Source organism: Sipha flava, unplaced genomic scaffold (genome assembly GCF_003268045.1).
Source record: "Sipha flava isolate LNK unplaced genomic scaffold, YSA_version1 50_pilon_pilon, whole genome shotgun sequence".
In the NCBI taxonomy this organism is placed as follows: domain Eukaryota; kingdom Metazoa; phylum Arthropoda; class Insecta; order Hemiptera; family Aphididae; genus Sipha; species Sipha flava.
In genome coordinates, this window is record NW_020273428.1 from 1,139,629 (window position 1) to 1,211,717 (window position 72,089).

Consider the following 72,089-nt stretch of genomic DNA (forward strand, 5'->3'; position numbering starts at 1 on the left):
GTATTGTTTTATTATTTTATTATTATTGTACTATAATTGTGTTATTATTGTATATTAATGTTCAGCAATGAACTATATTATTTTAAATTATTGTAATTGAATCGTTTGATCCGCTGGAATAAATAAATAAATATATTTAATATGCCTTTATCTGCTTTTAAAAAACATATTTTTTATTAGCTTCAATATGAATATAATGCGAGTAAAATTTAAAATTTAAATTACATAACCCATCAAAATTGTATCATATAAACAAATAACTGTATTATATTTATATTTCATTATGTCCTAATATCTCTTATGCAACATTTTAGACATGTAATATTTATTAAAAATACTGTATACTCAGATAACTTTGGGCCTCTACACAATTTTTTTCAGTGAGGATCAGGTATCATTTTGATTTAAAAAAAAAAATAAATAAAAAAAATGTCTATTATCAGTTTTCATTTTTTAGTTCTATAAATTAAAATCGTATCCTTAAATGTGATAATGGCTATAATGTAAAATTAGAAATATGTTTATTGGTTTAAAAGTTAATATATTTTTTAAATGATTTATTTAATTACCATTATTATATTTTAAAACAATATAGTATTATTGTTTACAGCTAGAATATATTTATAAGAAATCAACTATTAAAATATACATAAAAACCCACATAAAAATATGTACAGTTACCAACATATATAAAAAACAATCACGCTTTTAAATTAATTTTTTGTTTTGTTTTTAAAAAACTCGTAACTGCACATGCATAATATAGTAATACATTAAATTATAACCTATTCTATATAAAATCAAAACCTGCATAATTTATATGTTGCACATCTATATTATCTCATTAAATTCGTGGCAAGTAATGTTTCTTCGAAGTATACTCTTATAATATTATATTGATTTATGTTTAAAATGAAACGACTTGCGATCGACTATTAAAAAATTAGTCGTACTCCATGTGTGTTACATTTCATAATATCGTGTATTATATTATTAACATAGAACAACTAATCAAAATTAAAACCGAACCGGACGATTTCTACACCCGTATCATGTAATGTAAACGAAAACACAACTTAAGATATTAAATACGTTACAGATATCGACCTTCCAATATCCATAATTAAATATTCAAAATGTATAATTTCTGTGTCACTGCATCAGCATTCAGCAGTTCAGCAGTGACCGACGGGAATAACCGCCATAATATTATATAATGAAATTGCTTTGTAGGGCAACTTTCCGCGTGTTTATAATATATACTCGTATGCATGTACATATGTATAATATTACACGTATTTATATGATAATATTATAAACTCGCGGAGTATTTATCAAAGACGAGTACTTTTTATGAAAAATAAAACTATTAAGTACGAACTTGAATCATATTTCATTAACTGTTCTCAAATTCCGCAGCAACAAATTTTCACGTACGTTTGGTAACGACTTTTTTTTTTTTTTTTCGGCAAATTAATTTTTTTTGAGTAAGATTAACCTAATCTCTGCTTGTTACATAATTATTATTACTGTCGTTGCTCGAAAGAGCACGCTTTTCGGAAAATAAGTTACAAAGAACAGCACGAATCAGTACAATCACAATCAAAAAAATGATACAAAATAAAGACACTTCAATAATAAGTATGTCCTTTAAAATGTTCTCTATTTTATTACTGATAATTAAGGCTCAGAATTTAATCTTCTAGATAAAATAACTGTAAATTATAATTAATAAAAATATAATTTAACGTAATCATTAATATTGATAGTTAATTATTAAATAAAAATCAAGTAAAAATATAAAATCTGAAAATAAAATTTCAAATTAGAATTTTAAATTCAAAATCTTTTGAAATTCTGTAAAATATCCTAAAAGAAAGCTTCGCAAAATAATACAATGTGCATTGAAATCCTAGTTCTACTAATAATTCAAAATATTTTCTTTCCTAAATTATTTACAACATTTTATTTCACTTTTTATGCTATTCATTTTACTATAAATTATAATGAAGTGTCGATCATCAATTTAGATCTGGATTATTAATACATTATTTGTTTTACGATTTAAATATTATTACCAAATACAATGGTGCGGTGGTTGCAGTTGGAACTATCAATAAATGTGTTAGAATTTAAAAGTAGAACAATATTTTACTATATAATATAGTGATTTTTTTTTAACGAATATTGATTTAAAATTTAAAATTTAATAATATCTGTTTTTAAACGATAGTATTACAGTTAGAAAAATAAAAGTATACTATTTTCGTTCATGCCAATTATTATATAATGTTTCCATTATCATAGGAAGTTTTTTGGAAATGTCTACTTTTGAAAATATCTCATAACTTAAGAGATATTGTTACTATTTGAACATTATTCGTAATTTTGGCATTATTTTCGTCGCATGCTCTTATCGTTAGAACGCAAGTAGATTTAATTTTACAATATTATACTTTCGAACCGTGTAGGTAGTACAATGCACGGACTTCCCTCGATATCGTTAATTTTTTACTCGAGCGGTATAATTATATTACAAGTACGTTCTAACTTATCTAACTCTTTTTACGATTTCCTTGATGTTATTTAGAAAGGTAATTACAACGCATCACGTAGAAATTACGTATAATATAAAATACCATAAATTAAAATGAAACTATAAATTTGTATTTTTTTATCAAAAGATATTTACAATCTGTTAATTCAAATATTTAGTAAATTGGTTATAGGTATATACCTAACCTAACAGCATATGGTTAGTTAGTGGAGGAAATTATTTATTAACAATACCGCAAATTTTTTTTTTATTATTTTAGCTTTTACATACCAATCAAATCACTAGAGCACTTTTTTTTAAATAACGATAATTATTTCCGGGGTGAGATAAGGAGGGCAGATAGCGGATGAGAGAATTCAAGTGGTTTATTCATTTAGCCTGAAAACGATTATAATGTGTTTTTCTCAGTTCTTTAATGGAGGGTATTTTATGGTCTTTGTAAAAAAATTTAAACAACACTATATGCTATTTATTTTTAATGTAATTAAACAATTTATATCGATAAAAAAAAAACGATTATGAATTAACAATTAAATTAAATTCACGAAGAGAAAAGTATTTAAATTAAAGAGTGAGTTCACCATTCATACTGTAATTTATTAACTATTATATTAAAACTACTATAGAATTCAATATTAATTTATTCAAGAATTATAATAATACATCAATATGTGTACCGCAGTGGCCTTCCTTAGTGGTGAAGGATATTGCCGACTACCTAAAGCCGGATATAAGGAAAGAGAGTTATGTTGGAAATCAAGTCTACTATAATATAACACGTGATAAAATTCAAAAGACAGTGGACTGTATTGTAAAGAAAGATAATAATATTAAAAGTACTAAGAAAATACCTTATTGACTAATACATAAGACAGGACAGGGGGGTGCTCAAATTTCTACAGTATAGCATGCAGTAACAAGTGATAAAGGTCAACAATGAAATGTATACATTAGGTACATATAAATATATATAAACAAAAAAATATTACCAGATTGGTCGAGAACTCAATGAAGGTCCGGCCAAAAGTGAACGGAACAAATGGATCGAGGATCAGCAAAGGCCCGATGAAAGACGACGGCAGCAGATGATCGGCGGTGACGTACCCGCGACGTGACCGGAAAATATTGGCGACGGCGATGGCGCACACACGATGAATTATTCGCACAACAACGGAGCCGTGATGTCGGTGGCGGCCGCGGAGCACATGACGATGGCACACACAAAAAACGGCGAACAGAAAAAAGGAACGACCGGCAATAACCTTTTTCTTTAATTAATTATTTGGACGGCATAACGATTCGAAAAAAAAACGGAATAACGACCGCGTTATCATATCGGAGTACTGCGACGCTGCACTGCGATAACGTTTACGCGTAATGCTGGAACCACGGTACATACATCTTATATCTTAAACCGTGGCTGAAAAGTACGCTCGGCCGACCAGAGGAACAAATAACGTATAGCGTAAGTTCAATTATTCTTACACCGTCTTCGCCGTCGGCGCTGACTATACTGAATCCAACAATATGAATTCAGTAAAATTGAAAATAATTAATAAAAAAAAAAAAAAAATTTATATAATTATACATTTGAGTAGTTTACGCACCTCGCAAATAAGTTTATAATTTATTTTTGCTGCAGGCTTTTGAAAAATATGTATAATAATGCAGATTATATTATTTAACTTATTATACATATATTACTTACTCGATAAGGGTTTTACATTTCAATAGTTTAACTGTATCAATCACGCTACTCGCGATAAAGAGTTATTATTATATCTTTTTAACATGTTTAAGTATGCATTTTTAAGTATTATTAACTAACATCGAGTGTTGATTTTTAATTTCAATTACTTGTGTGTCTGTATTTAACTATAATTAAACATCAAGTAATTTTTTAACGTTCTATGTACTATAGTGCGTACGATTTCTTTTCGTGTAAATGTGGCATGACCAAACCCACATGATATGATGTACTATATTATATAGAACCTAAGAGTAAAAATATGTAATTTTCAAACTGAGTATATTATTTGTCAAGGCGCTGCGTGTGCAATGGAAATAGGGACCGTTAAGTAAACGTTTAATGTGCGCACGATAATGATGTAGAAACCGGTATGAATTTGAGAACTTCCAGGACGGCTTTGGGGGCTGAGAACTAAAGAAATTACTCTTCTAGTCATTCGGCCCGTTTTAAAATATAGACAATAATCCTAGGGACACGAAAGTACGAATAATACGTCAACGCAAAATTAAAATAACCTACAAAAACAAGTGGAAAAAAACGTCAATGAATAATTAGGATCGAAACGGTCAACTTTTATACTTTTAATCTGCAATCCATTGCACAACATTCGGATCTTCTACAAAAATCAATGTTATTGCAGTAAACGCGTCTATCGTAAAGTTCATAACGCAATGAAATCGTGATGGTTTCGAAAATGTTAATAAACAAAACAATCTTTGTCCAATCAAACGGTCTTTGATGTTCGAAGGTTACGTTTTTAAATAATTGACATTTCCGCAGACGTTGCCGGACTGCGATCGAATCCGGGACGGCTGCTCCTGCGATCCAATCTAAAACGGGACATCCTGCGACAACAATAGAACGCGGGGTGCGGATCCGTCGCGGAAATCGATCGTCTCCTCCCCTTGCGTGAGTCTCGGACCGGACGGAGGTAATAAACTCGCACAAAAGAACCAACATTGACGTGTCGTTCCGACGACGGACGGAGGAATCGGGTTCTTCGATCGTCGGCGGGGTGATGCGCGCAGCGGATGTTCGTTAATTTCGACGCGCTAATTCGCAACGACAATTGCTCCATATTCGCCGGGCGACGGCAGTGCGAAGACGGACGCACGTCGATGCGGTGCGATTTCCCCAAAACGTCCACACGTCGTCCAGCGCCCATGAAAGAGACGGCTGCGAACGCGAACGGCTGCGGCAAACGAAAGTGGCCGGCGGCCGGTCCTTTGCTGCTGCTGCTGCTCCAGTGCGGTCACGCAGCCACGGCTGTCTCCGCGGTGGCCGCCACGTCCGGGCCACCGATGGCCGCGCCGCGGCCGCCGCCTCGTACCACGTCGTCGTCGATGGCCGCTGCGGTGCCGTGGCACGTCAACAGGACAGCCGAGCACGTGGATGTGTGCGTTTTAAACGCCTGCGAGGCGTACGTGAGGATGCGCGACGACCTAGCGAACGCGGTGCGGCCGATCAACGAGAAGTTACACGGGGGTGGTGCAGAGGGCGGTGGCGTGGCCGAAGACCGCGGCTCCGTGCTCGAGGCCAGGCTGCAGCGTTTGGACAGGCGGCTCCGGTCCGTCGAACAGCCCGGCGAGTATCGATTCCTATTGCCGCGCTCGATGTCGCTGCAGCGATATCGAATCGAGGGATTGTACATTACTCAAAGAGTCCGTAAAACCCTTTCCCATAGGCGAAACGATCGGTTCGTCGTTTTTCCCTAGTAGTAATTGACAACTGACACTGTTCGCCGTACAAGTCGATCGTCGATAAACTGCTGACAAACATTACCATACACCTATCGATGTACCCGTCGATCTTCGGCTTGTCAGCAAATCGACAAACCGATCGTTTCGTGTATGGGTGTGGGGGAGGACTTAAAAAAACATCCTCGTCGTGAATGCAGATATCTAATATCGCGTACACCGCACACCGCTAAAGTGATATTGATTTAAAGCGAGTTAATTTATCGTTACTACGATGAAAAATTAAACGTTCGTGTGCATGGATGAGCAACTGGTAGCTTGTGTACCATTACAATATGGCCCGCTTCACTTCTCTTAAACTTTATTATCTGATCAAATTTCGAGAAAACCTTTATCCGTCCGTCTTCATTTAGTACAATATAAGTACATCGTTTATATTAATATTCTCATCTGCTATCGAACTAATATTTTATATTTTGATTGATAAATATTTAAATATGATTAATATTAATTAATAGTTGATATTTAAATATGATTAATATTGATTTTGTTGTATCAGTTCGTTGAACACATTTCGTAGCTCGATCATAGATCCAGTTTCACATTCCGGCCCGCATTATTTCAATTTTCTGAAAACTAGCTTTCTTGTAACATAAAGTTGACAGTAGTCATTCTGTATTGAATTAAGCGATAAGTCGGGATCAAAATATACCTGTATTTCTATTCAACCGTAACTAATAGTGCTTAATGAAAACAGAACCTATTCATATTTTTTTAGTAAAATAAAATAAATTATTGTTCGATCATTTACCGCCACAATTAGTCTCATTTATAATTATTGTGCGTAGGAATATTATCACAAATTATTTTCCCATTGGAGGTAATTAAATAAGTATCGTTTTATATCGCATTAAAATTAAAACTAATCACATAATTACATTTTATTTTACTGTAGTGCTCTGTAATTGAAATTCGTTTTTTCCTTATTGTTCGAAAAATTGCACAGATAGTAATTGTTATATTTTCTTAATAAAAAAAATAAAAATTTTGTTTTTTATTTAATAAGTTATATAATCTAATTTATGAATTAATACTAACTAATCTTTCTTTTTGTTATCTGTTACTTACTAGAGTTTTATTATGACTAAATAAACTAAAGAAAAATTACAAAAGTTGCTTTGAGAAATGTTACTTTACCAGTGTGCAGTTATAATACTTTATAACATGACTAAACATAAATTAAATTATTTCGGTCTATTTTGTTTTACTAATAAGCGTACGCGCGATGAATCTCGATCGTTACTAAAATCTTTTATGATAAATTAATATACCGTAAGAACGAAATGAATTTAAAAAGAAAAAAAATCTATTCGTGTAGATTATAACTTATTAGCACATAAATTACTGTCTCGACCGCTCGAGTAGAGTTCATAACAAGTTTATTGTATAGCATTCAATTGTATTCGAGTTGTATTATAACAATAATATAATAGATATATTGTAATTTATCAATATAAAATAATTATTTTGTTAGAGGTTTAACAGAATTTTCAAACGTGCATTGTATAACCATACACTAAAATTACGTAATGTGCGATCAATTCACCAGTAACTCTTGAAATTTTAAAAATCTTAAAAACCTATATAAATATGGTATTTCACATCGTGGTACATGATTGGATATTATTTAAATTCACTCACTTTAAAGTAGATTTAAAAATGAAAAAAAACTTTATAAAATAATAAGTTGTTCAAAATTATTTTACTTCAATGTCTTTTATCTTTTCTGGAGAAACTTGATTAAATTTAAAATCAACCGCTAGATATTTTTATCGCCGAGCACACTGTAATATTTACTTACAATTATATGTATATATATATATACAACATAATTTTCTGAATTTTACATATTTTTATATGTTAGAGCTTTGACGGTAAACTGTAGTTTAATTTACTTGCAAAAACAATTTAACAATGCAAACAAAACGTGAATTAACTAGATATGGTAATTTTATTAATGTTATCGGAAAAAGCAATCTAAAAATAAATTAGGTTTTGTCGTGACTCGTGTTTTTCCTTGACTATATTTTACCATGCTAAACGTGTTCAACGAACTATTAAATTAATTCAATAGTTCAAAACGTTTATTGTTTTCAAATCCCGTTATTTCACACTTATGATGTCATAGTCAAATTACGCTTGTCCTACAATACTTGATCTTTAACCAAACATTAGGGTTCTTATGAAGTTTCGAAGAAGTTATTAATAATTATGTTACTTTAAAAATGTGTATTAATTCTAATATTATTTTCATTAAATTAACAACATATGCTATTGTATGATTTAAACGTTTAGTTAGCAAGACTGAGCAAGTTGATGTTTTTTTTTTCAACTCAATGAAGTTAATATCCATTAATAAGAAAAAGTTAAAAATTAAAAGTTACTTTCAATTTGGTTAACTTAGTTAAATATTAAAGACCATTTTGTTATGAGTTTTTTTTTTTTTTTTACAAAGAAATACTTCAATTTTCAAACTACATTCTACGTTTAACTTTTGGACCTCACTATGCATTTTGTCAGTTATCGATTCTCGCGAACCGATCAGTAATTCAACCGCAAACCCGTAAATAAAATATGGTTAAATGGAAAACGCAATATCGCGACCAAATTAGACAGACTTCCCGCAACCGCTATTAATATTTACACATTATCCTTATATAATCGATCACCCTTTGCGAAAAGGCGGTCATCGTTTTGAAAAAAACAAATTTAAATAAATCAATATACCGATTAATCGGTTTTTTTGTTTATTCATTTTAAATAAAATTATTTTAGTTAAATTAAAAATTTAATTTGTTTAACCGTATGATAACTAATTAATCATATTGGATACAAAAAATTTAATTTAATTTAAATAAAATCTTAGTGAAATTAATTAAAATCTAAAACTAATAAGTTAAATTACAACAAAATTAACGTTTTAACTGTTGAATTATAATTTTTAACTTGTTAACGCCTTGTCGGTTATAGTATGCATAATATTATTGTGTTGAATGGTTAATTGGTCAAACGCAGTATCGTGTCTGCAGATATTGGTATAATATTACTATAATCCGGTGATATTTAAATAAATAATTGAATATCTACACCGTTTCAGTGTGGACAATCGTGTCGAACGGTGACCGGTGGAAACGGTGCAACCACGGACCGTGCAAGTGCAGAACTGAAACGCATTCGGTGAGCTGCTGGAGAAAGGACTTTGAAGAAATCCCACCGGGCCAAATTCTGCCGCACGACGTCAACGAAATGTAAATATTACAGGAATGCCGTTCAAAACTTGTATATTATAATTTTTTTGCCGCAGTTGTATCGTAACGGACCGAATGCGTGAGTAAAGATCTATAACAACCTTACCCCGGCGTGCACGTGCGAGAGAGAGAGAGATGACCGCGATCATATTATTATTATTGTTATTATTTTATTATTACTATTGAATCAAATTGAAAAATCTTTTTGAAACTTGTATAATCCACGCACTTTTTCCTTCACGAAAGAACGTTTAAAAACACATTAAACCATTTAACGAGGCCATACTATAATTCGATGACTCGTCAGGATAAAAAAAATTATTAGGTACCGAAAAATAAAATGATTATATACCAGACTGTGTTATTGTAAGACTGAATATCAATGTCAACATGGTGATAAAATTGAACGAATTTTTCTTCGAAACTACTCTATACATTCGGGTACACCACGCGCGTAATACACATACAAAGCAATTTCCTATTGTTAAAATCATCTTGTGAAATAGCGAGTCCGAGTCTGAAATGTGTACGCAACGCGTGATCTGAAAAATATGTATCAGACCAAACACTTCACACACACGCACACACATGCGCGTGTCTCGCGATGTTTAAAAAATAAACGAACGATTGAGAAATGTTTAATTCAGATTAGAAGTTGTTTCTATTGACCTCTTTATATTATTTTTATCATAATATTGTGTTATTCATTAATTCGGCTCACGTGTAACGAACCAATAATCAAAGCAATATTATAAATGTTAAATTGATTCAATTACTTTGGAATACGTAATAATTCGTACACCACATATACAATCTATACTTATTTATGCCCAAATCTGAGATTTTCGATTTTTCATTAATATTCACAATTATAATAATAATAATCAACTGGTGGTATGACTCGATTTTTTTTCTATTGCTGTTCATTATTAAACGGAGATTATTACAATTTCGATTCAGTTTAATTGCATTTTTATGAAATTTCCCAAATAAATGACAACGTTAACTGACGTTTCGCTCCGACGTTATACGTTTATAATGTGTTGTACGGTTATAATTTTACAGCGATCTCAGCACCAACCGCATTAAGTCTCTGCACAAAGATGTGTTTAAAGACTTGACCAACCTAACGGAACTGTAAGTGTGTAATCATTGTCGTATGTGGCGCCCGAATGATATGCTAAACAATTTGCACTTGTGTACATTTCAGGGACCTGACGGACAACGATATTGATTACGTACCCACTGCCATCTTCAATACGCTGAAAAGTCTTACAAAACTGTAACAATTATATTTCACCATTAAACGTCTTAAGTGGACGTCACACACGCATTCATTGTTTCCGTGTTACAAACGTGCAACATAACGAATTTGCATTCGGTAAAACCAGTGTTGTGTTGTTAGCTTTAACAAATTAGAAATTTATTAAATTGTAACATTATACATAATTATAATTCACTTAAAAATACAAATCAACCATCGTAAAAAAACCTAATACATCAGGCAAATAATGTTTTTCCTTTTGAGTTTGATAACAGTTCAGTTCACTTTAACATTAAAGGTAACGACACAAAATTGGTTCAATTGAACGTAAATTTGCTATGTTCTACGTTCGTAGGACGAAGACAATACGTGCAGGTGTGACGCTTTCATAGTGTAACGTGACTTAAGCAAAATATACCGTTTTTATTTGAAATTTTCAGGAGGTTTCACAGAAATCATCTGATTGATATGCCGTTGCTGTTCAAAAGAAACTTGAAACTACAGATATTGTAAGTTTGTTGACGTAGTTCTCGGACGGCGCACGTATATCTAATAATATAATATTGTAACATCAAAGAGCTGCTGGGTAATGCATACGAATTGTGTGGTTTTTTTTCTTACTTTTAATTGTTTATAGGTTTTTTGCCTTAAAACAACAATTATATTTCGAAGTTATGTATTTAGACGTTATATAATATTATTCTAAGGCGATTGATCTAAATACTGTTAGATAATATTATAAAATTATAATAAGCGTGCACCTGTTTGCTAGAAGATATATTAAACTAACGATTGGCCATAATAAATAATTGAACAAGAAAAAATATTCGAAAACACAGCAATAGTCAACACATTACAATATTGTATTTGTTGCATTCTAGAACTTTGGAATCACATGTTTTTGTTTTAAATGTCACATGTTTCGTCAGGTACAGCACGTTTTAAACATCACGTATGCACATGTAGCCTCCGAAATTAGATTAATCTGTAACGCGAAGAGAGACGTTATTAACTGAAATCATATTTTTTGACAGTATGATGGGTGTGGGTGTATCGTTATATTTATGTCTGTACGTATTTATAAATTTTACCTTATCAATTCCTGATAGAACATATTTGTTGAAACACGATATCAATTAAAAAACTTGAAACTTTCTACATATCACTCGATCCGCAATATAAATTATTATGTTTCCTATGACTCGGTTTCACATTAACCACATTTATTTACGTATAATTATTAATATTATTGTTAATGCAACTGAACACCTCAGACAGTAGCGCTCTGCATGGTCCGGTCTAGTACGGTCCTAACATACAAAAACTATTGAATCGTTGGTTTGGTTCGGTTCAATCATTTTTAGGAGTAGTTCGATCCATTCCTTAGATCAAATGCACTATTTTCAATCTAGCCCGGTCTCAGTCCGGTCCCAATAACCGTACTTCTTTTATTTTTATTTTTATTTTTTATATTTGAAATGAAAAGATAATCTATACACATAATTTGTACAATAAGTCATTGTGATAACAATATATTTAATGTGAACATAACAAAAGTCACTTGATAGGGAAAGTCACCCACTGGTAATACCCCATGTAAAATTGTATAGATTAATTGCTTATCTAGTTGTATTATAAGGTGATTGTATAATTTTATTATTTTGTCAGAGTAATAAGTATTGATTCCAATTTCTTTTCGGTCTAATCATAGTATTTAAAATTTAAATACAGATATTGTTATGTAAACAAATAAAATGAAAAAAACCTACAACTTTAGGTATAAATTTGTTTATAAAGTCGAATAGTTCAGTCCAGTTTAATACTAAAAGCATCATATGGTACGGTCCATAAACGATCCAAAATGTTTTAAGAACGTACCGACAGTTCGGTCCAATTTCGGTCTTTGATTAACGTTTAAGTGTGGTCCGGTCCGACTTTAATCCCATGGTAAGATTTGTAGTCCGGTTTGGTCCTTAAAATAACGGACCATGCAGAACACTACCAGATAGTGATTTTAACACCACAGATTAAACATATATTACGCAACGATGATGATTCATACTATAAATAATCATTATCGATTTTTAATTTTATAATATTATAATTGTTTAAACGATATGATAGTAGGCGGTTTAACTTTCCACGAGGATTAGAATAATAATAATAAGATAATGGTGTAAGTATTATACGCATAGTAGAAATAATGTTCAACGATAGAGAAATATCTACGAACTAGTGGCGAGAAAAAAAAAATTGATGACGAAAAAGTGAATGAACGAGTAATAATGGAGAAAGGTCGATTAAAAGTTTTTAAACCAGTTTTATGTCTATCGTTATTATCGTTATATAATTTTTTTTTTTTTTTTTTTCATAAACCGTTCCATTTGCAATAAGACATAGATTATTTTTATATCATATTCAAAACCGTGTACCCAGGTTGGCTATGTTGAGGGTGTCAAACTGTTGATACGGTTGTTGAACTGCGATAAAAATGACGACGATATATTAATACGAATTTTCATCAAACGGCAAACATTTAAAATGTAAATAACTTTTTATTTGAGCGTGTGAGATGATATAATATTATTGACATGTCGAATCAATAGCCACTTGTTATTGAATCGACTAGCTGTTTGCGTGTTAATAACCGAACAATATGTACTTACCTGTTCAACAGAAATATTTCACTGCATAAGATTATTTGTACCTAGCTTATACATCTATAGTAGAGCGTTTTAAATGTATATGATTTTGAATAATGAAAGAAATAATTTAAGTGGCATAAATTCCTTAAAACATATTTGTTGCCGTTGCACTCGATATGCAACAATTAAAAACTGCTAATATCTATTGCAAAGTTTTAATAATGTTTAAACATATTTTTGTTCGTATTCAATTTCAATTAATTAATAATTCTTATTTAACATTACGTTTGATAAATATCCGTATACTTCAATACTAAAAAACGCATTTTTTTTTATATAGTTACTGGTACTTTTAAGACCATCTCACACCCACTTCTCCATCCTTCCCTATTCGTTGTTTTTTCTTTCCAATTCATGTTTCTACCTAGCGATTGCACATCCTTTTTAACTAAGTCTTCTCATCTTGTTTTGGATCTTTCAAGCGGTCTTTTTCCACGCAGGTTTTGTTCCATCACTACTTTTATTAAATAATTTTGACTACTTCAGACATGGTCTGCTCATTGGGGTCTACCATTTTTTATTACATCTGTTATGATTGTACTTTGGAATAACTATTCGATTTATTATTTTCGTCTGATTTTATCAGTGGCCAATGTTTTTGTTTCATTCAAAATTACCGGATACATCAGTGTAATATAAAAATGTTTTTTTTTTTTAGATCCTTAGATAATTCTCGGGAGTTTAATTTCTTTGTTAACCCACAGTAGTACTTATAATTTGTTTATATTTCACTGGATATTTAATTTGTTACTTTCTATTAACAAACATACGAGTACCAGCTATATGCTATATGCTATAACTATAAGCTTGTATATGCTACTTTTCCTTTGTTATTTTGTGATACTTTTCTTATAGGGTTTTCTCGAATTTAAGAAATAAGTTTTTTAATTTCTCTTAAAAAACGCATACCTTACATGCCTATAAATATATTTAAATGTAAATAACTTCTAAGCATGCCCAACTTGAAGACCGTAAGGTCTATTAGCTATGTTATGATTACAGCTATTTTTAAGTATATAGATATGCAGAACTCCGTTTTTGTTATTCTATATGAGTAAGAAAATGTACCTAATTAAAATTTATTTATTTTTTTTTGTATAATCGACTAATTTGCTGTAAGATGCAATCATCTATTATCGATTCTATAAAATACACAAAATATTTTTGAATTAATTTTACTGCTACGAAACTTGTTGTATCTTATACGTTTCATCAACACACGCTCAATAATAAATGTAAATTATACGGAAAATTTGTACGATTCGCGAACGCGTTTTAGCGAAACGAAGACTTGTCGTTTCGAACGGTCCCATTTCCGTTTCACGTCGACCGTTCGATACGGTGCTTGTTAATAGTATGTCATGCCCATGTGCTCGAATACGGTTCTAGGGACATGTCGATGAACCACCTGAAACAACTGCCGGAAAAACTGTTTGAGTTCACCAGGAACCTGGTGCTTTTGCATTTGTACGACAATCAGATAGAAATGCTGCCGAGATCGATTTTCCAAAATCTCGGACGGCTGGAAGACCTCGACTTGTCGGCGAACGCGCTGTCGGAGCTGTCATCCGACGCGTTCCGCGGCGTCGTGTCATTGAAGAGGCTGAAGCTACAAGAAAACCAACTGCAACAGCTCCCTTTGGGCATGTATGACGCGAGTTTTTGGTCTCGCGAACGAATGTAATGTGAACGGAACATGCTGAGTAGTAATAACTGTTTTAATCGCAGGGGTCTTCGATGACGTGCAGTACCTGGAAGTGTTGTCGTTAAGGAACAATCGGATATCTTTCATCCGTCCGGGGCTGTTCAACAACATGCGACGGCTGGTGTACTTGGATCTGACCGAAAACTGGATAGCTATGGTGAGGGGGAAAATGATTTACCTACCTTTGGCGGAAATCCGTCGAAGAAGTTGGGGAGGGGGACTACGATTTTTTTTTAGCGATATGCATAGAACTCCACATTTCGTATACTTTCGCAATAGTTTTTAGGGTAACTTGGTAGGATTTTGAAGGAGCTAAGCCCCCTACTTATTTCCACCAATGTTCAAATAATTATGCAAGTGACCTTTGCACGCATCTCTGTGTTATAACATTTGTGTTGTGTGTTTTTTCAGCTGAACGGCAACGAGTTCACGGACCTGGTAGCACTGAACGAGCTTCATCTCGGTCAGAATTACTTGGACTTCATACCGCAACGAACGTTCAAGAACCTGGTGTCACTCGAGAAACTTTATCTTTTCTCCAACAACATCCAGCAATTGGACGTGGACAGCTTTAGTGGTCTGAAAAACCTTTCGTCTCTATTCCTCAACAACAACGTATTGAAGATAATCGATGACAAACTATTTGAACCGTTGAGAAATCTCAAAAAACTGTAAGTTTGGCGATTCTATACACTCGAGAATAAATCGTTCTAAGCTTTGTTATAACGATAAAAATTTTTCTTTGGGAACATTTGAAACATGTTGGACATCTGTTGGGAGAAATATGTTGTTCTCAACACATGATACAAAGAATATGTTATGATCAGTTGAAATAAATTAATATAAAAAAATAATTCAAATTTTATTAATTTAAAATGAAATTGTTTATACATTACAACTTAATAAATTATTACTTGATTAATGATTGATGGCTTTAATGAAATGCAACACAATTTCTTCGATATTACTTTATTAATTAATTATTACCTAATGTTTTTTAGTATTCGACTTTTTCGATGTTTTTATTTTCACCAATACTATGGTATTATGAATATGATTTAAAACATCGATCTACATCAATTAATTTGTAGTTTAGGGTTAGTTTCTAAAACAATAAACCGTCATCTATAATTAATAAAAATAGAAGAAAAAATAACAAAAACATTAATTAAATCAATAATCTATACACTTGATATAACTTTAGTTATATCTAGCTATTGACAGACATTTTAATGTATCATTATTAATGACCTTACTATGAACACAAATAAATTGTGCACAATTGTGCAACACATTTAGTATTATCCGAATAATCGACAATGAGTCAATCAAGTTTGTTCCTACTTATATTTTAATAATTGCGATTACTTTCCCTGGTCAAAACAACGTGAACAATGTAATATCGTAGTTTAATGTTTTTTTTTTATAAATCACTAAACGTCTTATCGAGCCACTGTTTATTTTATTGTATAATTATATTATCATCACTCGAACGTTCGATTACAATAACTTTTAGCGTTTACTCATTTGCGTAAAAACTTTAAAACTTTTAAAGAATATTCATAAACGTTATTTTTCTTACGTCGGTTGCACACATTAACCTAGTAGTAATAATCTAAACGTTAAATAAACACACTATTACAAAACCGTTCGATTACTCATGATTCGGTCGTATAGTGTTATAAATGCTTTTTCAATCACAATTATTATTTTTATGTTTTGCAATCATAAAAAGTGATCACATGTCCTTGGAATGCTATGATATTATAGTTTACAAAAGACGTAGAATATAGCTTTTGAACGGTATTCTAGTTATAATTATAATCTAGTTCTATTTATAATCTCATCATGATTTCGTAAAGTCCAATTATTGTTTGGGCCAATAGCGTATTCAGTTCATGTATAAGTGCCAACTATAATTATATTAAAATAACTTTGAAAATATTGCGTGTAATTACAGAAAATGTTAAATCATATTCAATATTAGTTGCTAAAATTCCATTTTTTTTGTTTTTTGTTATTATTTAATAGGGATTTAAATTGTATGCCTATTAAAATCTTATTATGGTAAGAATATTTTTTGATTTATCGATCTATCTATTTCTCAAGTTATATTTCATTTGAACCGATTAAAAATTCTGAAAATAAACATAGTTTTAATTTATTTTACAGGCACATCGACAGCAACAAGTTCCAATTTTTACCGACCGATTGTTTCGATCACTTACCCAATTTGGTGTCACTGAAACTTTCCAAGAATCCGTGGCATTGTGATTGCACCATATTGTACTTGGCAAGGTAATTATGCATATTTTCAAAAATCGGACTATATTACACGTTCTATTTTATTACTTATCGCACTACATTATGGGTTAATAAACATCTTAGTCGCCTTATAGGTGTACAGTGCGCAGTCGATACAGTTTATTCAAAAACATGATGTTGGTTAATTTTACGTCCATTTACTTTTATGTCACTCGAAAAGGTATTCGTAATTTGATTTATGTCTTTTGAATAAATTACTTCTTTCAACCGAACGAATATTTCATTCGCAACAAAGTAAACAACATAAACTGAATTAAAATATACTCGTATTCGTAATGGTTTTCTTTTTCTTCACTCACAACGTGACTGGATTATTCAAAAATCAAATTCTCTTTGAACTTATAACTCTTTTACGTTATTACTTATTATCGACATATTGAACTAAAACGGTATTCGTTAATTGATCCCGTCATTGCACTTAAGGAAATCATAGGTAATGCGTTTAAAGTGCGATTACTTGTTCACATGAACATTACTGTTCGCGATAAAAAAACAAATAAATAAATACCTCACCTTACGCTATTACATTAACCGCCTATTTTAAAAATAAATATTATACAAGCGCATGATTTTATCGGTACGCGAATAGATTTATTGTCATACGGTGATTTACAAAATCGCAACACTGATGTTATGATTTGCGTGAAACCAAAAGTCCGACGCACGTGCGTTCTTCGTGCGATATAATACCATAGTTAATGCATCGCGAAAGAATGTTTTCATTTCAGCTTACAGCAGTCCCGTTACAATAGTCCACGACCCTGTACGCGCGTTTACCGCATGGAACGAACCACACAATACCACGTCGTTCTTCGGTTAGGTCGTTTAAATAATATTTTCGTTTTCCTCATACCACGTTGTTTGTACGTAGGTGGCTGCGGGCAAACCGGCAGAAAGTATGGGACTCAAACCCGACGTGTCGGGGCCCAAGGGATTTGGGTGGCAGACCGGTGGAGGACATGACGTTCGAAGACTTGTGCGACGGCCAATGGGCGAGCATGGTGAAGCTGACACCTCGCGTGCCCATCCGATGACGGAACACAACAACAATATTATCGTCGTCGCGGCGTAGGAAACCGATTGTTATAATGGTTTCTTTATTATCCGCCACGCTCAATTGTGTTATAAATATTATATTTCTGTTCGCGCAATTGATAATACGTATAGGCGCATGCACTTTACGCGCGCGCGTATTGTTTCTTTTTTTTTTTTAATTGATCAGTTTAATTGCTAGCAGATAAGAAGGCGGTTATCTGAGGCCGCCGTTATACAGTAATTTTAACATATTTTATTAGTATTATTATTATTACTTTTTTTTTTTTTTGTTACTTCAACGCGCCACTCGAGCCAGTAACAACACTGCCGCGGCGTACTGGTGTGTATTCGCGGGCCCGTTTGTGTACGTGCGTATACGGCACCAGCGTGTAGTCGTCGTTGTACAGATAAGAACGGTAAACAATTTTTTGATCTTCGTTAAACATTTTTCGTTTTCCATACTGCAGTCAGCAATACGCGTTCTTTACGATCGGTTCGAATCGCACAACTATGGTCCGCGACACTTGTTCGCGTTTTTTACTCTTCTGCGCTGTCCTGATCGTTTTCCCCAGCGGTAATTACGATCAAATTATATAATATTCTATTCTGTTGTCGAAATCGCGTACATATTACGTTTACGCACACGCTATTGTACCCTCCCCCCCATTGAAACACACCTAATTTATTGTATACTTGCAAAACTGATTTTGTTCAAAATGTTCTCGATTTCGATTTTAAAATAAACAACGTGCGTCAATCATCTGTTGCGTAATTTGTTCTCGTATTTATGTCGCTCTGTCGTTTATTATTATTATTATTATTATTGTTATTATTACTATTATTTTTTTTCTTCCTATTGTTTATGTGACTTGATTTGGTTTTAGATGCAACTGCTTTAACTAAGCCTGCAAACGAAACGAATGAACACACGGTAAGTAATAAAAATAATGTATTTACAACTCGAAAGTATGTTATGTATAAAAAAACATAATTATAATAATTATGATTGAAATCGCAATCTATTTCGCACTATTTTCGGAAAGTTGTCACACATGAATAAATTCTAATTGGTATCCTCGCTCTGCGTACAAATAATATTATATCTAAAGAATGTCAAATATGTATACGCGTAGTATTAACATATTTTGATGTGTGTACAATAATTACATGGTATTCACGCGCTATACGTTGTGTCTGTATAAGGATGAACAACAATCGTCGGGTGTACGCGAGAGTTTGGACATAATGAGAAATGAGTAGATGAGTTATCTAATATTATAATGTTACTCTCTAGTACCGCGAAAAAAAAGATGCCCATGTAAAGGCAACTGTGTAGATAGTAATAACAACCTATTCCCCAGAAGTTCGTAAAGCTCGTTTACTTACAATATTATTTCCGTAAGTACCTAAACCGCGTTGATTGCCGTTTCGACACAAATTATATTTAAAATCACTCATAACCTTAACCCTGATCGTTGGAGGCACAAAACTTGTACTTCTCGCACGTGGGCCACTTCTTTCTTGCAATAAATAACTTAACAATATTACTTGACGCATACATACATAGGTTAATTCCTTGTTAATTCCTTGAAAAGTCTAGTATTTGATAGTAAATTATTATGCAACTGATAATTGTTATCGATTTAAAATTTTCTTTTTCTCGTGCGTTTTATTGTTTTAGATCTTTGCCTTCACACCTTTTTTAATAGAATTTAATTATACGTGTAATTTTTTACGTCAATTTAATAACACTAATCACACGTATCATACAGTATATATATATATATACTTAATTTATTTAATTTTGTGGTAAAAAATGAATAGTTATAGCTTATAAGTTTTAAGATTAAATAAAAAATTAAAAACGACCCATCATGTAGTAACATGTTAATATAACATTCCAATTATAAGCAAATGCTTGAGCTGAAAGGCGTTTACTGAACAAATATAAAAATATTAAAGATAATTTTTGTTAGTGTTATTTTAAATTTTTATATCTTTTATATATATATTGCTTAGCTTATCTACTGGAATTTATAAAAACTAAACGAGAAAACGGCAAAATACATGACAGAATAAAATATAGGTTATTGTGTCGGTCGATGATCTACACATTATTTATACAACCAAACATAATAACACAATTTAGGTGTTATGACCTTTCAATTATTATTGTCGACGTTTACACGATTCTATTATGTATGTTATACTGCTGGCTATTGTACGATAACTATCGTTATCCGTCTCACATCGTATGACTCCAATCGCTAAAATATTTAATTCTTAAAAAAAGGCAATTATTACACATGCAACGTATTAGTCAATATTCCGTTAGCGACACTCGTAGTTATTTAGATTTTTTTCACCAAGATATATTATGTTTCTGGTTCGCTCAAACAATACTAAAGCGAAGATATAATCATGTTTTCTAATCGTTTTTTTCAACGATTAGAGTTAGTAATTCATCAGTGATTAGAGTAGTAGTTTAATAAAAATATGTTAAATGCATCTTTAATCTGTTACAGTTTGTTTTCGTAACAGTACTGTGTTCGTCACATCGATTGTATGTACTAAAATATATATACGTAAAACATGTTAAAAAATAGTAACACTCGACATTTCTTTTCCATCGAAAAGAAAACTTTAAATTATAGAAACATAACGCGAATAGTATGTTCATAGTGTACAAACTACGTTTACTGTTGTTTACAACACGTATACGAAGACACTATGAAAATACAATGCATATAATTTTTACATTTATTTATAATGAATATCACGTTAAATGGATTTACATATTATTCTTCCGATTATTACGAGTACAACGATGAATGTAAGTACAATATAATTAAAATATAAATTAATTATTTTTTATACTTAAAGCCGCTATGAAATGTTATATAATAACGCATTACTACTGAGTAATTTTTGTCAGTCATATCAATTATTTATACCGAATTGAAAACAATTTATTAAAAAAGAAAAACCCAAATTTATTTTAACATAATTTAACAATTTTAAATACTGCTTTAATATTGTTAGATTGTTCTTAAGTCACCGGTACATATTATAGCAATTATTTTAATAACAGCATAAAATAAAATCTAATAGTAAAAAAAAAAAAAATTAAAATCTGTAAAATAAATAATAATTTGTAAATCACCTTGTTTGCATCTAATTATAGTTGTTTACATCTACTAATAAAGCCACTTTCGATTCCGATGACCAATGTGTGAGACCCATGTACGTTGTGTACTCGACCTTTTGATCTGTAATAATAATTAGATTAAAATTTAATTTCACCATAATTATCGTATAAAAATTAAGTGAACATAAAACGTACAAGAAATCTATAATTTACATAGGATTACCAAAATAGGTTGTATATAAATATACGCACATACATATTATACCTAAGTAAATTGACTAATTAAAAATCGTTTAACCGTTTGAAGCTAATCTCACGCCTGACTGGATTAATAAATAAATTATCTTCCGTTATTTTCCTGTCTACTGGTTTATATTATTATTATTATTGTTGTTGTTGTTATTATTATTATTATTATAATTATTATCATTATTATTATTATTATTACTATTATTATTATTATAATAATAATATACTGCCGGGCCACGAGCATATTTTCTTGGTGTATCGCAAAAATTAATAATTATTAAGGCAACAGAATTTCTAGTTTTCAGATATTTAATTGAAAACCAATACAATTTATTCGATTTATTGCAATATACTTTTTAATAACTATAGTCGAGCCTATTAATAAATAAAGTTACAATTTAACAAGCCACCATCTAAAGAAATTCTCAATACAAAACGAATTTTCTTATAAAACCATATAACTTCCATGAAGAAACTATATTTAACAAAAATAAACTCCATTCACAAAATAATTTTTTATTAATATTTTATAATTATAAATTACTAAATATTTGTATCTCAGAGCTTTCAAAAATATAGCAAAAAAATATTTCGGGAACATCAATTGATGTTTAAGCTACATTTGTTACTATTCGTCGTGGTTCAAGCATACCAAAAATCTAGCATATTACATTAAAAATGATTTAAAAAATTACAATCAATTAAAAGTTCTCTTACTAAAAAATAATAAAAATATTTATATGGTAAATTTTTCATAGATGGAAAATAAATATCTCAATTAAGTATGTATAATAAATGTATATTATTATTATTTAATAAATTATTTTCAAAGAACCGTGAAGTTCATTAAATAGAGATTTTACTGTATTTATAATCTATGGTATTCTTTCGAATATGATATTTTAGTTCTAATTTATAGTCAATGTTAAAATATTTATTCTACAGTTATTATAATTTGATTTGAGCATCTTATTTTCTTTGGTTAATAATTTACTATTGATTGCATTATCATAGACTGATATAATTTATAGTATTAAATTATATCTTTGTAAAAATAGTTGACGGCTACAAATTTACTGAACGATTGTTTTATTTTTTATTTTTCTAAACCAGAATTAGATATTAGATTAGATTAGGATAGCGTGAACCTGTTTCAATTCATGTCGTAACATTTTATTTGTTTAATTAATTTAGATTAATGATTCATTTTTAAATAAGACAATTTTTGAATACAGTTAAAAATAATATTTTTTTTCCGTATAATCTGGTGACATATTAATACGATGGTTCATTAAAATGTTTTTACTTATGTACTGAAAGAACAATCGACGTCAAATGAAGTCACAGAAAAATGCTGCAAATCAGTTAACATAGCCACTTAAAAATTATTTATAATTTATAATTCATTATTTCTTTACAAAATTTTCGCTACGGTTTTCAAAATTTCTTCATTATTATAATCAAACAAATAATTCATTATATTTACGTCACTGCATCGTAAAATATCGAAAATCTATAAAATTAATTAATTTCCTTTATTATACGAAATATTCTCTAATGTGCAAAAAAATCTTTTGCCATTAATTTACACGTTTTATGATTTGTAAAGATTTCGAATCTACGTTCAAATGCATAGTATCAAAAAAAAAAAAATAAATAATAAAATTTATCAAATCCTATAATATTTATAGAGCATAGAAACTGGTTTGGATGAAACTGTTGGTATTTTGATTTGAGATATTAACAAAAGTTTTTTTTTTTTTAAAAAGTTAGAACATATTATGTATTATTATAAAACCCAATCATATTCTAATTTTCCACCGTAAGATTAAAAGTAATAACCATTTGAAAACACTGTCGTCAATGCATCGATATAAACTCGTTTTACAAAACTACCAATTATATTATATATAAATATATTTTAGGTAACAGATGAAAGTTGAGTATTAAACGTAACGTTATAGATTAAGCCATTATGATACCTATACTCCTTTCGAATTCGAAATAGCAGCAGACTCGTATTACAATTTAGCGATTTGATATAAAAATTAGACTAAATTCTATGTCCAAATACCACGAGACAGCACTCGTCTTTAAAGATTAAATTGCTAGGTTTGTATTCTGACCAAAATAATAAAAATTCATTTAATATAATTTGTTATAAAATATTAAAATTGTTTTATATTATTTCGATGTAAAACTAACATGTTTATTTGTTTACTTATTGTTATCGCATGTTTACGGTTACATAATACTATATTATTTACAATTACCTCAAATGAATACGATTTATTTCTAGGACAGAACACTAAAGCTATAGTTTCATAGAAATACAGTAATTTAAAAAGTAAATACTCATTAGCATATTGAACTGATGATATAGCGTTTAAAGGATGTAGCAAGACTTTCAATATTTTGTCGGTTTTAATTTTAAGACACTAGGTAATGTAAATAAAATATTAAAATTAATTGCGTATGTATAATATATCATTAACATCATAACATAAAAAGTATGAATAATTAAATCTATATTTTAGTTTTAGTTATTTTGGATTGGTGAACACATCACAGTGTGATTTTCAACTAACAAGTTTTAAACAGTTTTTTGAACAAAAGTAATGATTATATTTTAGTATTTTCTATAATAAATAATTATTTCCATACATAAACTTATAAATTTTTAAAATCAATTTCATCTAAAAAATCATTTTAGAATATTTGGTTTTTTTAGTTGTGTATTGTGGATAACAAATAATTGTAGGGACTTGTATAAATACTTATAATAAAAATAAAACAACGAAACGACGGACTTAAATTAAAAAAAATATATATATCTCAGTATACATTTCAAGTGTTACTTAAAAATTATCTTAGTTCAATTAAAACATTATAAGAGATAATAAAAAATGTTCAATACCCATTTGCAATGGGTATTCGTAGACAATTAAAGATAAAATACCTCAAGCTTGTTATTATAAAAAACTATTAATTTTTTACTGGCAGAAGATTTTAATATTAATATAAATTCAAAGTTAAGAAATAATTAGTAAACAAATTAGGAAACATTTTATCAAAAAAAAAAAAATTAGTTAATGATTATAACTTATTAAAATCATGAAGTTGTAAACATTCTAGATATTGTAATTATGATAAAATAATGTCGTTAATGCAAACAGTTTACTTTGTATCGTTGTATTTGTATTAAAAGTTGTTTTAGAATGAACTGAATTTGAAGTGAAGTCATGGTTCATTTAATACAAATTCGATGTAAATTTGTCATCACATATTTATGTCATTTAAAGTTTTTTTTTATCCCTATCAAAATTATTTGAAATGTGTTACGTTTTTATAAAAATTATTTAGATATAGAATAACATTAGCTTAGCAATTACCAAATTTGTTATGCCACGATACTTTTTTTTAAGCAGTATTTTCACGTGGATCCCTAAGAAAAATGTATTATTAAATTTTAGTAGCCTTTGTTATTTGAAGTACATGACACATGATACAAGTATGTACTCGTATCCATAAAGGAGGAATCTCAAAACGAGATAAAGTATATTTAATATTATATTTAAATACAATATACCTGGCCAAGTAATATCTAGGATGCGTTTTATCTAAAATTAAAAAATTATATTTTCTTTTCGGGATTTGAATATTGTTTGTATACATACCAATGAATTATTTTTGAATTGACGGAATCTTGTAAAATAAATATACTCGTTTCTTTAAATAACGATCAGCTATAATTATAGTTATATTATAAAAATTTTTATGCTAAAACCATCAGAGCCCTTGAGATAAAATTGCGGAGTCCTTAAGGCTCACAGTTTGGGAACCAACGCGTTAACTTAAACAATTACACCACGTAAACTTAGATTCCAATACGGTCTCTACGGGCACGGATACAAGGAGAGGTAATGGGTACTGAAGCTTATTGACATTAAGAGTGATCGATAATCGTAATTACTTACGTAGTCCACAATAGTACTGACCTAGAACGATGAAAACAAAATATTGGTGAAATTAATTTGCTAATATTTTTATAGTGATATTTTCTTCAACTACTAAATATTTTGCACTCTTGTCTATGTTATTATATAATGAATACAATAAAAGGTAATTTTGCTATCAAAGTTTTTTATTATTATTTTATAATATGCATATATGATTATTATCTAATTCACTATAAAAATTTAAACTTAATGCCATGACTCCATGTAGTTGAAATACATTTTTTCCAAGCTTCTTTTTTTTTTCATTTCTAGATCCGCACCTGAATCACTAATAAAATATTACCTAGCAAGTTAGAATATTTTCACTTTTGTAGATAATTAAAATTAAAGTTCACAAGTGTAATTAAGAATTAATATTAAAACGTTTCGCATGGACATATTAAATTATATTTTTTAGAGATTTTCCAAACTAATGATACATATTTAAGAGTTCATTTAAAACATTAGTTATCAATGTATTGTTTTAATTTAGCATGGATTCGAAACAACTGATGCACATGAACCAGACGAGGGAAAAGAAGAGTTTCCGTTTTCCAAGGAGTACTATTCGTATAAAGTTCAATCGACGGAGGTACTTATTAAGAAAATTACAAGTACTTGTAATAGAATACAATTGTGTATTAAAAATATAATATGATATACGAGAGGGAAAAATTAATTTTTCAGTTGGGTAGAAATGCATTGTTAAAACCGCCAATCGTTTACAAGACGCCTGATGGATACAGCTTGGTGTTGGAACCAATCACTAATTTCTGTAAAGTGATAGACACAAGTATTATCACTAAGTTTACCGTACTCAATTCAAATGACGAGGTCTACATAAGCATCGATGAAGATTTAACGAACATTTTGACGAGTGACTCGACGATTGTGTACAAACTTAAGGTAATATAAACAATAATAGAAAATCTCCCCCCCCCAAAAAAAAAATATTAACAATTAAAAAAAAAAAGTCAATAATTAAATAAACTCTAAAATAAGTTGTAAACGAATAATGTAACCATATAACCATATAATTGATGGAAATTATTAAGTTTCGATTTCATATTCGATTAAAAATGAAAATGTAATACTAATATTACGTTTTTTTAGGCGATAAATGATGCTAATCCTAATATAGTTGGAGGCGAGACCACTGTACTCATCAGAGTGGTTCAATTTCTTCCCATTCCGGGTAAATATAAAGTTCTTACGTATTATAATATTTCCGTTAGATGAACAACATTATCCTATATGTTTTGGTTCACATACAGACACCGTATTAGATTTCGAAGAACCTAATTACTCCATAAAACTTTCTTTCGGTCGGAAAGGTAAAGTGTTCAAGTTTAAAATCCATAAAACTGCACTAAAAGCAAAGGAAAAAGACGAAACCTTGGAATTCGAAAAACAACCGGAAAGTTATAATCACTTCATAAAAGAAGAATACTCCTTCAAGGGCAATTACTCGTTGGAATACGTACCAGGTAGGTTATCACTTCATAATACGTATTATTCTTCGTACATTCTACGATATCCGACTACATATTATGTAATTAAATATGTTGAAATAATATTTTAGACCACCTTTGGCCAATGTTGAGAGTAAGTGAGGACGGTGATTTGGAGATAATAGGAGTTATTGACGAAGGGACGTACAATTTCGACGTCGTAGCTGCAGATTTCGGTCCCAATTCTTCTACCGTTTTAAAAGCTCGATCCCGCGTAACTGTCATATTTATATTGTTTTTAACAATGTGAATGTAATCAAAACGCGTACATAACGCTGACGTTATTGTTCTCAGGTAAATCTGTTTATCGACAACGTAGCGGTATGTAATTCAAAAGTTTCTAGCTTTATCAAAGCGTACAGTAAACATTATATAACCGAAAGGATGAAATTCCAAACCGCTGTTCCGGCCACTGGATCCAACCGTAATTGCACCTTCGCTATATCACACCAATATCCATTTGGCTGTAAGTATTCTACGTTTATGATACACTTTTATAATTCGATTTGGCCATGATTTCAATCGTTAAAGATTAGTCGTGACATCATAATAAAATAGTATGGATCACCCAGTCTAACTTAATACTGTTTCACTTCTACAAATTAGAGCTCAGCAACAGCCCCTACAGCACCCTCCTCGATTGCGGTGGGGGCCATATGTGATTTTTAGCATTTACTTTTTAATATTGTCCTTCTCCCTTTCAACATTGTGTATATCTAAATTGTTTATTCTTTTCTCTTTTGATCTCAACCTTACTTGCATTGATATTCTTTCCTCGTACAATATTCTTAACCATAGTTATACTAAATTTAATCCTTCAGACTAGTTTAAAAATGTAACCGTATGAGCTTTACACGTTATATGTAAATATCTGATATCGCCATAGTTTAATTACCACTCGTTATGACTGTAATATATTGTTATTTACATTATTATTTTTTATAATTTTGTTTTATTTTTGATAATGTTTATTCGTATTAATTGTTCAAATAAAATAATATAAGTTACAATTTCAACGAAAAAAATAATAATATTTAATCTGAAACGTGTAGTGGTCCAAACAAATATATATTAAAAGTAGGTAATTTGTACTCATGTATTAATAGAGTTAAAACCGTCTCGGTTAACTCTCGATTCGTATAACGTACACGCTATCGTACTGTTGTACTTAAGACAAACATTAGTAGTTCAGAAAAAAAAAAAGAACGAATGACTGCAGGCGAATAACGACGACAACAATCACTCGTATGACTTAATTAATTTATGTTATCGTTTTTTAATTTCACTTAAAATGATAACTCGAAATCGAACGATGCGAATAATATGTTGATTTCGACATTGTATCGGTGTCAACAACGAGAAACTAACTTCATTACGACGAAAACTCCGATAATTCTGACGAACCGTTTACTTGAACGTCGTCATGACGGGTGTTTGAACGACAGGCGTTAACGAGTATGAATTAACATTTAATTGATATACTTTTATCACTCGATTGATTACGACGGAACGAACCGCCGAGATTGATATATGAATATATAATTAATAATTATTATCATTCGAACGCTATATATATATATATATATATATATGTATGTGTGTGTGTGTAAATGAAATCTCGATGATTGTGTCGTCTAGGTGTGTGTGTATGTGTATCATAACAATACAATTTCAACGCGATGTGTGTCCCTTGTTCACGAGTAGCATTTAATCGACGACTATTATAATATGTTGTGTATTGTAATGGCGTCAATAATAATATGTGTGTGATGCGTTAATAATTGGTATTTTTACTATCGGGTCGATTAATACGGAGAATTAACCGTTAATGAATATTAAATTAGCAATGATTATTTTATATTATCGCGAGAATATATTATGATAATAATTGTCGTCGTCAAGAGTTGTTGTTCGCGTTAGGTGTATCACTATAGAATATCGTATGATATCGTATTCGAAATATAACTGCGAACATAATATTCTTATACGCGTGCGCACGATAATCACTCACGTTGTTCCTAGTATGGATGTTATTATATTTTGTGACCAGCAGTCGCACGTTAACTCTAAAAACATCCGTTGAAATTTAATCCTATTTGACCTCAGGGATAGGGGGGAGGGTTATGCTTGAATCGGGTTTAAACGAACTTTAAGTTTTTGTTCGATTTGATTTTATCGGTGCATTCCGTAAAAAAATCCACGTCGAACCTGTTTGCATAATGAGGCGGCACGAAAATACAACGGGTACCGACACCGTTTGCGAGACAAGTAGGATCAGCGTTGATGGCACTTGTTGAAGAACGATTCTAATATACCATGAACGTATTTATAACAATTTAATATTGGCTCTCTTCGACGGATTCAACGTGCCCCTCCTCACCAGAGTGTTCCGGATCCGTTGGTTGATCCTTTGGTGACGGTATTATATAATACTCGATATTTACGTGTACGTTTGTTAATTTAACCTCGCGACGAGACGACGACGCGAACAATAACAATTATGATTTACTTTTGGAATCGCCATACGGCTGTACGTATTCACGTATATAATACGCGCGTATACGAGACCGTACACGCGATAGTTTTAGAAAACAACAAATTATACGTGATGTTACGGGTCCGTTTGTAAATCGTTTATCGGTCACACACGATTTCCACGAAGGTATCATAAAAAAAGGATCGAAACGATATGCAAAAATATGTTTTCACAAACCTTAAGGTGATGGACTGTACTTCACGTTTCATAATTATTACGTAGTCGCTGCACGAATTGTTCATACCTTAAAGTAAAAAAAAACAACGTTCAATCGATCGTAATCGCGAAACGTGTTTTGTACATTTTCCGCACACGCATATCGCGTTATATCAATCATAAACCGTCGGACGAGTAACGCGTGCACGTATAGTACTTTAGTAATACACAGTTGTACACACACGTGAACCAAATCAAATCCGAATAATTGTTATCGATTAAACTGTTACATTTGAATGGACTATAAATGAGAGCGGACTCGCGCATTAAAATGTATAAATTATTTATATATTTCCCGTCCATATGGCACGAGAATCACAAATCGTGTACACATCATTGTTTTCGATAAGTGTTGCGGTTTAAAATGTGTGCTCCCGGTTTTTGGAAGATGTGTTTTCCGAGGACTAACTGTTTGCACCCGTAAAGGCTCCGGGAACGAAAAACGTTCGAGAACCGTTGCATAACACGTTGTGCAACGGTGGGCTCGACTTGTACGCTTGCGGCGACCAAGCGAGGATCAACACGCACTCCCCCGGAGACACTCCGCTCACGTTCTCGCCGCCGAACCCTCCGGAGAAACTGGTCGGCGGCGGGCGGGTCGAAGGGATTCCCGAACGCCGCGCACACGGGTCCCCTCAAGACGTGTAGGAGGTCCTAAAAATTGGCATCGTCGGTGAACAGCAACTAGGAGAAATTGTGAACAGAAGGCGTTAATGAAAACATTAAAATGTAGGGGACCTAGATGGCTGCCTTGAGGAATGTCAGAAAAGACTGGAAACTACGCTGATGTTTTACCGAAGAGATTAATGAACTGTCCGTTAGTTTTGCATACGTCTCAATATGATTAATTAGGGATCGGTCCGTTGCCGCATTCGATGCCTCATATATATATATATATATATAATTACGTACACGCGCGCGTCTCGGATAGGCCAATAAGTGTATCATCGTAACGCTTCATTATTGATCATCGTTTTTTTTTCGCGTGGTTTTCCGTATTGACCGATTACCAAAGCATGAAAAGTTAAAAAGCTCTGCGGCGAAACTGTTTTGAATATTACGGCCATATGATTCGAGTACAAGAAAATGTTTAGTAAGCACCCGTAATCTCATCGCGGTCGAAATAACCAGTAAACCGGAACTCCGCGTTCTAACGATATTTCAAGTACCGAAAATCCGCGTGGAGTGATAAAGTTGGTACGAAATGTATTTGCTAAGCAGACGGATTTTTACATGCAAACAAGTTTTGTCAATAGTAATAAAATTAGGACGATTGAAACACGACGAATGACTCATATAGAATTTACAAGTAAAAAATATAATATTAACGAAAATAAAATTAGTAGGTATAATCTCGTAGAATGTTTAGCTTCGTTCAATCAAGTACAGAATAACTATATTATTTTGATTTATTTTTCCTTTTTTTAATATACATAGAAATATTGTTGTAAAACAATCGTGTGCCGCACTTTTTTTCATACAGAACTATTATTTTAAAATAATTGTGTTAATCTTGTACACTTTGTAGTATTTCGATAGTTCGATAAATCTTAGATAGCGAGAGGACCGTCGTATTTTGAGAAAACCATGCCACCTATGCCTAATATTATTTTAATTTTATTTCGATGATAAAAGAAAAATCTAGTGTGCGTAGTTGGATCATAAACACCGAAGGAGGGGGTAATGAAAAGTAGTATATAAGTAACCTGAGTACTAGACTACACTAATATTTTTTCTCCCATTACTTAGAATTGTTTATGATTGATTTCTGATCTCGGATATAGTTAAAAATGTTTTTTATTTTTTTTTGTTTTACTAAGATTATAAAATATAAATTATTAGAATTTAACAAAGTACGATATGCAGAATACAAACGAAAAAATATTAAAAATGTTAATCATAAAATATTAAAACAACATACATTTATAATTTTGTAGACCTAAGTCTGTTGAAATGGGAAGGAAAATGTGGTCTAATGCACGAAAAACATCGGGGACCCAACTCGTATGTTCCGTACGTAAGGATCTGACCGAAACGTCTAATAGGCGTTTACGGTTAACATTGTTTTCGTGCGGTTGTTATTTTCCGATTGTATTCGGTCGCGGTCGAAAACGTTTTTATTACGACTCGTCACTAAAGTCGGCAACACCGATAAAAACAAAAACAATATTATTTAACGAGTCGCGCGCGTTATCGTTCCACGTTGTTTATATAGATTACATTATAACAGTAATGTACAGCTGTGGAAAAACGAAATTATCGCATTGTTTTCGTACACGGGATCCGAGTCATCGATTATTTTTAATAATTTTGTAATAATCATAACGCTGTTACAAGCAACTTTCGGTGGCGCAACGGTGTGTACGTGTGTATCCACCGCTGTGAACGCGTTATGTCATTATCATAAAACCTAACTCGGACCGCACGTCGATTGCACGAAATCGTTCCGAAAGATTCTTCCAGCTTTCGAGCGAGTGGATGGACCCCAGGGGGACACACGATGTGATATCCGCTATTTTCTCCTGCACAAAGCTCCGTGTCATTGAAATGACGGGTAAAAGTAGTATACCGTACGCGCGTAACTGCTCGCGCGGCGTCAGACTATACGTATCCGGACACGTCCAGCGCGCGATAATGATAATAATATTTGTCTATTTACCCCGCCCCGAGCAATCGAGTAAAAATAATACGCTTATTACATTCTTATTGTAATATCGTACAGCGGTTAGAACGCGACGAAAGTACAGCGAGTCGTCATTTATGCAACACGCGTTATATTATACGTCATCGCTGCGGCGTCGGTCGATAATTGTTGAACCGAACACGTAATGTTTTTCACTCTGGTTTTGTTTGTTTCTTCGTAGAAATAAATGACAGATTAAACATAAATAATGTCTAAAGGACTCGCGTTCTTATACATAGGTACATATATATATTTTATACAAGTGGAATGTGTGTGAATACGAATAACATCTTTGAGTCCAAAGTGTATACGTATAACGTTTAAATACCCCTTGCCGTTGAATCTCAAAAAAACTGAAATTTTATGTAATGGTTCTTTGAATCTAGATGAATAAGAATGGATTTTTCGATAAAAATATCTTCCTTTTTTTTTTTTAATATATTGATATTACCGGTCGAGTTAAACGTAAATTTATTTTTTGTATAAATAAATAAAAATAGGAATTTTTAGAATATTTAAACGCTTTTATCGATCTAAACTTCTTTTTACAGCATCGTAATTTTTCTAATCTAAAATCGTAAGATACCTCCTAGGTGAGGCCAGGTAATTCAGCTAGTATATATTAAATACATTTTTGGTTTCAAAATAATAATTCGTCATTTTTCATTACAAAATTATTATAATTTCTAGAAAACGTGTTTTCTATATTACAAAAATTCAAGCACTTACTAGAAAAAAGAGAAAACTGCGAATGTTTACCCAACACCAATTGATTTTTACAAATTATTTAAAAACAGCAAGTGCCGAGTCATAAATACGCCAATATACAATTTTAAAATGTGTTATCATAACACAGCGGTGTGTAATAGAGCTGACGGTAGTTTAAAACTTAAGCATCAGCATTCTTTATGAAATTGTTTATAAATGCATATTTGTTGTGTCTCGTATAATATAATATTAGCCTCTATGCACTATACGAATAATAATATCAGTGAGGTCGATTATACTATTGCAGGTCGATCGGAGCTGATCGCAACAATTACAAATTAATACTTATACCATTTTATTTACCCTCGAAATCGTTTTCTACTATTATGGCTATGAACGATGCATTGCAATTGATTTTTTCACCAACGCAAAAAACGTTCAGCGTTGAACGAAATATAATATTTACTTATAATATTACCATCAGTATTTAATAACGTCTATTTTCTAATTTTTTAACACTAGATGCTTGTCCGAGTAAACGAGTTCCGACGTTAATATACGTGCGTATGTACTCGTACGTCTTTTCGCTCTTGGATTTGCGTAACATATTTTTTTCATTTTTTTTTTTTTTTTCATACACCATTCCTGCATTACACGCATGGTTTGGCAATAAATGTATTAATTATCCTGAACAGGCCGAACGAAATATCACGGTTAGGATGAACGTCGCTTGCGGCATAATTTTAATCAGTAGGTAAAGGTGCGTTCACACACACACACACACACGCATAAGCGCATATAATACACGTTTAAATTGCTTTTGATACCTAAATCAAACGGCTGAATGGAAACCGGTAGCTCGCAGTGCACAAAACGTGGTGTGTTATTATTTGCACGCGTTTGCTTCGCGTCGCGATAAGGTTTTCAACGTTTTAATTTTCAAAGAAAACGGTACTTGATTTCTACTCGTTAGGGACACCGGATTTGATATATTATGTCAAGCCCCGGTCTGAATAATTATCATCTTTCATAACCGATTGTAAAGTAACACACACGGTTTAATACATGTACATAACGTATGATTACTTGTATCGTTTTAATTGATGTTTATAACATTTTCACGGTGTTCAAAACACGCATACCAAGTGCATCAATTTTAATTCCTGTTCTATTATTTAACAATCTATTTTTTTAATCAAATTTATTCTTGGTATAAATTGTTGGTATTTCATCTACATAATAGATTATTTTACAAACACAATTTTACCGTTAACGTTTTGATCGGAGAAAGTAAAAGTAAAAACATTATTTTAAACACATTTTATCTGGCAATTAAACGCGGACAGTTACAAAAATGTATTGTTAACTATTTTATCATTATATTTCTTAAAAACACTTAAAAAAAACTGATGTTGCGTTTGAGTTTTAATCAATTTTATTGAGAATTATTATTTTCACAGACAATAACATTAGTAAGTTAAAGTAGAAAATTACTCTTTAAAAATGCAACTATTTTTACGGCTATTCACGAATAGATAACACGATATAAAAAACCATTGGAAATATTCGATTTAATACTTTTTTATCTCTTTACACGTAGATCTATTATGTCTATTATATGGTAATATTTACTATGCAGCATTTATTTTTATGATTTTTTTTTTTAGTCTTACCGCTTCTATCTTACAATATTGCAAGCAATAACTATTATTTTAAACTATTTTGCTCCCGTATACTCCGGTATTGCAATTATTTATTAATACCTACAAATTTTATGTTATGATGAACTCGCGTTGAATCGTTAAGTTAAAACATAATTCGATCCACGCGCAATATTATAAATAACTACAGAATTATTATGTAGCACGAAATTTCTAACACTTTTCGGTTTACGTCTCCTTTCTCTATACATCGAATTTTTATCTTATTCAAACTGAATTTTTATTTTTATTTATATTTTAATTTTCACAATCTGTATTTGTATTTACAATTAGCAAAATTGATAAAAAAAAAAAAAATAGTAGTGGCTTGATACGCATTGGTGAGGGAATGACCCATTAGTAATACTTAATACTCGTACTTTAAAAAATAAAATTTAAATCAAAATTAGTGTTATATAATATTTATAATAATGATTTGGTGCGGGATACTGAGATAAAGTGTTTGTCCTTCAGTTCAATTTTCGGACAGGATACTGGTAGTGGGTGTACAAGGAATAAGATTTAATACGAACTTTGTGTAGGTCACAAGGACGAATGAGTATAGCCACATTATTTGTAAAAAATCGAAAGCAATAATGAATCATCATATTGGAAAAAATAACTATAATAAGTGAAGGCCAACAAATTATTTATATTGATAGATATTTTGTTTAAAATTAATTTAATTCTATAGTGCTGTACTGATTGAAAATGTTTAATTTTTTCTTAAAATTCTAATCAAAATACACAACCACGAATAACTAACTTCATATAAAATAACTATACACAATATACTTATATGTTATTGTGTAATTCTAATTCAGAACATTTTTAAAAAATAATCTATATCGTCAAAAAATTTGAAATAAAATGATATTATGATAACATATTAGTATTTGCTTTTTATTATGTTAAAAAGCTACTTATATGATGATCAAGAATATTATAGAAATATGAACACTATAATGTAACTCATTTATTTAAACAAATAAAATATTCTTAAATTCAGAAAATCAAAAACGTATGAAATAAAATAGAAATTTATACGAGTTCTAATTAAACAAAGCTGAAATTTGCAAAAATAACGACTAGGTAAATAATTAAACTAGTGCACTAGATGATATTTCCGCATAAAAAAACTTCCTAGATCATGATCCCATCCACATCCACAGTCCATATAATATGACGACCATTAAAATAAATTATTATCAAACAGTTTGTCGACTAAGGATTATTATAAACCTTCGTTCTGTACCCGCTGTTCGTGATACAGAGTCATTATTACGTTTAACGTTACATGGCGCTTGATCCTCTGTACCTGCTTAATACCACCGTTTCCCCGGTCCAACTTATTTCACTTGAACGCGTCAAGTGCCTGATTAGAGTGGGTAGGGTGGATTAGTTTTGAGAAATGTACTCCTAATAATCGGCTCGTCAACCGTACATAATTGTATTTGTATGTTTATGTAATACCACCCTATACACCACATTTTCCTCTCGAGTTTTTCATACTTTGTCTTTTGTCACCACTGCCAGTCAGTACACATTATTTTTATCTACACAATATTATGTGTTTATATATGTGATATATATACATATTATCATCGTTATCCACTTCCCGTGTACAGCGGATACGAACTTCTTTGCCGTCAACGCGAAAACGGGCGCCGTAGACGTGATTAGACCCATCGATCGGGAGTCGTACGCGTTCGAAGGCATGGAAGAACCGTCCGCGTACCTGAAGTTGAAGATCCACTGCCCGCCGCCAAACGCGGTGCCGGACGTTCAGCCCTTCCATCTGGCCGACAAGGATAGCATCGCTTACGATCCGACTTCGACGTTGGTGCAGTTGGTCATCGTCGACAGCAACGACAACAGGCCCGCGTTTTCAGAGAGGCGCATGACCGTCGGGTATCCCGTGCAAGACGTGGCCACCACCGTTTTGCCCAGACATCTAGTACAGGTCAAGGTGAGTGTGTGCGCGTCAATCGATTATTGTCGTTATTATGGCGCGTCGGCGACTTCAACACGACTTCGTAATGTTTGTACAAATCGTTCTACCTAAACTATAATCGTATCAAAGCAATAATTTTAGACGAGAACGTGATATAACATCGAAGCTTGGATGTGTTCATTATTGTCAAAAAATAGCACCGTACGCTGTACAATGCAGCTTTACTTTTATAGTCTCATGCTAATTTTTGGTTGTACAACCTATGCATATAATTCGATTTATCTTGTGGTACTCGTAAATCTTGTAATTTAAATCAAAATGCTAGAAAAAAGTTTTATCACTGGAAAAGAAAAATCCTCATACGTTCGTTTCGTATTTTATGCATTTATTAATCGATAAATATAAGAATTATATACGTTCTTTTAATTGATACCCGAGAAAAAACTAAATACAGTTTAAATTAATTGTATTTTTACTACCTATTTTTCATGTTTTTTTGGCATATTATAGAATTTTTTAAGTTTTTTTTTTTTTTTAACTCATTAATAAAATCCTAGCCCTTCATATTATTATAACAGCTACCTGATTGCAGTCAGTATCACTAATGGTAGGTTTGCGTTTTTCAAAACGTAAACTTTACGATTGAACTTTCCCGAATCATGATTATTATGACTATTATGATAAGAATTTCATATTTTATTTTTTGTGTGTTGAAGGTATTGTATTGTAGGTGTATATACAGCATAGTGCCTAAAACGGAATGTTTTCATTCGTAAAGTTGTCTAATCATTAACTGTGTTGTGCATTAGGTTCTATTGCACAAAATTCATTGCGTATACGTTTTTATTCGTTCCCAAAATCAGCATAATATATGTAACCGGTTTTAATTAAATATTTCTAATCTGTGTATTCCCATAACGCAGCTGCGGTAACGGTTTTAAGAATTCTAACGCGTGTCTATATACATTTATACGCGTTCTAAACAAGTAGATAAACAAACGTTTTTTAGCGCATTGTGTTCGTTTTTTATCACAACAGAGAATAAAATATAATGTGAATCGTTTGTGTGTGCACATAAATGTTTACAAATATTTAGAACGCTGCGTTTATTATAGTATATGATTGCCACGATTCAACGCATTTCTGGCAATCCAAATGTTTTTTAGTTAATCTTTTTATTCATGCGTTATTCATCGAATATTTACGAGTATATTATTCATGATAATTATATACCACATGATCATTTGATCATTTTCGTGCAGGTACTCGTATAGCTGTCGATTTAAATAATATGACAGCTCATAACTACGGATAACTAGATGGTCAATTTATTGAAAATATCGAACCAGTTTTTTCTAGCTGATTACGTATAGCTTATCGAGTCCGCATTACCAACAACAATCTAGTGCAGTATTGAGAACTCTATAACACCTACTGGTTTTAATTTATGGTTCATAAAATTCAAAAATTTTCCTATTTCTGGCACAGTATTAAAATAGTCTTCCCAGGTATCATTTCAAAATATTGATTTAAAAACGTTCAACGAATTATTAATTTCACTATTCATTCGTACGATAAGCATGACTTCCTGCGTTGCTTTATTTAGCTACAACGATTCCTGTGCGAAGATCGTCGCGTGAAGTATAAGACTCTGGATAGACACGCCGAACCGGTGATTTATGATAGGTCGCCGGTGTACAGAGGCAATCGATGTACAGAATGATCGATCGTTATATATATATATATATCGTGAACAGGGCAGTTAGCACCGCGATACTTCATGATACAGTTGTAGTTAAAACGTGTACGCACGATTCGACAGAACAATAACGCGCATTTGTCTACGCGTCTATACACGTATACACGATTCGCGAAAATGGTCGACGAGGTCGGTCCAGATATCGCTTATTGATAATAATATATCGATGTTTGTTTATACATAATATGCACGTTTGCATCGAATACAGCGGAATAACTCGAACGTATTCTATCCGACTGTTCGATAATCATCGATAGAATTTCTTCTACGTTTATCCTGTGTAGGATGGATTTCCTCGACAATTCGAATTTCTAATTAATTCAATATCGTGTTTGTGTTGAAACTTGGCGTTTATTACTAACTCGAATCATCAAAATACATTTACGAAAATTATCGGATTAACATCATACATTGATGCAGTAAGAAGACAGTGATGACGATGTGGCTATAACTACTTTTTCCCAGGCATTAGATAGTCTGCAGGTACAATACGAATATTGTATCCGAGAATAATAACCGAAAACTCCAGATGCGCTATTTTTTGCACGACCAACGCGATTGAAAACAAAGATAAGTTATTGTCCGAAAATAAGAACAGTCTGAAATATATTATTTAATATCACAACTATGCAAAATACTTTTTCAATATGTCATTGTATATAATATATATTATGTATATTATACGTGTTTCTAAGTATATGTAGGTTAGTACGAGGAAATAAACGAAATCAAACATTTTAAATGTCCTTCACATGTGGGTTTTATGTGAAATGCAATTTATCCTATGATTCGGATTTTCGATACCTAAAATTGTTTTTTGTCCCCTATCGACTCACAAGTTATCTGAGGTTCCACTGTAATAATTATGTATTTATACACCTATATATAGGTATACCGATCGCTAATCGTACGTAATGTTAAGGTTCGTAGAACGCGCGCACTCGCGGGGTCTAGGTCGTGCACGACTACGTAAATTTATTGCGACCGGACATCGGAAACGTCGTCACCGCTGTTGAACGTATCAATAACGCAACAACAGCGAGCATGCGATATTATAACGTTATTGTATTATTATTATTATTTATTAATATTAGAACGTATGGTCGGCGCGTGTGCGTTGTCCGTCATTTGCATTCGATCTAGTTCCTAAAGAGAGAAAGAGAGAGAGAGAGAGAGAGAGAGAGAGAGAAAGGGACTGATATAGAGAGATTTATTGTTCAAGGCGAGACGGGCGCCTTAAATAGACAACGGCCAAGCGACGACTATATATGCGCGTAACAACGTGTGGACGATATTATGATAATATTACTACATGGCCGAAACGCGTTGGGGCGAACTATTACTACTATCGTCGTACAATAATGTATTATAATCCTATATTTTTTAATCGTATCCATGTATTATTACACATATGAAGATATCGTATGTCGGAGTAGGCAGCTAGTATAGCGCAATATGGTATATTATTACAAAGATATTTTTCCATCGAATAGAAAAGATTCGAATTCCACTTTTTACCCGGATTAATAATGTCGAACTGCATTTATGTCCAAAAATATGATAATTACATGGGAGATGATGAGCGTATCGAGCGGTTACCTACGCCAAATACAAAAAACGATCTAAAAACATTTTCTAATCCATCCTGATTCGAATGATTAGTCATTAAAAATATAATTTCGTGAGTTTTTTCTTCTTAAAAAACGTTAACTTTTATTATTTGCACTTCCGAACGTTTTCATTGAATCGAATGAAGTTCAACGATTACCTATTTTTGGCTCGAGTGCTGTCAGTGCGATTCGAATAAGATAGTGAGTTCGACCTCACTCGTCGAAACCGTGTTTTCCATACCTCAGACGAAAAATAAAACCAAGTCCGAAACGCTGTGCAAAACGGATATTATACACCATGTGCCACGCGACGACATGTTATTAATTCGGAGCTCACATTTTATAGTGTTCAAAAATATTAAAAGCCGCACAACTTTATGACCTAAACAATCTTTGAGCTATAATATTGTCTAGGGACACAAAAAAAAAAGATTTAATATTAATTTAATGTTTTTATTTTCTGTTCACAATTTATAAAAATGAAAGGCAAAACTTCTTTCTGAAATTTTAATTTAAACTACAAGTTTCATCAAAAATACATAGCATATTAGATGTAATTTACACCAGTTGAATACGGAAAAATAACACTGTGATGTAAGTAAAATTCTAAACATTTGAAGCGTACAATTTTGGATTCGAAATCCTTACTGCGCGCGTGACGATTATCTCAGATACTGTGCTATTTTCATCAGTGCTCCGCAACAGTTAGCAAACGCGACCCCGGTTTTGTCATTACCATGGTTTTCATTACGATACCGACTGGTGGATTATCATTTTCATTAATGATACGATGGCAAACGTGGAATTGATTCCCGGGTAAATTAAAGGGGTACGAATTGGTTTCCGAATAAAATTACTTATTAGTTTATCAGTATACAACTCACTGTTACGAGATAGGCTCGTAAATATAATTTTCAGCCAATTCAGAACGAACAACAAACCGTTGTGAATCGTTTCACGGAAAACCGAATTCTAGATTTTATTCCACGCACCCGAATATTTTTTTTCTTGATTGAACAATTAAAAGCGGTGCAATGCAAAACATGTATGAAACAAAGAAGCTCACACAAAAATGTAAGTCGAAAAAAATTGCTGAAAAAGAAAATTTTATTGATTAAAATATTAAAAAACTGAAAGAGGGCCAAATTTCGAACTTACAGTTCGTTGAGAATGGGTGTTGTACATTCGTAGAGCGTTAATTTTTTGCTAACATTATTTACCTATTACGACTTATTATTACATAATAATTTGAAAAGTTAATTTAACAAGATTGTATTATCATGAAAGTCTAGCCAATTCGTATGTTACTTGTACACAACCCGGGTACTTATTCGACGATAGGGACAAAAAGTCATCCGGCACGATCGTTGTTGCTTTGTCTCCCGTTCCGTTTTCGCGATCCGTCGTCGCGGTGTCGGCGTTTCTTTTCGCGTCCGAAACGTGTTCAATCAACCGCGACCACCACCAGAAGAAGAAGAAGAAGAATAGAAGAAAGATACACCGCACTGCAGCAGCATCCCGTTGGCAATAACATCGCGGACGACTGTCATTCCACAGGCGTTGGATAATCGGCCATTGTCTCGTTAACTATTATTGCCATCGTCGTTGATCGGCCGCGCGTAAACAATTATCCTCGTCCACCTCTTCGCGCGTCGACCTTTGACAGTGACAAACCGCGATTATCGATCGAAATATTATTGCGCTCGCACAATACATTTCGTATTGTTGTTATTATTGTTATTATGAGCACACCGCACGCGCGCACGCTTTCGAATCCACGCCGCGGTACACGTGGTTATTATTACGCGGTACATGCTGGTTAACCATCACGTTCTCGCGCTAAATCGTCACTATTATTAAGGTGTTGATATTGTTGCACTACACCTACCCACTGGCACTGTAGGCAAAATGTTAAAACGAAAAAATGTGGGAGAACAATATTATAATAATAATAATTGATATTGTAAACCAGCGATTCTCAACCGGGAGTTGAGACCAGCTTGGGGGTCACCAAAAATTTTTTTAGGATCGCATAATGTGTAAAAAAAATTATTTTAAATCAACAACAGCAAAAAATTCAATAAATTAAAAGATATTTAAATTTACTTATTTTTTATTTTTATTTTTTTTTTTCTATTAATTAACGCCAATCGACTTTTATAATACACCTTTTTTTTTTGTAAAATGTATACACAAATAAATGCAATAATAACAGTTCGTAAAATTTTTCAATGCTTACATTACAAAAGGGTCATTAGACATCTTGATGACATTATAAAGGGTCGCAAACTCAAAAAGATTGAGAACCGCTGTTGTAAACGATTCCGTCGTACCCACCACCGTTATGGTATACGACGACGATAGGTATTATTGTATTAATTGGATTTCATCGCGGTGCGCTGTTGTGCGAGGAGTTATTTTTACGAGAAAAAAACTAATTGAGAAACGTGTCACTTTTGCGTATTTCATTTGATGAACTTGTTACGCATGTTTCCTTTTTTTTTTTACGTACTCAAAACGATTATTTTTAAAGTTATCAATATTTATAAATGATAGTCGTGGTCATCTTATTATCTTTCAATTATTTTTATTACTCGAGAACTTATTCATTATTTCGTTCGTGGCGGATATGATCAATATTTCATTTGTTTTGATCCTTGGCTTCAAATATTCATTACAAAGAGAAGGTTGTTTTTTTTTTTATAATCGAAAACATCAAAAATGTATCGCAACACTTGGTAAATTATTTCGTAGGAAATCTTCAAGTCATTATGTAGTGAACGCTGTTTTCCTTCGATTATCATACCTATTAACACATTTATGATATATTATTTTCCTAGAACTGATTAAAAATTAATCACAAGGTTACAATAACGCCATTGATATCGTTTTTAAAAGATTAAAGTCATCACATTATTTGTGCAATACGTAATATTTAAACGGTTTGGAATGCCAAAGATTTTCCATTTCCATCCATTTCATACGTATGTTATCTCATTATATTTTACAAACTACTACACTAACTACTATGTGTATAAAAAAACTACTTTACACGGTTTTAAATTCATTAACATACACATATATACTTTACATACAATATGAATGTGTGTACCAATCAAATTATGAAAATCGATAAATGCATATATAAATATTTATGTAACATAGACGTTAATAATTAGCAGTTCAATTTATATATTATACTAGTTGTGGACTGTGGTTAAAGAATTAAGTAATATTTTCAACTGTATACAAATGTACTGTAAAACGAATTATATAATTATCGAAGAACTCTGTATACCAAATACGACATATCTCAGCTGGCATATTTATACATATCAGTACTTACGATTTTTCGTCATAACTAATCAAGTTATTTTATTTTGAAATATGCTGAAATAAATAAATAAAATATTTCGCACACAAACGTACACTAGGTTACATATTATATATATATATACATGCATACATAATATACTTTAAATGCATTCAATTTTCTGATCATAATTTACTCTCACTTGTATTATAATATTGTTCTAAATTTATATCAAACATAATATCTTGAAATTAATCCATTGACTTCAATTAAACCGACTGAGAAACCCACACGAGCACCTGATGCATTTCGATGGTAATCGGTAAAAAAAACAAATATGCCACTTCACCTATATGTAATATATTATATATAACATGTCGTGTGTGATATAGAAAATAACCCAATACTGTTTACATACTCGTATAAATGTAGTGCGTGTGTACGTTGTATTATTACATAATTATTACGGTAATGCTTTGGAATATTTAATAATTATAAAAGTATACCCACGTTATAATGACACTCACAGTGATACCTATTTAAGAGTGCGCCCTTTATTCTTTTATCCATTTTAAAAAATTTTAAATCTCATTGTTCTATTTGATCAATTAATTTAGAGCGCCTTTTGTTCTTACCTACTTATAGTGTATGGTAAATCAATACGTACGGTCAACAATTATTTGTAATTGATATTTGATATTGACTATCAAATAAGATAATATTATAATTAGTTGCGTGAAGTTTAAATGCAAATAAGTGTAATGATAATAGTCGAGTTCTCGGAATAATAATAACAGAAAAAAATAATTAAATAATTCATTTAAAATTTAATAAAAAAAACTATTAAATGGGTTGATAATTACATTTATTATCTATACATTATATAAATACACTGATATATTTGTTAAATTGTGATGTATGCATTAATGTGAAAATAGATAAATTGCTCTGTTGATCTTTCGTTTGAATTCAAACAAGAAAAAAAAAAGGTTATTTACATTTTTATAATAATCAATTAAAGCCTAACAAACGAAAGATCAAACAATAAGATTCAAACTATTTACGTAAATACAGATTCTACTAGGTACAGTAAACGTGGTGAAATAAAAAAATACTGAAAATTCACTTCTAACATATTATTTTACTTTTACAGTTTTAAAATTATTATGTTTATAATTTAAGTTATAAGACATTTCGAATAAAAGCTTAATTCTAACACGTATGCAAATCATTATCCCAAGCGCCTGCATACATTTCAGTTCGTTTGAATGGATTCTTATGTTAAATGTTTGCTTATTTATAATTACAAATTCCTATGTTAAACATTTTATCATTGATAGTTTTTTTTCATAGATATTTTACAATCTAAAGATTTGTTTATTATTTTAATTTTATGCGTTTCAATGTCTTATCGTTATGTGTACACATTTATCTATTTATATTCTCATTATTACAGCAACACTGCAGACCCTATACAAGTTTCATAAAACAACTCGGTTTACTTTTTCTATTAGAACTTTTATTGAACTCCATTCAAAAAATGTCCAAAAAGTTTTTTAATCATTATACTCTCGTAGTATAGTTTTCTTTTTCTCCTCCTTTTTTTTTTTTTTTTTTTTTGTCATTATAAATGGTATTTTTCATCACACGTAATCTACGAAGACAAATTGTGTAGACACGTTTATGTTCAACCGAAACTTCTAACATTTTTCCGAAGAAAAGAATACTTTTAAGTTAAAATATATTATAACATATTTATATACAAACATTAAAGATTTGTATGTATACATATTTTATATAATACAGTGGTTCCCAAACTGTAAACTGTGCCAAACAGGCTCCCTTGGGAGGTGCAAGACAAACATTTATACTGTAAATTGCACTACCATACATTTATTATTCGATCGACTATAATTTGCTTATAATATGAAAAATATTTTATTAGAAGGCGCGATTTGTTTTCTTTTGTTTTGGGGATACGTGAACCAAAACATTTTGGAAACCACTGAAATAATAAATAAAAATTACATTTTACAATATTCGTACAATAAAAAATAAATAATGAGGGTACTCGTGGGCAGAAAAACAAACAAATAGCGATTGTTTGATAATCTTATTTTTTTTTATTATCATTAGAATTTTTTTGGAAAACTATTGCGTTCATTAATTTTATATCTTAACTAAAACAATCGCAACCAAAGTTAAAATTACTTAAAAAAAAAAAAAAACGTTTAAAGATATAAACGGGTTTGAAAAAAAAATCTTTTAGAAAACGCATTTAAAATTATTTTTTTATGTACGTTATAATATATATATATTTATACAACAAATAAAAAATATCACGTTAGCAAATTTCCTGTGTTTTCGTAGTATAAAATATTCCAAAGTTATTTATAAACCAGATATTGTAAAATACTGTAGTGCGAATATGTGTTGTACATTTGGTACGGTTGTATTATAACACGATTATAATTATAATATTTTAACGATATTTCTTAGACAAAAATTAAACAGTCGTGTTAATCCCTGTATAATTAGAATTCATATTTTCTTAAGTTGGTATGTTACAGATTTTACTTAACTTTAAATATCTCAATGAAAAAAATTTTTTTTTATTATTATACGTCATGGTTGATTAATATTAGTAATCGCACAAAGCGATTAACATTGATAAACGTGGTACTGAAGTAGTGCGGTTAATGTTTGATATTTTAACATTTTTTTTATTTTAATATTTAAATATGTTGTAATGTTATGTCAGTTGTTTCATTTAAATAGCTTTAAAAATTCATATAACATGAAAGTGATCAATTGCATCAATAGATAACTTTTTTTTTCCACCAAATGTTGAGTCATTTTTATATTTCGCGTAAATGAAACGAATGAAATGTTCCAGAAACTACATTTGACGAAATTTTAAAATCATACACGCATTTATCTCTTATGATTAGGCACCACCTACGTTTCGCACGATAAACTAAACATAGTATACCGTTAATATCAATTGATCGATAACCCTATATTGATTTCAGGCGATAGACAAGGACGCGGGAAAACACGGAAAGATCCAGTACTCGCTGAAAGGAAATGACGCGAACGACTTCATAGTAAACCCCGAAACCGGGACGATTTACTGCAGGACCCTCGTGGATGACGGCAACGCGGTGAAAACGTTTGACGTGGTGGCCCGAGACAACGAGGGCAAGTCCGAAGGATACGAATCCGTGCTGACCGTTACGGTAAGCTGAGGTCGAATTCTAACGGGCAGTACGACCCAAATCGGGCAGTAGGAAAAAATCAAAAGGACAGTTGACTTTATGAATATGGGCACCTTACAAAAATATAATTTTCCCTATAGAATGATTGAATTTCTACTGAGTATTTGAAATTTGTGCAATTTATAAACCCAACCTAGTACCTAATAAGTAATAATTATGTAAGTTTACATTCTTTGCTACTTTGACGATTGATTAATCTATGAAATTTAAATTTAAATAGTAGTACACGTATAACGGAAAGGATCCGTATTTTTTTTTATATATTACCATGCAATGGTTGACACGAGATAAAGCTCAATGAGATCGTCAGTTAATTAAATAATTTTTATTCACGTAAGATCAATGTTTTCGTTCAAGTTCGATTTTAATACATCAAATCGACCGTTGCTCTCCGTAATTCGGAATTGCGATGTAACTTTGCACTTTTCATTTCAAACACCGTAATCGATCAAGCTTGAATACAGTCAAAGGGATTGATTTCGTTCACATTGCGTTAAAAACGTCGTACGGTTTCAGGTAAAGTTTCTAACGTATTCGGACATCGTTCGGGTGGATGTCAAGTTCAGCACGACCGAGGATCACGCAACCGTCGAGTCGCAGCTGTCGGAAATATCGGGCGTCAGGATGATGTCGCTGACCAACGATATTGTCAACACGTTCGTGGACGGCCGATGGCGAATTCACCGTACGTTGACCGTGTACGGAGTGAACAACACGGACGATTCGCTGGTGCCGGCATCGGAACTAGAAAGGTTAGTGGACCAACGATGACGTTTCGGTAAAACGTATGTAGGAAAAAATATGTTCAGCTGACTGTATGATTATTGTTTCGACCGCAGTCGGTAATGTCTCGAATCGAAACCGCATTGAAAAATTGCACTTGCAACCTACTACACGTGTCTATGTTTATGAGTAGGACTCGGCAATTGCCATAAAAAACCGTTACAAAAAAAAAAAAAGAAACCAATGTTTCATTTTGCTCTTTTTTATTTACCAATATAAATATTTAAAAAAATAATCGTACAAGTATTTATTACTAAAACAATCTTATTACAAATATAACTTATTTTATGAAATATTTAAAAATAAAAGTTCAAATTAATATTGCAGTAGTCGTTTTAGTCTGGTCTATCAGGTGCCTAATAAACAAAATTATTAACATTTAAAAACGTTTTATTTGAACAATTTTTGTTTTATTTTTTAATACAAATATGTGTGTCTACATTACACTGCACGATACATTATACCTAAAAGTTTATAAATTCGAATGATCTCCGATTTGAGGACAGTAAGTTATGCAACTCGTAAATCGTATTGTGAAATATTAATTCCACCACTGCCATCACAATCGACAAAGCCCAAAATAACCATAAATTATTATTTATTATTATTATTATTATATTATTCTGATATATACGAGTATTAATGTCTAACACGGCCCCAATTTTATTTTTACGTAAAAAAAATCATATGAATAATATTTAAATGTATCTAAAATTGTACCATAAATTAGAAAAATCAACAAAATTGCAATAAAATGGAAAAACAAGACTAAAAATTGCATAAAATTACACTAAAATGTTACAGATTTTAATTTGTATTTGTATTGAACGAATTTATACTACTACTTAGCAATAAATCCGAACAATATAAAAAAATCAAATATAAATTCAATAATTTCCTAGGCCTATTTATGTGTGTACTACGATGGATAATTATGTTCTAACGAGCAACCATTCCCGTGTTCTCTATAAAATGTTTCCTTCATTTTTCTTTCTTTTCGTCATTTAAAATAATACAATAATATAGTAACAGTATTTCGATTTATTTTTTGAAATCATTTTCGATTAGAAATAATATTATTGCGTTATTATCATTGTTAGCAATTATTATTACGACACAATTATTAACATAGCATATAGTCTTTTGGTGTTTTCATATACCCCATTAAATACTATTATTCAATGGTTTCCTCGTGATTTTAGAACATAATTTAGATCAAACGCTTGACCGAAGGCAAATATTCAATAGAATATATTATTACACCCAACGATATCGTTTATGTTTACTATCGATCTCCGAATACCTCGATCGAGATGAAAGTGATAATAATGCACGTGGAACCGTAAAAATCAGTACCGCGGTTTATAGATAAGTCACGTATTAAGATGTTTTTATTTTTATTGTTACGAGTGACGGACAAGATCAGTTGAGTGCATTACGCGTGTAATGTAAACAATAATATGGGCATGTTTTAAACGGGTTTTTTTTACACGGACCAATGTATGGATAATTCCAAGAAACTGACAATTTAGATCGGTTTTTTCGCTTGCTCGTCATTTCCGAATATTATATTCTACCGCGTACCTATATATATCTTTGTATACGCCCCACGAAGATGTTATACCCAACGCGATATCTCTCCTGAAATAATGAAGATATCGAATCGTATATGACCGACAATGACAAATACCACATATACTCATGTTTTAAATGAATCTTTACGTTTTCATATAGATATCGCGCAATAAGTATAACGATAGTCTTCGCGGAACACCCTGTATAGTATTATAATAATCATGCGTGCAGCGTTCAGCGACAGCAACCATCGCGCGTGTTTCTTGCGTGGTACCGTTTTTTTATTTTGACGTTTTCGTTTTGATTTTCTTCTAGAAAACTGGCGAACAACGCGAAAATTTTGGAAACATCCAGAATGTACTCTACAAAATTCGACAACCAAACGGGAACCGTGGTGTCCGTGGTATACGCTGCGATGTTCTGTCTGATGCTATCCATCATCGCACTGGGTCTGCTCTACTTCGGGTACGTCAAGTGAGTGCGCGCCCATCGTCACATGTGTTCGATTGCACGTTCCTACATTCAGTTGACCAGTGGGTTTTCATCTGCACTGTTGCGCTGCCGCTATAACGATCATCCGTATTTGTGTTTGTCAAAATTCCAGTCTGTTATTACATTTTCATTAATAGATATCATATCGTTTTCTACAGAGAATTTCCACTCCCGATTTTTGCACACATATCAAACGGCCGTTCTTTACTTATATTTTTCCTTGTCAAAACATCCTTGCTTTCGCTTTCCGTACATGTTCCCCCAACCGCTCCTACAATAATTTACATATGAGTATTATCCATATTATAGACAATAAAGCTCTTCATAATTTTTTTTCCTTACATTTCAAAAATACAATAATTAAATTAATAATCTCGAATATTCGGTGTACACGACATTATGCATCGGTCCATAAAATATATTTATCAAGATTTTCCTTTTCCAAACAGCAAGTCTTGTCTTCTGTCGCCGATCAAGTTTCACTTGTATAGGTTACCATATGTCGGTACCTGAGATAGCTAGTATATCAAGTAAATTTTAATTTTCTCGGTAGTACGAATAGTTTCGTCGATTTTAATAACATGTTTGATATTCTTTTGTTTTCATTTCTTCGTGCATATTGATTATTATCATATTGCTATTCGTATTAACACTCACATATTTGAACTTTTTTACCTTTTAAAATTTCATGTTTCTCCTTCCGGGCAATACTACATCTGGGTTTCTAGATAAAATCATAAAAATTTGGTCTTTTCTTCGTTAATACATCTCATTTTTATTTTTAATTTTTATCCGTATTGCTTTGATTTATAAATACATTAATATTATTTACTTAATGAACAGGAACGGTCGTTATTTATCGTGCATTCCAAGTACTTCGAACACGCCACTGAAAGACGATATGGAAAACATGTAAGTGAATTATAATAATGACGTACGGAATAAATGAATTCAAATGAAAATTGATCAAAAAAAAAAAAAAAATGTAAAAATGTTAAAAATGTCGACTGTGTTGCCTCCGTAATGATATACATAATATATATATTATATTATATATATTTTGCTTACAGTATACATATTATTATGCATACACGTAACGATTTTTTTATATTTCTTATATACACATGCATAAACCAGTTTTTAACAAATGTTTGCAGGAGTCAGAGTAACTGGATTACGACTTTCAACAGGTCAAACCTATCGTTCAATAGAGTGCGACTACCAGGGTGATTATAACATAATATCATACATAGACTATATAATATATTCTTGTATACGGTAATAACGTTTCGTTTACCGTGACGCGTATGCATATATAATTATCGTGTATACGTAGTAAACCCATATTGTCTAACCGCAGTTACGGTGATACCGTATTTTCTTGCAGAAAAATCACCTCGCCCGTGTCCAGATCATCGAAGATCATTGACGATGGCTGCAACGTGACTGTGATGGAGCACAGCGTTTACAAAGCGATACCGTCAAAAGGAAAAGTCTCTGCGGACAACCCCTTGATAGTAGAACTCGAATAATACAAATATTCCCCTGCCGGATGTATATACAGAACATAAAACGCGTGGCTCATGGATATCGTTTTTCTTTAGTTCTAAGTTCTCCCATTCGAAATTACCCCTGTTGCTATGTACAATACAACATCGGAAAAAGAATCGATTCGGTGTGCATCGATGTAACAATGTAATAATATCGTATTGTATTTCGGTCCATCGTATATATTATAATAATAATAATATTAAATTTCTGTTTCGTCGGGACAACGTGCACATGGTTTTCAAGGGGCCCGTCAAACGCTAACTGTCACTGCTAACGCTAATAATATTTTTTAAAAAAATATAAATACCCGAAACATGTTTGCGACCCTTTAAAACGCACGGTTCGTGATTATTTTGTTTGCACACATTTTTAGTCGTTCTGTAGCTATTTCTATACGGTTGCCTTGGAAGTCGCGATAATACCTTGCCTAATATTACGTATATCTTAATGTTTACTACTCGGAAGCGGCTGGTGCATTTTTTTTCATAAGATTCGTATACTATTATTTAAAATAATGTATTCGCTCGTGAATAATAACTGTAACACTTTTTTTTGTAAAAAAGGCGTGGTAAATCTTTTCGATGATATTAGTGCATAAGTATATAATACATATTATATATTATACGAACCTGTTATTAAATTTAACGATTCGCCAATTTCAAAAGCGCTTACCGATCACCTTGTAACACATATTTTTGCTACGCCGATGCGGAATTTAATTAAGATAATAACTCGCGCCGTATACAAACACACACACACACTCACAAACATATACCAACGCCGTAGTAAAATATTTTATTGTGTATGTGTGTGCATGTGCATAGAATAATTTTTAATTATGATTAGTGGTGTTGTTTCGAAATTTCGAATCGTCACGAAGAAAAAATCTGCTGCTCGTGGCTCGTTTTAGGGTCAAAACGTGCTCAGCTATTTGCATTGTTACTAAAAATATTAATCTATATTAAAACCCTATTATCGAACCTGGTAGACGAGAGAACGACAAGCGAGTCAAAACTATTAAATTTATTACTCTACAATATTATTATAAATACGTTTAAGGAACGTGCGCGCGTATCATTATTCAACTATAAAAAATCGATGGCATAACACTTCGTGTAATAAAATGAAACGTTAAAATATTATGTTTTTCTAATTCATACATAATATTATTGTAGGTACCCATACATCAGTGTAGTCGGTTTCGTGTCCTCAAAATTAAATACATTCCGTTCGTTGTATATTTACAGCTGCTTATCATTAATAATATTTTGAAATAAAGTTTGTTTAATTTACATTTTTCTGTTTGTATCACTTGTTTTGTATAAAAATCTTAGGAAATATTATGATTCATGTCGTTTTGTGATTTTAACTATACACCGTGCATATTTTATCAATTTAATCACTCTTATGTTGATCTCAATTTGATGCTCGTGAATACTTTAGTAACAAAGTTCCACAAGTATAAATTTTATTTAATAATAATTAATATTTATTTCTTATGATATAGTTTTAAATAAATAAATAAATAAGAAAATGTACTAAACTATGAGTACTATAGTCGCTTTTGTTTATATATAAAAAAAATATGTTTATTCAAAATTCACTAACACTATTTGAATCAAACATTGTCTACTTAGAACTTAAAAAAATGTATTGCCCGTACTACGTACCATAATTGTTGAACTCTTATCAAATATTCTTGAACTTTAAATACAATTTTATTATAGTAATGATCCTGTAACGTAACTAACATTTTTTTTTTTTTTTTTTTGGACAAAACAAATTTTACACGAATTTGAATTATTTTATAATTACTGATATTTAATCGTATTACGTTATATATTTGTACGTATTATAGTTTAAATTTAGGACTTAATTTTTATATTTTAATGAACATATAACAATATTAATAATGTTGATAAACTAGAAAAACAAATGGATTGTGAAATAAATGTACAATATTAAAATAATAATATGTTAATCGTAGTTTTATAACATATGTCATCGTGCGTGATGTGCAAGGATTGAATTATTAAATTTTTGTACGCAGCAGTTATTAACCTTAAAGAGAAAACAGATCGTACAAATAGAATCAACTTCAAAGTCAACTATGATTTATTGCGAGTGATTTTCATTCGTTTTCCAGAGTGCACACACTTCATAATAATATAAAGCACATGTGCATCAAATATAGGTTTGATCTGATTGGCTTTCTACATCGGATTATTAATAACTGTGTCACTGCAACGAATCCCAAATACCCGGATCGTCATCGACGTATTTTTTCTCCTCTGAACGTCGTAATGACAATAAAATGCATAATTACCTATATATACATTCATGTGTATACTTAACTTTGTTGTTCTTTTATTTATTTATTTATTTTTTTTTTTAAAGAAGATCTTGAGACCATTTACAGTTTAATCGACGAATGGGTTATCAGGAAGATTGACAGTGGAAAGATGAAAAATTAGAAGGTTTGAGTTGGAATGAAGTTTGCGATGGAGATTTAGATAATGTTTTTTCGCTAATTAGCTTATTCAGTGAGGACCATTATAAATTGTAAACTATATTATGTAATATGTTTTCTATGTAATATTTTGCATTTTATGAATAAAATAATAATAATAACAAATAAGATAATTTCTATATTGAGGTCGTTGTATAGGAAGTAATTAGAAACATATAATACGAAAGTGTGGAAGCAATGACACGACACGAAAAAAAAAGGATTAAAATGTCTGAATAAATATATATCTACCAATAATATAACGTTGTCGGATTCTCACGGTGTTCTACGCGGTCAACGTTCATAACAATCCGCAGCAATAATATAATAATAAAAATGCACAATTGAATGATAAATGTTATTATTATTTTACCGTCCGTGAGAAGTATATCGATACTCGATCCTTGGTCAAGGGGTATACAAAATTACTGATACCTTTCCGGCGCACCAGTGCCATATTTGCCGGTACGGTAAAATTAACACTCGAATGTTACCATTATCGGTGCGATAGAAAATATTGCTGTGCATATATGTAATATTATATTATGTACACCGAAGGCGTTGTTATCGTATACTGCTGAACCGGTTCACGGGTGTGATTAGTATTGGATTGTCATCCACGCAGGATTATACAATAATTATCTGCCCCGATATCATGTGTTATTAAACTATTATTCGTACGGTAGTGTAACGCCTCACACAACAGAGATCGCATATACATTTATAATAATATATTTTTGTCCGCGTATAATGAATTATCTTTTTTTTTTTTTTAGTAAAATATATTATACATACAACTACGCGAACAAATCGTCGTATCTGTACGCGATATATAATATTATAACCCTCTAGGGATATTCACCGCGGCTGAGACTGGATCGTGATGTATTGTGTTACGGAGGCACATATACACGTGCGCGCGGTACGTTTCGAAACGGATGCCTCGAGTAACCGCGGTATAGGTAGTGGTTTTTTTGTGGTGTTTTTGTTTTCGGATTTTTTTTTCCACGCTTGATTAATAAGATTCGGATTACAGTTACACAGAATCGTGTGCGTGTGCGCGTGTGCGTGCAATCTTAGATTCGTCATCAAATATAAAAAACCCGATTGAACGCGAACTGGGAGAAAAAAACGTGCCAATCATAGGCGTGGTCAAATATTTATAGCGTAGGCTAGGGAGTATTGGGAACGGAAAATTAACGCGTTTTTAAAAACTAAAAAAAACACTACGCGTACAGTGGGAGTAGCGTAAAGCGTATTTATTATTTTTTTATCGTATGGTATAGGATTTACGCGAACATCTGAAACAGAAATATTTGTCACAAGTATAAAGCTTATTATTGAATGTCCAGCAATCCACGACAATCCTCACGAACGGGACCAGTCTTGTAAAGTATTTGAATAAAAGTATTTGAGTAAATGTATTTAAATACTGTCTTGGATGTATTTGTATTTGAAAATCAAATACTTTTGAAAATTCAGTCGTCAGTCATGACATTTTTTTTTAAAATTATTATGCTATTTTATATTTTATATTTTTTCACTCATTAATGTTAAGAAACCCTATAGCTAAAACTCTTCATTCGACTCCCATATTGAAGAAAGTTCTTATCAAGTATAATACTTCACTGCCGTCTAGTGCTCCAGTTGAATGAATATTTAGTGTTGGGGGAGCTATTTTATCAAAAAAAAAAAGAGGAAAAATGAATGATGAACACTTTGAAAAAACTATGTCACTAAAGTGCAACAAAAATTGTTGAGAATGATTTGTTTTAAATGCTCTGTATATCCTCTTCAACAATTATTTTATTACTTTATATTAAAAAATTGCTATAGTAATTATAAAACAAGTTTTATTTATTTTCATTTTTCAGTATAATATAATTAAGAAGGTGGTACAAAAACTTTTAATAATACTTGAATGTAACATGATAGTATTTTAAAATTAGTTATTACAAAATTAATTTGGCTATATAAATATATAAAACTATATAAATACATGATAAGTATTTGTATTTGTTCTTAAATACTTTTTCCTGAAATTATTCGAAACGTATTTTAAATACATTCTGAATGGATGTATTTGTATCTGTATTTAAATACAATTTTAAAGGTATTTTTTACAACACTGAACGGGACCTATCCCTTTACGCATACATAGAAGACGACCTGGGTCGGGTTAAATTGGAAGGTCAAAATTTAACCCCCCCAAAACGTCTCAAAACGTGTACCACAGTCTATTTGTTAACGCTATATCGACGGTGAAGGTCGTGGTGGATGTCTCGAACCACGAACAGCAGAAACAACGCGCTAATAATACGGACGCCGTTTGGTGAATTTGAATAACGTACGATCGTAATAATAATCATAATAATCACAATATTTTTATCATTATTATTATTATACGATTTGCGTGCCGTGACTCGCGTTTGACCCGTCGCCGTGGTCGCGGTATATATGGTAAAACGGTCGCGGTTGCGCGTGTAGAAGATCAAAACACGGCACACTCTCTCGCGTACACATACGATACGATTACGATCGCGGCGGCGCGCATTCCGATCTCGAACGTTATTATGATTAATGACACTGGTGTACCGTACGCGTGTACGTATTATGTTGTGCTTGTATTGGAGAATACAGCTCCGGCACGGAGGTGGTCAGTTATTTTTATTATTCTTATTCTATCCATCCGCCGCCGTAATGCGATAATAATAATATGCAATATTGATTGTTGCGGGATGATGCCCCGGGCCCGGCGTGCCGTTTCGTAACGCAAACTTATGCTTACGGCGTATACACGCACCAGTGTAGCGCTGCACCAGCGGTGACGTGTAAAAATCGATTAAACGGAATATTATAATAATATTGAAAACAATGATTGACAGCCCTACTCCGTCCGGCCGTCTCGAAACGCGGATCTTCGGCACAAATAATAGCAGTGTAATTTGCTCCGCTCGAAGCCGACCGTTTTGCGTTTTATTAGTCCTCGCTATAATAATATGCTCGTTCCGGGCGAGACTGCATATTTAGACGTAGCGAAATCCATATGTTTTTGTAATACGACACAGATTCGCGCAGTACGATTAGTCGAGCATAAAAAAAAAGTACATAAGACGCTACTGAGAATAACCATTATTTTATATTGTGTACGAAATGAGAATTATCATAATGATTTTAGTATGTTTCATCCCTTTGTCTATCTATAAACACTTGTCTAAAACGGAACGTCGTTTCTCGTTTTTACCGATAATTAATCTGGTAACTACTGAAAAAATCATTAATATTGATGTTAAATCTCGTACCACAACCCTTTCAACCAACCGGCAGAAGCAATAATCCGTCCGGGGCGGTCTCGCGAAGACGTCAGCATTCCTACACACAACCGCGTGGTCTCCGGGAAGGGTTATCGGAGCTAATGATGCGGAAAGTTCCGTATTCGTCTTTTGCAGAACTCTGACCATTTTTTCGCTTGCAACGGTTAGTAAACTTTTCACATGCTCTCGGAAGTTATTGTTATTGTTATTATCATCATCATCATCGTCGTTGTCGTTACATAGGTTACATATAAAAACCGTCTTGATGCACAGAACGCGAGTTTCGATTACGACCGAAAAGAACATTACTGTGCACTTTAATGTCAGGTAATATTATTATTATTATGATCATTATCATTATCATACACGTATTTACTGTGTCGCGTTATAGAGCAATAAATTATCACTGGTAATATACCGAACGAGTCCATTCGTATACACGCGTACCTTATAAAAACGTTGAACGCTTTCAACGTATAAAGTGTTAAAACCCACGCATTTCTTTAGGTACTACGCGACACAGATAACGTGTTTTATCGTAATATGATTTTTATTTTTACCATATTTTTTTTTCCTTCTACACTGACTCACGATCGTTTGTATTCAGTCACTTTAATGAGTTGGCAATCTCTTCACTCGTGTAAATGTTCTATTTATATCGCGTAATATGTGCACGTACACATACAAGTACAATATATCATGTACATTGCATTATACTTATTAGTTATGACCTGACAACCAGTAGTAATGTCGAAGAATGAATTATACGAAACAAAATATTTAACAAATCAAATAAGTATGATTTCCCTTGTATAATTCCACTCTGAGATACCTATAGGTCAAATTAATTCTCTCGGCGAGTACTCTTTTAGTTATATTAATAATTTTAGCTAAGAATGTTAATAATGCCAATGCATTTTCATTTTTTTATATTAACAGTAGTACAAAATGTAACGTCTATTGTTATATCAAGGTACAAAAATCGGTCTACAAAAAATAATAAGACGTAAATCAATTTTGACAAAAAATATGTTTAGTTTGCGTGCAAGTAGAATACTTGTATTTTCATGGGATTGATAAAGTATGTATGTAGTATAACTACGTGATCCTATTGTTGAAAGTCTTCATAGTCTTAATAAAACAATAAAAATAAATTAATATTATATGTGATTTTATCTGATATTGTATCATTTGTTTTGAGTCTACATGTTAACTTCAAACGAAAATCTGTGTTCTTAACTTTAACAACAAATTAATAACTAAATTCGACTTTTGCATTTATTTATAAATTGTCAGTACTATTTTTTATAATTATCTGCTGTACGTATAAAATAGTATAAAAAAAAAATAATTAATAAATAAGTATGAAATATAATACAAATAAAATTTTGTTATGTTATTGAAATATTAAAACCGACTCTCTATGTCCATCGGTATTGGATATAATACGTAATATGGGTTAGGATGGGTTACTATTCATACATAATATACATATCTTTAATATAAACATGATTTTAATAAACATTATAATACTTATTGGACAAAAATAAAATTATAATACTATTTATAATGCAAAATATGATATACTGTATAAAAATATTAAGCAAGAAATATGTGATTTTTCTTTTGTTGCGATGTTTTCAATTTGACATAGTTGGGTACCGATATCGTCTTTAATACAGGTTTCTCAATTTATTTATTTTTTGTACATATATATTTAAAGATATTGTGAAATAAGCTGACAGTTCCTATTAATAAAGCTTATTCAAAACTACCTCTTAAAACCAAGAGTTACTAAATTTAAAAAAATACATTTTCTTCTTCTTTCTCATTACATTGTTCGACATTGCTAAATTCACTCGTGGCCATTCATACAAATACAAATTCGTATCTATAGCATTGGTACTATAATAATATATCATTATAAAGCAATGCCCAAAACATTTATATATATATAGGTATATTATATAGAGTAAATAATACAAATTATAGTATACATGTGTAATTTAATAATTCAACGCTATTATAATTCATTTGTATGATAATGATCTCTAAACACATGGTACACATATTAGTTATATTTTCGAGCTTAAGATCATGGAACATGGAATAAGTAATAAGTATACGAAACGGACCGAGATCTAGGTATCAAGGCTTACCATAAATTTCAACCGACGTAATTACACGGTATCCGTATTAAGAGCTCCGTTTGGTGAGCAATTGGAAATGTTATATTATTAGTATTACTGACTGTGTCAAAATGTATTTTGTATTTTTGGCGGTAAGGGGGGAAGTAAAAGCGTCGACTTTCGATGTTTTTGCGCCGAAAGAAAATAAATATCTATCGTCCGACTTGCGTACACTGAGTAGAGGAGAGCCGCGCGTAATCTAAACGGTTACTAAAAAAAAAAACGCGTCGCGTGTGGTCCGCGGTTGCGCGCCAGCTACCGTATACCGACAACACGGTAGTCGGACGACGGAGGAGGAGGAAAAAGTGAGAAGGAATTAACATTGGCGGCCATAACACGCTACGGGTGGTAAAGTACGCGCGCGTCCTGCGAAGTAGGTACGCGTCGCGTACGGTTGGCGCCGGTTACGATGAAATTTCGCGAGCATGATGAATTGCGCACGGCGGCGGAACGTGCCCGAGAGATAAAAAACACTCCCGATTCATCGTAATAATAATATTGTTGTTATTTACTGCCAAGTCATAATCGGCCGATAATCGAATTTATCATCGCGGCGTTTATGAAATTTTTCAATTCCGTTTTGAATAATTGTCCGTCCGCAACGGATTTCGCGCGCGCGACCCCTGCCCGATTGACAGATCCGGCGTGGGCGTGTGTTATTATTATTACTACGACTGTTAGGTGTGCGCTGCAACAAAACGCGAACGAGTTCACCGTAAACACCTATTAGTGTTAGTTTTTATTTTTTCAAATATTTTACTCGGGTTCCCTGTACGACATTCCAAGTGCCATGTTCCAAGGTCGATGTACGTTTTACTAAAAGAGTTCGACATGCACAATCATACATTTTAACAGGTGCGCGGTAAACTTTCAAATCGCCGCGGACATTGTTCGACTCGGTCAATCGGTCGATTCGCTAAATCATCGGTGCCTACCGAGTCGATTTACTCGATGACCGTCATAACAAAATAATTATACGGTCTCGTTCCGTTCTTGAAGCTATCGTCTCGTATGCATTGCGTGTGTATTCTGCCCTTCCAAGCCAGAAGGCTGAAATAAGCGACAACATTCGTAACATGAGATTGTCAAATGAACATCAAAATATTGCTCTCATCTCAGAGGACGTCATACCCGAACGACACTCAAACGGTGCTCCTGGTTTAACGGTTCATAGACCGACAACGATAGCGGAGCTACAAAATTGCCGTATGCGTACGAGGGTGAATTGCGTCAAATAAAATATAATTATTTGCATACAATTTTTTGTCAGAAAAACCATTTTGAGTGCTACAAAACCATTCCATATAGATTTACAGTAGAAGTTCTTTTTTCTTTTACAAAAAACAGCATTATCTCTGTTTTTTTTATTTTTTTTATTTTCAATATATTTATAGATAAAAAAACATCAAATCTTATAAATATTTATGTTCAAATAAACTTCAAATCTATTTTTGTCAGCAATCATTGCATATTGTGCGCTAAAATTATTGATATTTCACGATTTATATGATTTTTTAACCAAATATCGATTTTATAATAACCATAGTTAAATTAATTTTTAAAATAGATAAATGAAATCAAACATAAAAGGTAGTGACTGACCACTTGTAAGGTGATTTTTCTTAGTACTGGCTTCCAATAATCATATACGTGTCGTATATACACTCTTCAGTTTAATCTTCATAGGCATATAAAAATACGAAACTGTAATATTCTTATCCTCGATTATCAAAAAGTTAATCGGTTTTAGATCAGACTTAAGTATATAGCGAAACGGAATAAAACCAAATTAAACAAATTATAATTTGAAAACCTTTTTACTAAAATACACAAGTAAAAAAAAAAATTTAATACCTAGCGTTTGTCCTAACACAGTCTCACTACAAATGCTCTCTGTCTCTTTTTCATTTTGCTTTAAATCTAATATATAATTTAGCTATCTCAATTTATTTGATTCTCTGGAATACATTACAAATGTTAAACATAAATGTAAAATATACATAACATATATAAAATATAAATATTTTGTGACTTTTATTCTTTTCACAATTTGTATAATCACAAGTCACCTATTACTACACATGGTATTTTTACTTGGAATTGATTAACATTTTACAGCCGTATTATATAATATGTTTGTATACTGACACTGCAGTTGATCACAGTTTCTCTCGGTAAACAATATCTTACATTTTTTAACTAAAAGTACGTAATTGCATTTTGTGATATCGTAGATTTAATCCTCGAGTTTCAATGGTCAATACGCAAAAAGTTATTTAAAAATCATTTATTTTGATAATGCGATGGAAACAACAAGATGATTTGAAAAGTTTTATTTTCTCAAAACTACTACAATACCGTCTACCGTAATTTAGCTTAGGACGACTCTAGTGTACAACTACACTAAAATGCTAAACTAATTTATATATAATATACCGTCGCGAGGATACACTCGTGTATTGTATTTAATCCGTTAACAATTCGAACGTTATTTCTCGAATTCACTACGAAACATATCGCGTTTGGATCCAACCATGAAAATAAATCGGAACGCGATAATGATAATTATTCGTGTAAACACCAGTGGCGTTTTCGAGGGAGGGCGATAAGGACATTTTCCCTCTCCGAGGGTATTTTTTTACTGTTTTGGGGAAACCGTGATTATAAGTTGAATTCCATTATTATTACTACTCGCCCGTCATGCGCTACTACTAAACACGGTAGCAAATTTTGTAATTACAATAGAAAGAATTTTTAACAATAAAATACCACGTTTTGTGTTACAATCATGAATAATAAAGAAAATTCTATTATCTATATAGATCTAATCAACAATCCAATTTCTGTGTTAACGGTTTGTTTTAATTAAATTTTATAGTTAACAGTTGAATTTTAAAGTTCGAGAGCATAGTAATAGTGAACACTTCGAAGATGATGCGTCAAAATCAAATTTACATATTTTGCACCCCCCCCCCCCCCCCACTGAAAACTATCCCGAACACGCCAAACTACTGGTAACCACGGCGCCGGTTACGCGTGCAGTATTTGCCGGCCAGCCGGCCGGCGCCACGTGCGTGGTGCACCTCTACGAACAAAAATGTCAAACGCGCCGCGGTGCGGTTCGCATGGAAGCGATTGGCAAGACCTTGTGACTTATACATTAACTATCTCCTTATAAGCTGTGTGGTCCGGGCACTTAAACCGTTAACAGTATTAACAATATTGTGTGTGTACACGTGTACGTCTACAATACTTGTCCGTGTGCACTGTCGGAGTATAAAAATATTAGTGTGTACGACGACGGTTTCAGCGGTTACAGAGATCGCATTACGAAATTAGCTACCGGTGTTCCCCGTAGTCCGCCCGACTGTCCAAAGGCGTCAGTAGCACCCACCCACACACACACACACACACACACACGAGTTTCCACCGCTGAACCATGCGTGCTTGTGTATTTCCACCGATCTCCTTACGTTCTAAATTCCCAAGTGGTGTGTACGGCGCTATTGTTGCCAAGGTTCGGTGAGATTTAGTGAAAAGTTGAAGGTCCCTGAGGTCAACCGGTTGTCAATGAATCATTTGTCCGCGGACACGCCGTACACCACACAAGCTCGCATTTTTCTTCTCTCGCAAAGCACTAGAATAATACGGGTGCGTGGACTAAATGCGCTTTTATTGTAACCAGGTCACGCAATCGTGTGACGGCGACGGACGGACGGACGGTCACTCGCATGTGTTCGTACGCGAACAAGTCGTCATCGTTATAACTGTATCAATTATTATTCCCCCCCCCCCCCCCCTCGGGTATTTACGGTTTTATTATTATTACTATTATTAGTAGTGTTGCTCAACTACATCTATGTATGCGCGTTTGCACGCATTGGAAGCGTATCAGGGACAACGTATATTCACCCGTTTTCAAGGGTAACTTTACACGATTTTGCACCGTACCGTGAAAAATGTCGTATTCAATATTAGTTGAGAGTACACGTTCCGATCTTGGGTTACAATGTTGTACGCGCTGGATGAAGTTACAACACGCGTAGTCGGTGCATGATACATACATAGAACTTGAACGTTTTTGTCCCAAAACCATAAGTGTTAAGCGTGCATGACATGGATAGGGACGGGAAGAGATTTTCGTGGCGAGTTTGAACAATTTATGTGAACGCGCACTGGGGGATACAAGGCCAATCAGTACGCTTCCCGCAACTGTATTCCATGGATCCACCTTGTGTTTGCATAATAATATGATCGGTTTTGACTCCAAGAGACGTTCTCCTGGTGATGGCGATGAGTGTCGTAGGACGTTGGCATATATTGCACGATTGCTCGAGTTGATTTATTTCGATCGCTTCGGCCGCGATACTTCGTGTGATTCGGTGACCAAGTGCGTTTATGCAAAGAACACCACGAACCGAACGAAACACCCGTTGAGAAATGCATGCGGTTGGCTCGACCGTCTGCTCGACGGTGACATCACCGAATGTTTAACGATTACTAAACTCTTCGTTTTCAGCCTCGAGATACACACGATGTCGCCTAGGGCGCTGTTGTTTTTTCTTTCTTGCAATACCTGTTTCTGAAATTAACGCTTGGCGATATCGCGCACCGACCGAGACTTGTAGTTAAAACATAAAGAGCTGCGTATCCGAAAAACCGAACAGATTTCGGCCAACGAGACTGGCATTGCGCAACGTCAATTAATAAAATATAACATTTCTGTACAGATTGTTTTACGCTACGCGCGTATAACACTCACACAAGCCGCGTCACCGCCAGACCGTATGTGCATTAAATACGACAAGTCAACACGCGTACACGTAATCCCGTACGGCAAGGGCGCGCGAGAACAGCGAATGTCGCGAAATCCCCGGAGATCACGATTTTCTGCGATAAGGTCTGAACGACTTTATTACAGCTTACCGCGTTGTAAATTACGGCCCCGATTTCGAGTGAACGAGAACGTTCGGTTTACCTATTCGTATACGTTGCACTACGCGCCGACACGAATGAATCGTATTTAATACGCTGTACATATCTATGCGAGTATACAAGACCCACTCCGTGTTTTCAGAAATACATTGCGCGTTTTGTTACCGTTACGTGGGCCGTACGATTTCGCCGAACATTCGGACATTATCAAAACGATTACAATATTTATGTTCGAAACGATACGCATAACGCGCACGCGATAATTCGAAACGTAGAAGCCGGATGAAATTATAGATCTCTCCGGGACGCGGCCGGAGATCGATCGGTTCGGAATCAATAATGTAATGTAAACGTTATTATGCACGGCGATGATTATCGCGTGTCAACTTTTATTTTTTTTTCTTTCTCTTTCGCGTGATATAACAAAAGTTTCAATTAAACGTCGTACACGAACGTATAATATTACGGTCGGACGATGATGACGGACGCGTCGCTGTTGCGCAACGAACCCCTCGTCGCCGCCGCCGCCTCCGTAGTGGTGGGCACGCGCAATGGGTGCGTAAACATAACCGTCCGGCCGTTCGGTCGCCGTCGACGGACAAGCAAAACGCGCTCTCGGAACGGATCATTAAGCCGAAACTGTCACAAGGTCGGACACTCCTACACGGGAAAACGTATTTTATTATAATCATTTTACAATATATATGTATATACATGTTACAATTAATGCTCTACGTACCGTCTCTAATTGAAACGCGTGCAGCTTTTTCTTGTCCGGGTACCGCCTCCTACCGCGTGTAGCGGCGCCCGTCCTCGGCCGCAGGTTTACAGCCGTTCGTACCGCGTTCGAGCTTACGTCGAATTATAAAACGATTATTACACTGGTTTTGGCGTTGTAATATTTTTGTATTGGCGTACACGCGAGTTGAGCAACTGTGTATACGGCATAGGTGTAATGTCGTCAAGCCATCCAATAGGGTATGATGCACACACGCACCACGTCCCTATTGGTATCTGGGTCAGACTCGTTTCGATTTCGGTAAACAAGATTTGACAAATGACGACGCGATGGCCTACGGTGAAAAAATGACGATCGCTATATTATACACAATTGCGATGACCGCGGGACCAAATCGGTCGAACCTTTTTTTTTTTTACACAAAATTGTTTTTATACGCACGCAAAAATCTGTACGATTTATGTATACTAGTAATATCTATATACTGAGCGGTATACATACGGTGTATCGCAGCGGCTGTACGTAGGTATACGTTATACTCGTCCCGAGTCGTGCGTTCAAGTCTCCGCCATCGTTGTTCCCACGTTGTACGATTTATTATAAAACTATTGTTGCAAAAAAAAAAAAACGTATTTTGAATTCAATTTTTTTCCGCCGTTGCATTAGCGTTTACCCGTTCGCAACGATCATAATACGATAATCTTAATAACAATTATTCAATTTGCACCGGATCGCCACGGCGTTGTGTTGGTAATGTGCACGTACTACGTGTAGCACAAACGCCAGCGGCCCAACAATCCGATAAAGCCCAAGAATTTCTTGGTGTGACCAGCTCCACGCGATAATAATAACAATATAACGTCAGGTATTAATTGTCGTGAAACACTAATCTAAAAATATTTCACTAAGCGCTGACCTCAAAGTTCGAGGCTGTCCGCTTCTCCGGTGGAGGTCTCCATTGTCATAATAATGTTTCGACGGCGCGCGCGAGCCGCACTGCTCTGTTTACATTTATTGGCATCTATCACCACCGCGGTGAATTATTACGATACGTGACGTTATTTCTTTCGTCCCGGCCCGAGAGACAAAAATATGTTATCGTTAAAATGCAAATCAATTTAATGGGTCACACAAATTGTAGGTTGTTTTTCGTTTGGCCTCCAGTCACGAATTTGTCTCGGCGCGAGTAATGATCACGAAGCCAGCCGCCGCCGCCGATCATGCGGGTAATGATTTCATTACGCGCGCGCTGCACACAACAGTCCCCGTACGCACGCCGCCCAGTTATAATGGAGTCTTCGCATATTATTATTGTGTTTATTGTGTTCGAAAATATTAATAGATATTTGTAACGTTGTTAAATAATCGAGGCACTCGCAGTATACATACCCATCCCCCACCACCTAAAGTATGCATTTTTTACAAGGACTCCTAAAAATGTTATTTTAAAAATGGTAAAAAGCTCATAAAAATAATGCGAAATGTTATGATTCTTTAATGATGTCTTACCTGAAACACTCAAAATATTATATTACTAATTATTTATAATACTTTAATGGTATATAAACAATAACTTGTAACATACAACTGGGTACTTTTTTATTGATATATAAACTGTATGATTGATTTTTTTATTATAGCAATTGTACTAATTCACTGAAGACAGTCAGTAATCAAAACGATATGTAATAAATCGATCATAAAAAATATCATTTACAATGATTGTTATATAATAATTTATAAGTCTTCAGAGTTGAGGGTCCCGGACGCGTTCCATGGCCGGACCGTCACTGTCCCCACATATATAACCCCCCCCCCCTGTGTAAATTAATCAGTATATTATACCGATATCAGCGAAAGTTCAAAAACCGCGTAATTAATATCGAATATATATTCGTTATGAATGTTTATACAACGCCGCGTGCGTACCTATATTGCCGAAGCGACTGCAGCCTTGTTTACACGTACGTCCTACGCGCGTGCACGACGACCTGAAAATGATGAATTATAATAATAATAATAATAATAATGATATCGTATCGTAATAATCATATAGTACTGCCGATTATCGAATTAGCCGCGCGTTCCTCGTTATAGTGCCCGTGTTCTACGCGGTGAACAAAACACAAACAATATTATAATTTACGGATACCGCACTGAATATGTAAATAGTGAAGTGCTGTATAAAATACGGACTGCAAACTTGTATTGATTTTGTAATGATTAATAATTGTAATATCCGTTCTCGTACATTGAACATATTTCATTCAGGAACGCCCGCCAAACATAATATTATGTTAAGTGTCGATTAAATGTATAATTGTATACCTACAAGTATATCAAGCCGTGCGTAAAGCGACTTTTCCTAGAGAATCTCTCTTCTCGTTTTTTTAATCCATTTTTTATGATTCGCTTTGTTTGTACCTCACTTTTACCTGTATTTATGACAATTTCATTATAGTTCACTTTAGACTCAAACTTGTTTAAATATAAATATAAATATAAAATATTTTAAATTATTGATTCAACACAAATATTTTTATAGTCATCAATTGAAGTTAAAAACGTATCCGACTGAAGTATTGTACTATTCAAATTAATTAAGTAAAATTAGTTGCCATTTAATAAATTTTTTTTTCGTGTTATGATTACATAATAGAGGTCATATATCTAAAGAATTGATAACTACGAGCTGTAAGTTTTATTGTAAAGAGCGAGATTATTGTTTTTCTTGGTCTACGCGTATTAGAACAAGGAACACCTAACAGAATAATTACACTACGCGCCCTGTGAACAATGCCTGGGCACGACTATGGTCATCATCGTAGTACATTGTCGTTATCGCGTGTAGTACCGTCACGGAAACGAACGCAGAAGGAACACGTGTACGCGCATGTGGTTTGAAAAATCGACATTAATAAATCGTCCGAGAAAAATCTCTGCTGGTGATTTTGTCCCCGAGCACTTTGCATATTGTAGTATCGCTGCACGGACGTGAACCGCAGCAACGGATCGACCAGCGACGTATTATCGCGCGCATTTTACTCGTACCGTATCGAAATACAGTCGACGTCCATATGACGTGCGTATTACGAGAAAATTGTTTGGCGAGTATAATTGATCGAGAGCGTTTACGGTGCTGGCTGGTATCGTCGGTTAATACAATAATATTATCTATTATTTTGGGCGCGCGTACGTATTATGTTACAATGATAATAACACGTAAAATGCTGATCATTTAAGTTACTCAACAGAGCACACGAAACGGTCGCGAATGCGTTTTAGACGTAAGATACGTATGAAGGTATGTATCACCTACTCGGTGTGTTTCCAGTTTCGATCATAACAATAAATAATTATCTCCATCAAACGCATTTAACCGGTTGAACAAAAGCAAAAAAATGTTTTCGAACGCGTCGCCAATTCTAATATTATTTACCCATCGGATTTTGGTCATCGTGCATTGACAAAACAATATTTCGTACACGTGCAAATGACAGGGGCGTATTTAGACTTACTTCTAAAGGGGGACTCGATTTTTCTTCAATTCAGGCTCAAAATTTACAAGTTAAATTGTTGGTAATATTTAAGTCAGGCAAATCCATAATAGTATGTGTTTTTTTTAATCTAATACCGGATTCACTTTGAATCGACTTTTGTGTAATTCTATTTTAACACCTGTCTGTGTTTTGAAAGCTACGCTTGTGTTTTATTTGATTTTTCACTAATTATGAACCCGACAAAAAACCCAATTCAGTATTCACAGCAACGTGTGATTTGATTTCGTTATAAAATGATCCACATTAAAAAAAATTTGAATTGTGTACTTCACGTATAATCAATTCCTTAAATACGGATTCAGGGGGGCGATTTCCCTAACCCTCCTAAAATACGTCCATAGCAGTCGAACACGATCCATAAATGTGTAATAATATAAGATCATCGCAAGGGCCGTCGTTCTGCATTACATTACGCTCACTTGGTTGTATCACCGTTTCAATGCCAGTGTGTACGCGATATAAAAAATAAAACAAAAAACAGCCTGTAAACTATGTGATTTACTATTTTTTACTATCACCATAACGACGCTTTCTGACATTCTCTCATTCCTCGCATAGTTGCATGTCATTATTATCACTTAGCACTGCGTCCTTGTGAACCGCGGCGGCGACCGAACTCGACCGATAGAAAATACATTATCCGGTACCGTAAAATTATGTTATCAAATATCTGGTTATTGTTGTTACGTGAACACAACGGTGCGGCGGTACCCACGCGCGTGCAGACAACGTCGTCGTCGGGAACTAAAAGGGAAAACGAATTTTCGGCATGACGCTGCAAGCAACCACGGTGTAAAGTACACGACGACCGTTATCGAATTGGCATTGAATTATTATATCAAAAGCGTGCTGTGTTGCGTCATGATATTTAAACGCGAAAACGATTCGACTTTTGAAAGAATAAAAGATTCGTTGAAAAAAAATCAGCGAAAGAAAACGTTGACGAACTAATCACTTTTCGTTAAGCTTTTTAAGGTTATTAAAATTCAAACAGTAAAAAAAAACTCATAAATGTTTTAGGTTTTTAGACGACTTGTATTTAACATTCAACATTTGACACAAAGTAATTCCGACGAGATTAACAGTTTTTTGGCTAAGAAATTTAGTAATATACATATAATTGTACGCGCAAGAACAAGATGTGTTATCTGATACTCTTCCACGAAACGGTATTGATTTTGAAACTCATAATAATGTCACTATATACGTCTAGTGTCCATTCGGTTCATTCGCAACCAGCCTGTGTCGTTGTCCTAATGATTCTGTGTACACGCGCCGAACCAAATGTCATTACTCTTACGTTTCTACTGGTAAAATGTCAAATCCTTTTACGCCATTGTACACTTGTTTCGCACATCGTTATACTATACGCAACCGGGAGCGAGATCCGTGAGATAAGTCTCGGCTCCGGCGGTTTTCTATAGAAATTTACAATAAAGAAAAAAAAAATTAAAAAAAAAAATAAACTCGAAATGGCCATTGAAATCGTGTGCGTAGAACTGTACACATGCGTGTACATACATATATAAACGAAGTTACATTCGCGATCTGTGCGTACAGAAAAAAACGATTCGTAACAGTATTATAATGCTTACGTTATTTAATTAGAATGTTTGATTTTTTTTTTTTTTTTTTTTTTTTAATTTTATTTCGACGAAATCCGCGCGCACAGCGACTTTTACGCGAGACCGGAGCAACAATTGCACCGAGCGTAGGTCTCAAACATTGTAAAACAGTATAGTAGCATAATAAATTGTTAGATCACCACAAAACTTCAGTTAACCCGTTCACTGGGCGTCGTTGCTGTAAAGCACAAAAAATGTTTATGCACAATACCCCCGCGTACACACATAACAATAATAATAATAATATCGTAAACGCTTTATCTTATAAACGTGCGTGGATAAATATAATATGTAAATAAATAACAAATATACCGCGCGCGCAGTTAAAAAACCGTTTTCCAATACGTATCAGCTGACAATACGCTCGTGATTGAGTGAACTTGTTTTGTTGCAGTTATTCAACTTAATTACACAACGTGTATTTTTCTTTTCGGGATATCACGATCGCATATTATTTATTATAATCGAAACGGGTTATTATTATTTTACATTGCGTTAAACGTACGTATATTGTCCGCATGATATTGGAAACGACGAAAAATTTTAGCGTCCATGACGATTTAATCGGAGTACGTCCGTTTCGCAACCACGCGTTGGCGGGGGGCGACGACACGGTGTTTTAAAATCAAAAAAGCTGGAATGAATTCTATTCAATTTTTTTTTTTTTTAATTAAAATTATTGCAACTCTTTAGTATATTACTTGTTGAATAATGTGTTACAAAAAAATTTAAAAAGAAAAAATCCTGCTGCCTTGTAGTTTCAACGTATTAACAGCTTACTTTAGGTGGTTCATATGATGGTAGTTTATTTGTAACTTCAATGGTGCCAATATGCTTACTAGTGAAATTGATAATCATGTTATATGGAAAAATCTTGCTTGTTCTTCAATTTGATTTTGTAAACCAATCCGTGTGCAATATGCTAGGGAAACTACAAAAATGTCTAAAAATGAGGAAATGCACGAGTATGTAAGTCAACAAATTAGCCAACTTACTCCATATATACATAATAGAGATACTGTAGCTAAGTTCTCGATGGAATTTACTATGATTAATGGAAAGGTATGTAGTGCAGCGATAGAGACTTCATCAATAATTTGTCACATTTGCAAACCAAACATTTCCCAAATGAACAATTTGGAAAAATTTAAAAAGATAACCGTAGATCAAACAAATTATAGGTATTTCTACAACGTCAATTTAAGAATAATGGTGTAATATTTTATTTTTATTTTTTTATTCTATAGTTTTGGATTATCTACACTGCATGCGTATGATGTTTGAATGCTTGCTTCACGTGTAGTATTGATTAGACTTATTATCGTATAGACTTTAAACAGTAGAAGGTAATTGATAGAATAAAATTCATTGGTTAAACAACGTTTGTATGTAACTTATATTGTATTTTTGTAGGTTAACGAAAAATCACATTAATAAGTTGTTAGTCAAACAAAAAAAAAAATTCAGAATGATTTCAAAGAAAAAATGGGTTTATTGTTCGAATTTCCCAAACCAGGTTTTGACCGCATTAACTTCTAGAAGATTTTTCAAAAATTACAGTGTATCATCTGAAATTACTGGTATTGACGAAACACTTATTATTCAACTCGGAGTTATTCTTCAGTGTTTATCAAGTGGACAAAAATTACATACAGATGGATTTGAAAACTATCGCTGAAGAACTGCTCAATTATACGTACATTTATATAAATGGTATTATATGCCTCCCAGACTGCACAAAATTTTAATATATGGGCCATCTGTAGTAGCTTCATTTGCATTACTTATTAGCCAGTTGAGCAAATAAG

The 72,089-nt window shown here is 32.7% G+C and overlaps 2 protein-coding genes across 6 annotated transcripts; both read left to right on the top strand.

Annotated features, from left to right (window-relative positions):
• The first annotated feature begins 5,337 nt into the window (after positions 1-5,337).
• LOC112690524 (leucine-rich repeat-containing protein 15-like) lies at positions 5,338-18,532 on the top strand. The gene is made up of 10 exons (XM_025564555.1): positions 5,338-5,891; positions 9,162-9,312; positions 10,378-10,449; positions 10,523-10,594; positions 11,017-11,085; positions 14,671-14,924; positions 15,010-15,143; positions 15,398-15,657; positions 17,159-17,284; positions 18,183-18,532. Exons 1-10 carry the CDS (start codon positions 5,339-5,341, stop codon positions 18,343-18,345), a joined length of 1,854 nt encoding a protein of 617 aa, XP_025420340.1. The 5' UTR covers position 5,338; the 3' UTR covers positions 18,346-18,532.
• A 132-nt stretch (positions 18,533-18,664) lies between these two features.
• Positions 18,665-52,704, top strand: LOC112690522. Of its 5 annotated transcripts, none has more exons than XM_025564550.1 (15): positions 18,665-18,920; positions 19,231-19,277; positions 26,235-26,333; positions 26,429-26,647; positions 26,855-26,936; positions 27,016-27,228; positions 27,324-27,466; positions 27,547-27,718; positions 36,724-37,064; positions 46,764-46,970; positions 47,526-47,761; positions 49,683-49,841; positions 50,703-50,771; positions 51,017-51,085; positions 51,247-52,704. In XM_025564550.1, exons 1-15 carry the CDS (start codon positions 18,857-18,859, stop codon positions 51,389-51,391), a joined length of 2,265 nt encoding a protein of 754 aa, XP_025420335.1. In that variant the 5' UTR covers positions 18,665-18,856; the 3' UTR covers positions 51,392-52,704. The 5 variants fall into 5 exon arrangements, with proteins under 5 accessions (XP_025420335.1, XP_025420336.1, XP_025420338.1 ...); XM_025564551.1 differs by having other exon boundaries at positions 49,683-49,832; XM_025564553.1 differs by having other exon boundaries at positions 18,719-18,762; positions 26,235-26,361.
• The last annotated feature ends 19,385 nt before the right edge of the window (positions 52,705-72,089 follow it).

Bases quoted from the DNA above. Each gene is read 5' to 3' on its own strand.
- LOC112690522 (XM_025564550.1), top strand. From the start codon at position 18,857: ATGGTCCGCGACACTTGTTCGCGTTTTTTACTCTTCTGCGCTGTCCTG. The intron at 18,921-19,230 runs GTAATTACGATC...ATTTGGTTTTAG, and splicing joins CCTGATCGTTTTCCCCAGCG to ATGCAACTGCTTTAACTAAG. The intron at 27,719-36,723 runs GTAAGTATTCTA...TCCCGTGTACAG, and splicing joins ACACCAATATCCATTTGGCT to CGGATACGAACTTCTTTGCC.
- LOC112690524 (XM_025564555.1), top strand. From the start codon at position 5,339: ATGTTCGTTAATTTCGACGCGCTAATTCGCAACGACAATTGCTCCATA. The intron at 11,086-14,670 runs GTAAGTTTGTTG...ATACGGTTCTAG, and splicing joins AACTTGAAACTACAGATATT to GGACATGTCGATGAACCACC. The intron at 15,658-17,158 runs GTAAGTTTGGCG...TTTATTTTACAG, and splicing joins TTGAGAAATCTCAAAAAACT to GCACATCGACAGCAACAAGT.